The sequence below is a fragment of the Physcomitrium patens genome, chromosome 26, assembly GCF_059467195.1.
Source record: "Physcomitrium patens ecotype Gransden chromosome 26, ASM5946719v1, whole genome shotgun sequence".
Taxonomy (NCBI): domain Eukaryota; kingdom Viridiplantae; phylum Streptophyta; class Bryopsida; order Funariales; family Funariaceae; genus Physcomitrium; species Physcomitrium patens.
Window position 1 is genome coordinate 5,035,011 of NC_143435.1, and position 69,328 is coordinate 5,104,338.

Genomic DNA, 69,328 nt, shown 5'->3' on the forward strand with positions numbered 1-69,328 from the left:
AAAAACGCACAAACCATCGGGCCGCAATGCTTCATTTCATCGATGAAAGTGCACCGACAACGAAGATGCAGTATTACTTCAGACATCGATGTCCACTGGACATGAGCACGTCGCTGACTGTCTCGACAACCACCACCAAGGACCAATTCTACACGGAAAAGAAACGGGAAATAAAATCACTTCCAAGTGATGCGCAGCAGACAGGGCCACTCTACGCTATACACACAACCCCACGCCAGAGCACGCATTCCCACGCATTCCCCACGCCTTCACACTCTCAAAAATTGGCCGCCCTGCTCGATAAAGTCCACAACAACACCTCAGCACCTCTCTAATACAAATCTCCGCAACATACCGCCGACGTTTCACCACTACAATGCAAATCGGATTCGCCGAATCCACCGAGCACAAACTCAAACACCTCGCAATTAAGACGAATCTCACCTCTCTCCAACCTCAATTCTGAAGAAGACGAGGCAGAAGAAGAAGAAGAAGCAGAGCAAGTAGAAGAAGCTCATTCATCCTCGTTAGATTAAACAACTTATAACCTGAATAAACTTGCACACAATGGAACAAACCTAGTGGAAAACAACGAGGAGCTCATTGTAAGAAAAGCAAAAACGCAATCGCCATGGCAGCTGAGGATTCAGGCCACGGTCTTAGGTACTTCGCAGGAGAAAGAAGAAGAGGAATCGGAACCGTTGCTCATTCTTCAAACGTCGAGCTATTACTGCAGCACCCAAAACCGAGCCTATCAAGGGACAGTTAGCTACCGCCCTCGTAGGTTCAACTCTCTTTGGCGGTGTCCATGTACCGTGTTCCTGCATGGAGGGCCGATACTGAGGCCCTTCTGATACCTAGGACTGTTAGTCGCAGGGTGTCAACTACTGGACAGTTGGGCGAAAAAGACAAAAAGAAAAACGTTTCTCATCCACGTTCATCTGGAGTTGGTCTTGGATGAATGAGGATTGGTTGGTGCAGATCATTTATTTATTAGAGTTATTTATTGGAGGTATTTGGTATGTTGAGATTTATTTTTATTGCTTCATCATTTGATGCGTATAGATTCTTAATTTACCAATTGAGTTTGAATAATTAAAATTTCACTTTGATGCTTGGATTTTTACTCTTTCGAAGACAGATCTATCTATCTCTATATATATATAGACAGAGAGAGAGAGAGAGAGAGAAATGATAAAGCCACCCAAATATTACTAAATCGACCTACTTGCTTCATTCCTAGCCATTGTCCCAATCCTAGCCATTCCCCCATTCCCAACCATTGTCCTTGTTCCCAATCCCCCACCCCCATCCCTAGCAATGGTTGGGAATGTAAAATAGCTAGGAATAGAAATGGAGGGTTCCAAGGATGCAATGATGCTTAAAATAGAGTGCATTGCTTTAGTAAAAATTTGGGTTGCTTATCATTTCTCTCTCTATATATATATATATGTATATATGTGTATATGGAATTAAAAATAAAAACATAAATAGCCACAACAAAATAGTTACATAGACATCATCAACATAACATTTTAAAATTTTGAATATTTCAAAATAATGTATATCTCATGAACAAATTTTTGTTGTTGTGTTTGTATGTTTAATGAGAATGTATCATGTATCAAAGTAGTAATATCCTTGGTATGTAATTGAATGGCATCTACAATATGTTGCCATGATGCTATCAAAAAAATAATTTTCTGATTAGAAACCAAATATGTTATGTCTCTTTGTTTCTACAAGGGGCCAAGCTTTTCTTGATCTTTATTCAATAAAAATAGTATAACTTAACTTTCTATCACTCTCTTTATATTATTGTTAAGGTCTTTTTCTAAAGATTCTTTGTGCATATCATTCCTTGAAACAACAATGTGATATGCCACAATTTATATGCCAATAGAATATGTATATTTTATGTCATATTTTCCATTCTTATTTGATGCACTTCAATGAAATGGTGTTGTAGTAAAAAATGAGGGCATTGCTACTTTAACACATCTATTATGTAAAACAACTTGGGTACAAGACAAAGAAGCCTTCTCATTGGTTGAACATGAGAACAAAAAAGCATTAATAAACAAAAAAATTAATGGATGGCAGTGCCTAAATGCACCAATTTTTTGCTAGTGAAATTGTGAGAAAGCATTGATATATGATATTTAAGAAGCATGAACACCTTCATAATTTTCTTCATTTTCTCTAAAAATACATATGTTTTCTCCCTACATATACACACAGTTTATTACAAAAACAACTAACATAGAATATAAAAGTAGGGGAATGTTAAATAGACCAAGGCTTTTACCAATTTGACCTACCCGTTATGAAAAAATAAAATGACTTCTAGATTCATTTTTCCCATGGTAGATCCAAAACCAATGAAATCCAACCACATTATTTACTATATTCTTCATTATGGATAGGCCAATTTAATAAAAACTTGGGTCTATTTAATATTCCCCTAAAAGTATAGAATAAATATTTTTAAAGAGAAAATGAAAAAAGGCTATTGTAATGTTATTTCCTAAAATTTACAAAAAATATACTCAAAAATAATAATCTCAACTCAGATATAAAAACAATGATTTGACAGACAAAGGTTTGGCACATGCGCGGCGATGGACTCCGCTTCCTTCACCCGTGCCTTGTGGAGCCCCTCCGGTACCCGCGCTTCCAGTTGTTTATTCCGCAGTCAACCCCAATCATCGCACAGTTTAGGGCGGACACGATCGATCGGTGGACATGAACGAGTCCCCTCCCCCGAACAAACTGGCGGTGTGAGCGAGTTCACGGGAAGGCAATGTCACCTCTTAGGAAGTTTCTATGCTGTTCGCATGAATGAGGGAACCCTATTCCCACCGCAACTTTGCCACGGAATCAAAGTGGAAAGAGGCTTAAACCCTAACATTCCGATGCGCTCGCTTTAGTCCCGACGTCTAAACCTTGACCCCGGTATGTTGGTTGGGACTCCGCGTCGGTTGATGTTTGCAAATTGCGGTTTGCCAATCGTCTCGGCCAACTCTTTGTTCTGGCAATTGCGTGGTTTTAGTGTAGGAAGGTTTTGACGCCTTGCGGTGTTTCAATTCCGTTTTGCTCTGTAATTTGTGTGTGTTGTGTTTTTTCTTTTGCCACTCTTTTTTGTAGTGTTCCTGAGACGAGGAGTTTTTGAGTCGGCGGTTTAGGGGAGCCGATTTTGAGGAGAGAACGGGGCTCGCGAAAATGAATCGTGCATGGTAGCAATCGGTGTGTTGGAACCGATTTCGGCGGTTGGTAGGACTGGGAGGAGGATCTCAGATGTTAAACTGGTTGGATTGCGCTCGCATCAGGATTGTGCACCAACATTTAACCTAGGCGGTCGTGTGAGAGGCGGAATGTGGAGGGCGGCAGTAAGGCAGTTATCGAGACAGCCGCGGGAGGGGTTGCGGGGCGCGGGCAATTGTTCTTCGCTGTTTTGGTCGCAGTCGTTGCAATCCCGATGGACGTCTGGCTCGGCGGCGGCTGCTGTTGGTCAGGTTCATGTCAGGGCGGTTGACAAGGACGTGAATGTTGATGCTCGATGGCCCTTGAGAGACACTAAAGTTGGATTCTCCAGATCGTCGTCTGATTCTGTGCCATCGAGTATAGATCAGACGCTGGATGCAGCTCTGCACAATGTCGTGAATCTCCCTTGGCTATTCTTGCAGGGTGTACCTGCCCAGGATGTTGGAAACTTTCATGCTAGACCTGGAGAGAGGCCAGCGCTAGATTACTGTCGTACTTATGCAAGTGCGGCGGAAGCAGTAATTGATGATGATGATGAAAGTGAAGAAGAGTGTGCTCCTGAGGAACCTCCTCAATCTGTAGACTTCAACAAGGCAAAGACAGCGAAGGAACGTGCTGCGGAGAGCAGAAAGGCCAGGTGGAAGGAGAAGGCATTGCGTATGCGTCAGTTTAAAATTGAGACTGAGGCATGGCATCAAGCAGCGGCAGAGTACAAGGAGCTAGTTGCAGAAATGTGCAAGAAAAATTTAGCTCCGAACTTGCCAGCCACTCGATCGTTACTCCTTGGCTGGTTTGAGCCCTTGAGGTATTTAGCTGAAATTATTTGTTGAGTTTTCGCTTTAGGTTCCATCCCTTGGCAAATGATGCATTTGCAGAATGGAAAGACTTCGTCGGAGTGTAGAGCGCGACCTTTTTAGAACGATTTTAGTATGAGCTGCGGTGATACCAAAAAAATATATGGTTGCGATCTCAGTTTGTACAGTTTCTGCAGTTTGAATTTTTCGGTTTGACATTTTTACTTAGCTAGTGCAAGTGCTATGCAGTGCCATAATATTTTTCCTCTGAATTGCAGAGATGCTATTGCACAAGAGCAGAAGGATTACGAAGAGCGCAATTTCAGAGAACACCGTGCCATTTATGGCCCGTTTTTGGCTAAGCTTCCAGCTGATATGCTAGCTGTTATCACTATGCATCGCCTGATGAGTCTCCTTATGAGTGATCAGGAGCATGGATGTGTTAAAGTAGTTCATGCAGCTCTGCAAATCGGAGAAGCTGTGGAGCAAGAGGTTCTATGCTAAATCCTTTTTGAGTCCGTTGCGTGCTGTTTAGATTTTACGAATTTCTCTAATTGAATTATCGAGGAACATCAGAGTTGCTGACGGGTGATATTCTTAGGATCAATGGTTTGATGTTTTAGTTACTCTTTTGTGCCAATTATTCTCATAGCTGAAAGCCGATAGAGTTCTGAGTGTACAAGGTTCTTTTCTTGACAGGTCGGTATTTACAAACTTCTACGTTCCAAGAGGAAGGTGGCGAAGAAGGTGAAAAATAAAGTTAGTGGAGATGCTCTTGATGATCTGGACACTAACACGGATGACTCGATAGCGAATTCTGTTCTTGATTCTGATCTCAAACTGAAGTTGGCCAAAGAGAAAGTGAAGAAGTTAGTGAAACAACAGAAATTGCGATTGGTTGGTAAGGTAGTGCAGCAAGCCAATGGCGACGAGCCCTGGGGACCTGCTATACAAGTCAAGGTATATGATTAGGATGTCTTTCTTTTCTTCTTCTTTCTTTCTTTCTTTCTTTCTTTCTCTCTCTCTCTCTCTCTCTCTCTTGTTGTGTCAGGTGATTCTGAAGTCAGTTCTTTCCTTGCAGGTTGGAAGTAGACTACTTGAACTCATGCTAGAGACTTCTGTTATGCGTTCACCTGCGGACCAAAATGCTCAGGATATGACAGAACTGCGTCCAGCGTTTAAGCATACGCTGAGAAATTATCCTATCAAAAACAAAAACAAGTAAGTTACATGCTTGCACATTTTTTCTAGGTCTCATTTGTTAGTGCTACCAATGATTCATTTGCCCTTTGATTTTGAATTTGAAGCTTCTATTCTTTGGGGGTCTTCAAAATTTGGTAATTATGGTATATGTTGTCCTTTTCTGTATCATGTGCAGTATGAATCGAATATACGGTGTTATTGAGTGCGACCCTGCTGTCATGAGTGCATTAGATAAGTCTGTAAGTTACCTTTTCATCATGCCTTTCTAAACTTGAGGTCATGTATGCGGTCTTTCTTCCCAAGTTTTTGATCCTGAATCATGTTGAAGGCTATGATTCTTGATCTTGACAGGGATCTGACAATTATGTGTTTAGAATACTAACCTTGCGTGTTTAAGACAGATCATTGCCCTTCTCGATTTTTGCTATGGGACTTACTTTTTGGAAGTTTAAGGGTCCACCGCACACTGGTTTTGATTTCAGGTGCAACACATGGTCATGCCTTACATGCCAATGCTGGTGAAGCCGCGTGCATGGACCGGGTACGTACTTAATACCCTGTGGCGATTTTCCTCTTGACTGGTTATAAGTCTCAGAGATAGATTTTTTGTCTTTTTTTGTTAATTGATTTTTCTCCTAAAAATACATTTTTAGTCGTTCTTCTTTTTCTCCGTGCCTTTATTTAGAATATTATGGTGGCTTTTCAGTGTATGAATGTGCAAGTGGGGTGAGTTTATGTAGTTTGTCACCGAATCTTTCATTGGAGTATGCTCGAATCTTAGAATTGTCATTACACTACAGGTTTTATGATGGTGGGTATTTGCATCTGAAGTCAACTATTATGCGGACACATGGGGCGAAGGAGCTACGTGATACTATCATATCTACTCTTCGGCAAGATATGATTAAAATTGTACAGGTGTGTTTGAAGACTTTCATTTGTGTTAATTATCCTGCCTTCATTTATTTGTATTATCAGTTTCCTTGCCTTGTCGTTAAACAATTCCTATCCTGGGTTCGCTACTGAGGTTAATTTGGTGTGGAAATCTCAAATAATCGTGGGTCATTTTCAGGCTCTGGATGCACTGGGCTCAACTCAATGGAAGATCAATAATGTCGTACTGGATGTGTTAGAGCAAATGTGGAAAGATGGTGGACGTTTGGCAGATCTTGTGGATGCAGAAGATGTAAGATTACAATATCTTTTCTCCTCGAGAAACTATTTTGTTGTTTTTACGATGATGTTGGCTTTGCTGAAGCGAGTTCTATTGTGTTCCGAAAGCCTGATCGTTCCAAATGATCAGACGTATGGGTCAAATTTAGAAACCTACCCACTATCTTCTTTTCTAGCTTGTAACATTTAAGCGAGCGGATTTTTTAGTTGTTATGTACATTTCGGCCATCTCGTTTTAACGGTCGACGTATGGTCTATTATGCTTTCAGGTTCCACTTCCAGATAAACCTGAATCAGATGATTTTGAGGAGATACGTAACTGGAGGCGACATACTGCCTCAGCAAAGCGCACGAATAGTGAACGGCACTCCGTGCGTTGTGACACTGAACTAAAGCTAGCGGTACACCACTGAATAACTTCGTCAATCTCTCCTTAAATATAAATTCCTGTCTTAGCTAGCATGGTGTGTACGCTTCTCTTAAAACTGTCTTACGTTAAGAGCGGAGTCCTGTATACTTCTTCGGGAAAGTAGACCGTCTTCTTGAAATTGATGTTATTCTTATTTTTAACTTTCAGTTTGAAAAAAATTCTATACAGGCTGCTCGTAAGTTACGAGATGAGGAAGGTTTCTTTTACCCACATAACTTAGATTTTCGGGGCAGAGCCTACCCGATTCATCCGCATCTGAACCATTTGGGATCAGACATGTGCCGAGGTATCCTGCAGTTTGCAGAAGGTCGAGCACTGGGGCCGACAGGTTTGCGATGGCTCAAGATTCATCTTGCAAATTTGTATGGTGGAAAAGTAGGAAAGATGTCATTTGATGCGCGAGTTGCTTGGGTGGACGAAGTGATGGAGAAAGTGTTTGACTCTGCGGATAGACCTTTGGATGGAAGTCGATGGTGGCTAGATGCTGAAGATCCTTTTCAGTTTTTGGCAACTTGTCTGGATATTCGAAATGCCATCAAGTCTGGAAACCCAGAAACTTATGTCTCGCATTTGCCTGTGCATCAGGTGTGTTATTGTTGCAGATTTCGTTGTCTCCTTTGTCCTGGATGTTCCCTTTAGGCAAATTATATTTGAGTAGTGCCCACAAAATATTCTGAAAGAAAATTGGGATGTGAATTCTGTATATATTTCCAGGATGTGTTTTATTTCTGAGGCTGATAATGCTTGCTTGCTGCACATGCAATTCAGGACGGCTCTTGCAATGGCTTACAACATTATGCTGCACTAGGACGTGATAGGGTGAGTATCTTACTATTCATATTCAATTGGCTTTTAAGTATTTGTCTGTTGTTTTTTTTCTTTCTTTCTTTCTAATGGACCATTTTCTGCCTGATTTTATATTTGGGAACACGATGATTCTGAAGTACTGTTTTCTTTTTGTTGTCTGTGATCCCGTGCGCTGAGCAGATTGGAGCAGAATCTGTAAATTTGGTTGCTGGGGATAAGCCAGCAGATGTTTATTCAGGCATTGCAGCCAGGTATTTTGGTGTCAATGTACTTCACTTTAGTGTATTTCTTGTATTGTCATCGTTCTCTAATCGTCACAACTCATTCAAGTTTCAACTTAAGTTCAGTGCTCATGGTTGATTTGAAGCGAACCTCTCAGTGATCAATGTCTACTTGCATTTATCTTGCACGAGGTTAGAAATTCTTAAATGTTAAAGGGAATGGTTTGTTTTGAAACTTGAGAGCTCTTGTTGTCTAACAGGGTTCGTGAGATAATGGAAAGAGATGCCCAGAAAGATCCAAAAACAAGCCGCCATGCTGCTAATGCAAAGTTGCTACTCCCTGAAGTATGAACCGAACGACTACTCATTTTGTTGTTACTGCTATGCCAAGTGTTAAAAGTAATATTTAGGCTCTTTTTTCTGGACATACTGCAGGTTTTTTGTGGTACTGATCTTTGCATATTCTATGTGTAGATTGATAGAAAGCTTGTCAAGCAGACAGTGATGACATCAGTGTATGGAGTTACTTTTGTTGGCGCCCGCATGCAAATATTTAATAGATTGAAGGAGCGTGGAACCATCCAAGAGCAGACAGAGATGTACAGGGCTGCCTGTTATGCTGCCAAGGTAGTACATGTTCTATGTCGGGAACTCAAGTTTGAAAACCCACCATTTACTGTTTTTCTTTAGTTTCTGGAGTACCACAGATGAAGTGGACTAATGTTTCCATGATTAGTGGCGACTCTTCAAGGGTTGATTTGAAATTCCAAGTTTTTCAATCGATTAGAGGTTGATGTAAGTCAGAAACTAAACCCGCCTTCATAAATCACGTGGTCTCAGACAACGTTAAACGCATTGGGAGAGATGTTCAAAGAAGCTCGTTGCATTATGAGCTGGCTTGGAGACTGTGCGAAGGTGAGATCTAATTGTTCAAGATCAAAAGATGATCAGATTTTGTGCAAGGAATGGTGTCCTCTTGGACTTAAAAGAATTGTAAATTTCTCTCAGGTTTAATCATGCATTGCAAGCTTAACGTACTATTTTCAAGTGATTTCACTGCTAGATTTCTCTCAGATTTCATTCAGTCTAAAGGAATTGAGTGAATCGATTGGATGTTTTTGAGCAGATCATTGCCTCAAATGGAGAAACTGTGAAGTGGACTACTCCTCTTGGACTTCCCGTTGTGCAACCTTACCGCAAGCCTGGCAGACATTTGGTATGGGCAGGAAATATCTTCATTGTCTCCTTTAGTTTTGATGTCTACAACATTGCACGGTTCTTGGTGCATCCATACAGCATGTACTTGACCGTATATGCAGGAAAGCAGCAGTTATCAGTCTGCCTACTGTACTACATCTTTATTTAAGGTGGTCACACATCATCATCTTACTGAATGTCTTGGATTTGTGCTTGGTGCAGGTCAAGACTTCTTTGCAAGTCCTTGCCCTTCGTAATTTGGACGCTGATCAACCTGTTTTAGTGCAGCGGCAAAAAAGTGCTTTTCCACCAAATTTTGTACATTCTCTTGATAGTACTCACATGATGATGACTGCCTTGGCTTGTCAAGAGGCAGGTCTTACTTTTGCAGGTACATAATTATGTATACATAGCTTGATGTGCATTCTATTATTCTGCATTCGATATGCAGTAGGTGCTTATGGATTTATTTTCTTCATGAACATCCTCGTAAATTCTTTTCTTATTACAGCTTTTCTCCGTTCACAAGCTTACATGTTTTTGTTGTTTGTAACTGCAGGTGTGCATGATTCATACTGGACACATGCAGGTGACGTAGAGCAAATGAACAGCCTGCTCCGTGAGAAGTTTGTTGAACTCTACAGTCAACCAGTTTTGGAAAATGTAAGTCAAGAATGCTTGTGTGATTCCATGTTGCGATTTGAAGGCAAATTGTAAAACCGTTTCAGCGCACTTCGGTCTACTAAAGATGTTGAGTCGAAATCTCATTTTATTGAACTAAATATTTTACAAATCTGACGAGACGATCGTTCAATGTGTATGCAGCTTTTAAAAAGTTTTCAGGAGCGGTTCCCAACATTGGTTTTCCCCGAAGTTCCTGCTAGAGGTGATCTAGATCTAAAGGAGGTTCTGCGTGCACCTTATTTCTTTAATTAGCCTAGGTGAATCGTATAGCTTCTTTCTAGACTTTTAGTTTTTACCTTCATGCAGAAGCAGTTCCGAGTATTTGGTGGCATCCATCTTTTTGGAGAGAACCCAAGTAACTGCTGCTGGTACATCTTTGAGGCCACGACAAGAAACAACATTCTCGTGCACTTTTCATCGTCAATATGCCTTAACTGGGAGTCTCGACAGCGCTGCGTGGTAAAAATAGTCTTCTGTGTGGCCGCCTCATTTATCAAACAACGACGATACTTCTTGGCTGGGAGTGTTTGGAATACATTATAGTTGGTACCTTCCACAAGCTACATGATTATACGAGGTACCACTGCGCCAGATTGGTGGAGGTATCACTGCTATAAGTGGGAAGAAGCCACAATGAGTTGCAATTGAACTTCTGGGGGTCGGTAAACTTTTGTGTACTCTGGAGAGTTTTTAGACTCTTAAAAAGTAACAGAAGATTCTTTCAAATAGCAGGACTGGTGGAGCAGCGATCTACGGATCAGAATCAGGGACCCTGACTCGGAATTAGTTTTCTTAGATTTCAGAGACTCAAAGATTAATTAGCACAAGATCATTTCGAATGTACAACATCAGAACTTCCCAAACCTCCTTGCACAGAATTGGCGTGCAATTGGTGTCAATACCCTGTTGTTTCCAGTTTGTTTTGATACTAAGAATCCTTCATGGTTACTGAGCATGTGTACTCGATACATGTCTACGATTAAGTATTCGAAGAGGTTCATCTGCAGCTTGTCACATGTTGACTGCAATACCGCGATGCCAGATCCTGCAGTTTAGCATGGCTCTCTTCCATGCTCGTGGAAATGATCCATTATTCTTGCCATTTGAATGAGTAGTTAGTGTGTAAAATTCTTCTCTGCTTGGTGGTTGCTTAACTTATATATTCATGTACAAATTGGATAAGTTCCCATCCTAGTTTTGCCAAGTATTGCAGTAATAAAGCTCCAACATACCAACAATGCACTTTGGAATCAAAATGGAGATTCAGTGACGATCTGTTAAATAATATTTGTGATACAAATTAGTTATATATATATATATATATATATATAACCATAGCTAACATGTTCACAAAACTGAAGCAAAACTTGAATTCTTTTCAAAGCGTTTGTATGATAATACATTGTTACATGTATAAATGCATTACAAGCTAGAACCTTAGTTTCACATAATAATAATTATAATAGTCTCTACACATTTATGATATTTTATGAATGTAAAATATTATATAAATATCAGGGAGAACATTTTTTAAAAATTATTAACAGATTCTTTAGTGATTCAACTTCATGAAGAAGAAAAAATGTTACATGAAATTATTCAAGATGACATAAATTCATTGTTAGTAAATGAGAAATAAAATATCAATTTAATGAAAAGAAAAGTCAAGAAAAAATAAAAACCAGAGAATTTAAAGATACCGAAATTGGCAATAACAGTGGGTGTAAAATTTATTTTTTAAAAAGTCAAAATAAATAGATTACAGTTAATTTACACAAATGTCTTGAAAATTAGAGTCTGTTTATTGAGTGTCCTCTAAAGTTTACAGTGAAAAATCTAGAGACTCAGAAGACATTGTATTTGTTGCACAGAAGAAAATATTATAATTTATTGCTTTATAATTTGTAACATTAAATTTAATTCATAATCCAAGAACTAGTCAAAAATCAATTTGATTAAATTAATGAAAATTTTAAGTTGTCAAATTAACAATAGAAACTATTTAAAAATCGGTTTTAGCATTAAAGAGAAAATTTGATTCTCATACTTTTATAAAAATTCACATACACTGAATACTACAAATTAATAATTATTTTACTGGAAATAGACGTAAAGTGGTTCTAACTGAAAGTAATACCTTACAAAATTTATTCAATGATTTATTTTATTTCATTTTCATACAAACTAAAAGTATGCATTTTCCTTAACTTTAAACATCAACATCCATCATTCAATACACTTTCATAGAATAACTGCAATCAAATTGGCCTTATAATTGTAAAGAATATTTTATGTTAAATCAATAATTATTTGTCGTTAATTTGAAATACTTTTCCAGTGCATATGAACTCTTGCGAATTCAATAATGAAAGATATTTCTAAATAACAAATTGAAGTTTGAAAATCACCAAATTATAACATTTCAACAACATAGACAAAAATTAATTAATAAAATTATTTACAACTAACTCCATGTCCAGTAATTATGATCTTGTATCAAGTTTATTTTGAACACTTTAATAGGTTCAATGAAACACATATAAGATCATACTGAAACAGAGAAAGACGCCTTAATCCTAAATTATATCAGATACAAAAGCATGTTTAAAACAACAACAACAAAATGTTTAGTTATAGGCTTTGAAATTCAATTATTATACTTAGTTAATGTTAACAATTATACACAAATATTTTGAATTGCATCCATATCTTTTTCACTAATCAAGTGTAACCATTTTCATGATTTTGTTTTTGTTTTTTTTAACATTTCTTATAATTTTTCTTATATAAGTATTTTCCATAATTTTTCGATCTTTCTTTGATATCACGTTCTTAACATCTTAACAATGGGTGAAATTGATACAACCATTCCTTTTGCCTCCGTTCGTGATGCGGTTTATATGTTTGATGAACCTTGTTCCATAAACACACACCGTGTGTTTCCCACAACCAATGATTTACACCAAAAGGTTTAGGATTGTTTCCATTTATATTGTATTTGAAACATAATGCTTATTGTTTTATTACATAATTGATTATGCAGTAGTTTCTGTAGATTAAAAACAAAATACTGAGAGGGAGTTTTACTCTGTAATCTATAAATTTAATTAAAAAATATTATTGCATCTCAAGTATAGAATTTTGCATAATATTTGTGTTTTTCAAAACATTGTTTTGTGTTTCAATAGAAAATTGAATGTTTGCAAGGAGAATTGCATGAACTACGTGGAGAATTTACAAATACGCAAATGCAACTTTTAATTGAACAAAACAAGACAAAAGAAGCTTTTCAAGAATTGTTCAAAATCAAAACTAATTTTGAAGAAAAGAACATGGAAAATGAAAACATGATTGTTTCAAAGTTATGTACATTGGATGATCAATTAGAGTTAGGGTGTGAAAAAAAAGCTCGAAATGGACATAAAGTAGAAGAAAACCATACTACATTATACAATGAACTAGAAGATTTGGAGGATCATTATAAAAGCATATCAAGTGGTCGTCAAAATGATCAAGAAACAAAGGATGAGGTACAAAAAGACATTGTCTTTGAAGAAAATATTCAAACCAATAATATTGAAATGAATTGCAAAGAGAAGTATTGCATTCATGGTGTGCAAAATTTGGAAAATTTTGATGGAGATTTATTTGAAATTAATGAAACACCCAATAACAAATATGTTAAGATTGAAGAAAACTCAGAAACCTTGAAAGAGGGTTTGGAATTGAGAAAGGTAATAGACGAAGTTCAAAATGCACATGTGCAAATTGAGAGCTTAAAAGCAGAATTGCAAGATGCAAGGCATAAACATGTGGACATTAATTCTTATTTGGAAAAATTGGAAAATGAACTAAAAGCTGCAAAAGAAATGGAAAAAATAGCTTTATTAAAAGAAATGGAGACAAAAACTGCTTTTGAGAAATTGAGAACTGAAGCTGAAAATTTCAAAATTGAAAATGAAAAAGTGGGTAATATCATCATGTTTAATTTCATTATTATTGTCATTTTATAAAGAGATCAAATAAAAGAAATGTATTATAAATTTATTAGTTTTATTTTGAATATCGTAATTTGCAATCACATTCATGAAGTTGATTAATTCAAATATTAATCATAAATGTGAATCATGAATTTGAGAAATAATTAGTATTATTGAAGGCTAAAAGCATGGTTGATAAAATTTCAGGATATGGATACAATATCAAAAATAGCTTCACAAAGAGAAAAAGAATTGTTAGCATCTTTAGCATCACTTCAAAGCGAACTTGAAAATAAAACCTACGAACTTGTTGACTTGAAAGAAAAAGCTGCAATATCATCCAATAAAATAGAAAAAGAATCCAATCAGCTTTTAGATAACTTAAATGCTGCTAATCTGAAAGGCACAAATACAAAAGAATGTTTAATTAAGTTACATGAAGTGTTGCAACAAGTAAGAAAATCATAAATCAATTTAAAATTAAAACATTCTACATTCAAAATAGATATAAATATAAGTGAAAGGGAATTTGAAAGTAAAATATAATAGTGATTTGATTTAAAGCAAATTAATCAGGTGAGTAAAGAAGCTTTTGAAGCCAAAAATGCTGCAACCAAAGCCTTCGAAACAATGGCTTTAAGAACTCAAGATTTGGAAGAATCATTCTTTGATAAAAAAGTTGCAGAATTCCAATCAAAATCAGCCATTGATGAATCAAAAGTTGGCATGGTTTCCGAAATCCCTTCCCAAGAAAAGGTTCTGAATACATTTGTAATTGTTGTTTTTTGGGAGTAATTTAACATCTTATTAAGAAGCTATTGATAAAATTAAAAAATAAATAATTTTTTTAAAAAAATCATTTATATACATTTACCTTGCGACATTTTATTTCTTGAAACATTCATTTATTAATTTTATTTTATTTTGGTTAATTATACGGCAGTGATAACTTCTGAAAGATTTTTTTTTTATAAGATTTGATATTTTTATAATTCGATTAAAAGTTTTAAGAAGAAATTGTTAAAAAATAAATAAAATAAAAAAAACTTTCCAATCAAACAATAAAACATGTGATCTAAGATAAACCTTTATTCAAAGGTTATGCAAAAAGTTTCAAAAACAATAAAAAATGTCATTTTTAATTGCTGAATCATAGCAGCATGTTCTGTTTTCATTCGTACAAAACTAATCAAATGTCATTTTTATGTATATAAGGATTGGTATATATATATATATATATATATTTGTAAACCTTGTTAAACTGTAAAACAAGGTTGATTTTAATAACAATGTTTTAGTTAAATTCTACGTGGAACACATATTGTGGTAAAAGGATATTTAATATTTGAATAAATGTATTGTAATGAAACTCAAACATGGATATGGTTCAAAATATGTTCAGGTTTATGATTTGAAGGCATGTGTAATGGATAGCTCAACAAACTTGGATTCCATTAAAAATCTATTGAAATCCAACCAACCCACAATGAATGAAGTTGTTGAAGTTGTTGATAATGATCTTAAAAGATGGAATTCCAATTTTATAAAGAACCACGAATCAAGTTTAGTGGAGAGTAAACCACACCCAATTGATTTATTCATACATGAATCATTTACCAAACTAAACAAAGATATGCACGACAATGCTCTACATTCAAAAGAATCTTTAGAAAAAGTGTTTCAATATAATTTTTCAACAAATAATGTTTCGAAGAAAAGATTATATTTTGGAAAACTATTTTCCTATTTTGGTAGAAAACTGAAAAGATAGAGAATGCCTTTTTTTTAATTTTTTAATTTTTATTACAGGTAATTGTAATGTTTTAATTTTTTTTTATTCGAACTTTGGTTTAAATGAAAATTTTGAGTACATAAGATTCAGGATCGTACATACAAGTGTGTTGAGTGAGTGAAAAAAACTGGTATTGTTGTTGTATTTTTCTATTATATTTTAAAGTCATTCTTTTGAAGTGGTTGTTAAATTTTAATACATGGAGATAAATGTACACACATTATTCAACAAATTGTTGAAAATAAAACCAGGTATTGTAAATAAATTGAAGACATTTTATGAGATTGAGTTATTAATTTGATTTAATGAAAAAAATATTTACAAAAAAATTAATCATTTAAAAAAACATTTTTAATTAGTACTTTCAATATGGCTATCATCAATGTTATAAATAGTTTAACACTTAGCCATTGATCAATAAAATAGTCTTATAAATCTTAATTTTACTAAGTCTGATAAAGTGATTTATGTTCATTTCTGTTACATTACATTACATTAAAAGGTTTTTTTTTTTTTTTTTTTTACACAGATGTAAAATTCATGCATACACTGTAAGTTGTGAAATTATTGAATGTTTTGTGTGTTCTAGAATAATTGTTACTATCATATAATTTAACTTATCATATAAAATTTTATGATAAATTAAATTCTACCAACAAAAAATATTTTAGTATCAGTTTCTAATCAAACTAGGATCATAATGGGTATGTCATGTAAATTATATTTCAAATTATGATCATGAAAATATACTACAAAATATGTAGAATATTTCTTTATTTATTAAATATATTAAAACTATATGAAGTCACAAAAATACCTTTTAATTTAAGAGAAAACATCATATATACTCTTGAAATATGTTGAAATATCAAGAATATTCATATATTCTTGATATTTGCAAATCTATCTCTAACTTTTGTGATAATTCCAAATTTATCCTTGAACTTGAAAAGGTATAACCACATTCCTATTTTAGATGAATCTAAGGTCTAAACCACATATTACATAGATTTTGACATAACTTTTTTTGATTTTGGCAGCGGCTTCAAACTCTTGTATGGTCTTGGCTTCATGCCCTACATTGCATTGATTGATCTCAATATCAAGTATTCTACTACATTCAATGTGTTTACAAATGCTCCTATTGTTTTGCGCATCTACTCTGCTAAGTTGGTTCCTAACGCCTTATTTAAACTATGAGACACCAATATTATTTACATCAAATCTACTACTTAATCCATGTGCATTGCAAGCTTTTCAACTTTCCTTCGCAACCAACAAACTTTTGCTAGTACTTCCATCATTGTTGGAATGGCCTTCAAAGTTGAACTACAAGTCTAGTTTGGAGACTCCATAAAACTTAGATAATGAAAGGCAAAATTAATGTTTGGAATATGAAATTAGTTAGGAACCACAAAGTAGAATAGGCTCTTTGGAGCACAAATTGCCTCCATGCTTACTTCTAGTCCAAACTCAATCATGCTATTGTCATCCAATTGTGCATAGTGACTTGTGATATCCACATGTATCCTTGTTATCTACTTTATAGCTCTATACTACAACCTCTTGACTTGCATATCATGCTATTGGCTTGCATAAAATGCAATACTTATGTTTTGAAACCAACAATATTGATGAACTTTATGTTTTATTTGTTTCTCTCAACACTCTATCACTACACTACTTTGATTTGAAGTTGTAGATCAAAGTGGAAAGTTTGCAATAGTAGTAGCAGCAATGGCTGTATTTGATTTGTAGGGTGCCCAAATTGTACAAAAAAGTGTCACACCAAACTCTGCACAACATGTGGTTTGGACCCCAAATTCATCTAAAAGATGAATATGGATATATCTTATTAAGTTCAATGATAGATTTACAATTATTAATAATACAATGGTATTTTTAATATTTTAATATATATATATATATATATATATATATATGATATTTTTTCTTGATTTAATGAAAAGTAATGACTATTGATTATATAAATGCATTTCAAAATTTTATGTTACATAAATTAGCATGTCATCAAAATATTAATATGTATGTATATAAATAAATACATAACATGATGAATATAAAACTTTTGAAATAAAATTAACTAATAGATTTTTTTAAAATAAAGAATATATATATATATATATATATATATATATATATATATATATTTGGAGATTAGTTCTTGGTACATTCAAACTTGAAAATAAAACTTATTGATACTATACATACATATCTATATATTTTATTTATGTATATATATATATATATATATATATATACTTATGAATATTTAATTAGCTTCATAACTTTTTTTATATTCCAATAATAGGATTTTAATACCTCTAGAAAAATTTTAAAAAATCAAATAATAATAAATAAATATTAAATAGACCTATACTTTTATTAAATAGATTCATTATCAAGGATATGAATCTCAAAGAATTAAAAGATCAATACATTCTTATGTCACTCAAAAAGACTAGAAAATTACTCAAAGATAGTATAATATTAAACTAGAATGGCTATTGTGAAAGACAAAGAGACTAGAAAGTCTTGAAACAAGACTAAGAATTAGAAAGACATTAACAAGAGTGAAGAAGGTTTCACTTTTGCCTCCATATATACTATTTAATTTGGAGCTATGTAGCAATGTTCTACAAGACCTCCGACATGTATTCAACTTGCAAGACACGTGTCTAACTTGCAAAAAAAGTTTTCTATAAGTGCGCCATATAGTTACTTTGTTCTACAAGCTATTAACACATGCAACACATGGTTAACTTGTTGGCCCAGTTCTTAACCTACTAATCAACTACAAATACATTTAAAGTCAAATACGCATCTACAAAGCTTCTAAAAAGCTTTGTCACGAGATAATATCAAATCTACCTACATTTACCTTCTATCTAATACCTCTTATCTAAGAAAATATATATGTATGTGACATTTATCTTCAATAAAGAATATGGTAATCATGATGAATGTGGTTGGTTTTTATGTGTTATAGATCTAATAGTGGATAAATGAATCTAGAGGTGATTTATTTATTTATTTTCATTTCATGATAGTTAGGATGGGTGGATCAATTTATTAAAAGCTTGGATCTATTTAACATTCCCATAATAATAATAATAATAATAATACTACCCACACTCACTCATTCTTTTTTCCAATTTAATATTTTTAATTACATGTATATATATATATATATATATATATATGACTTAATATGTTTTTTTTATTAAATTGTTGGATCGGAACAATCCAAAGGGAAAAAAGCCCAAGAGAGAGAGAACAGTGTGGCGGGCACGGGCACGGGCAGATGGAAAAAGAGATAGAGAGGAACGGGCAGCTCGGGCAGCAGGGGAGGGAGACCCCGTGCATGCCACAGAAAAGGGCTCTCCAGGAGGTGAAGCCGTGGGGCGGGTGAGACCGTGCGATTAGGGGGCGGTTATAAGTCCAACCGACGGTCAGAGGACTACCAACTCAACTCTACTCCGCCCGTTGACACGTTACCGGTCCATTATCCCGGCCACAACTCTAACACACGCCATTGGCCGGAACAACGAATGCAATCTGGAGTGATGGGTCCCATATCACAATACCACGGAATGTCCTCCAAATGGATGAACAAAGAATCACATCAACGAACGCCCGCGGAGGATCATTCATCACCTTCCACTTAGCCGCCCCGCATCGGACGGCACACGACGCCCCTGATCCTAATCGGACGGTGGAATCGATCATCGAAGCAGCAGCCAACAGCACCGCGAAACTAATCCCAGGGCGAAGCGAGCGAGCGAGAAAGCATCGCAACGTTGTCAGATCTTCTTCTTCTTCGTTTCGTCGGATTGGTGTGCGAAGAAGAATCCCGGGTGGGGATTTCAGTACCCATGTGACGCGATTTCGCCGTTGATTTGTCGATCGATAGTTGTTGGCATTGTGGCCCTCTCGTGGCCGTAGTTTCTGGCCCCGCTACTCGTTCGCAGCCAGCCAGCCAGCCAGTCCCTTCAATCCTCGTGATTGTGCGTGTGTTGGGATTAAGGCGAGCTGGAGCATTGATTGTAGTTTTTAGTGTGCGAACTGGGTCGCTGGGGTCGGAGTCGTGAGCCGGAGTGGTAGTAGCCATGGCGACGATGCGAGCGAGCCAGGTTGTGGCGCCTAGTTCGTTCGGGGAAGCCGAATTGGTGAAGAAGGGCGTGCGCGTCGTCCCCAGGGCTTTGCGAATTGGCAGCTCGAGTGTTTGGAGGGGTACGACACGGGGTTTACACGCCGTGAAGAAGTCGACGGAGTGCAGCAAGCCTGCAGCTGCGAGTCCCGGCGCTCCCCGGGCCGACATGTCAGACCGCGAGATGCCCCCTAGCCACAGGATTAAAGCTGCTAGCATTTCGGCCTTCCAGGAGTTTCAGAATGCTCGAGCTAATCGTGAGTGTTTCCTGGTCGTCGCTGCGGGGATCCTAGCAATGATAGTCATGTGGGTATGGTGTTCAAGAGGGTCTAAGGATTGCTCGCATTTGTACATTGCCCACTAATAGCCGACTGCGTTTTGGAACAATGAGAGGATGAATGGAAATTCATGCGAGTCAATTCGGTGTGAGCTCAATTGGAACGATGTAGCTGAATCCCACGCATGGTGTTGTGTCTTGATGGTTTCCTGTAGCTGGGCGAGCATTTTGTTCCTTAACTGGTTGTTCGTCGCCGCCGTTCTGCAGGGTACACGCAAGTGAAGAGCAGTATTATGGTATTGGGATTAAGTATCCACACTACTCCTGTGGAGATGCGCGAGAAGCTTGCAATACCTGAAGCCGAATGGCCTCGCGCGATTGATGAGCTCTCTGGTCAGAACCATATCGAGGAAGCGGGTGTTCTCAGCACATGTAACCGGTTTGAAATCTACGTGGTCGCTGTGTCTTGGAACAGAGGAGTCAAGGAGGTCACTGAATGGATGTCGAAGGTGAACCCTTCTTCCCGTCCGGATTTTCTTTGCAATAATAATTCTACCACGCCTTTGAATGCATTTGAACGTTGACGGAACGGGAAAGACAACACACGTTTGGTTGATTTTCATCTCCATAATTAGTCAACCCCCCGCTCGGATGAATTCTCAGTTGAGACTGCGCGTACTGTTTTGTAATTCTAACGTTTTGCGTTGTGTCTGAGCTTTCCAGACAAGCGGAATCCCAGTTGAAAACTTGATGGAGCATTTGTTTGTTCTGCGGGATCAAGATGCTACTCAGCATTTATTCAGAGTCTCCTCAGGTCTTGACTCTTTGGTTCTTGGAGAAGGCCAGATTCTTGCCCAGGTGAGACAGAGATGGCACTGAAAATTCGCGGCTAATGAGAATAATGTGTCAGTTTTATTTTTTATTTTTTATTTTTTTTATTTTTTTTTGTTTTTTTTTTGTTTTGTTTTGCAACTCTAACTAATGTTGGTGATGGGTTACCTTCGTGTTGCGAAGCTCTCCTTGTCTACACAACCTGAATGGTCTTACACAGAATGAATTTAGAGTTCATACTTAAACCTTTACCTATGCACGAGAAGCAATTGACGCGTTGTTGTCCGGGTTCTTTGTATACTGTGCAGGTTAAGCAGGTTCTTAAGGTTGGGCAGGAGGTCTCCGGCTTCGGCCGCAACCTCACAGGTTTGTTCAAGCAGGCCATCACCGCGGGGAAGCGAGTAAGAACCGAAACTAACATCTCTGCTGGAGCTGTCTCTGTAAGCTCTGCAGCTGTGGAGTTGGCCGTCATGAAGCTCCCAGTTGGGGGTGTTTCCCGGGTGAATGTATTGATTGTGGGAGCTGGAAAGATGTCGAAGCTACTAGTGAAGCACTTGATCTCGAAAGGATGTACGCGAATGGTCATCGTGAATCGGTCAGAACAAAGAGTTCTCGATCTACAGACCGAGTTCCCCGATGCAAAAATCGTATACGAGCAACTCGGCGAAATGTTGCGGTGTGCTGGAGAAGCCGATCTTGTCTTCACGAGTACCTCATCAGAGGTTCCCCTATTCATGAAGGAGAATGTGGAACCCTTGGCCCCTGCATCGCAGGTAGCGCACGTCAACACTATCTCGATTCGCCACATTTGCTCAAATCCTCCAACATCCTGCGAAGAGAAAGCTCATTTGTCAGTGGGTTCCTCTTGTACTGTAAAGTAATCACAGTGATTTTCTCTTGTTCCAGGCTAGTGGAGGTGTGAGGCACTTCATCGACATTTCGGTGCCGAGAAACGTCGCAGCGTGCCTCTCCGACTTACCCTCCACGCGCGTGTACAACGTAGACGACTTGAAGGAAGTGGTGGCAGCCAACAAGGAGGACAGGCGGAGAAAAGCAGCAGACGCACAGGTGATCATCGACGACGAAATCCAAAACTTCGAGGCATGGAGGGACTCGTTAGAAACGGTGCCCACGATTAAGAAGCTACGGTCCTACGCGGAGCGAATCAGACAAACCGAGCTGGAGAAAGCCTTGAGCAAAATGCCGGAAGATTTGACGACAAAGCAGAGGCGGGCACTGGAGGATCTAAGCAGGGGCATCGTGAACAAGCTCTTGCATGGGCCGATGCAGCACCTGAGATCAGACGGCACGGACTCCAAAACCGTAAACGAAACCATCGAGAACATGCACGCGCTGGAGAGGATGTTCGATCTGGGCTCCGAGGTCCTGCTTGTGGAGGCAAAAGCCAAGGGGAAGAAATGAAAAAGTCCCACCCAGTTAGGGTCTCTCTCTCTTCCACAGTTTTGTACACTAGGCAAAAACAAACACTAAACCATCAATAACTGAGAACCCACTCGTCGACACATTCTTGTCGTCGAGTTCGCACATTTGTTGAGGTAGAATGAGTCCCGTTCCGAGACTCACTCTAGATTTCTCTTCCTTTAAGTAGCACTAGTATAGCAGCATGTCACATGTTCATACATTCCAATAGTAGACATGCTGTTGTCAAGCTTCGCTCTCCCACTTTCTCGCTCTCGCTCTCTCTTTCTTTCTGGCTCTTGGTTGCTAAGGCAACAACAACAACCACATCAATTACATACGTGTACCTTGGGGCACTCACTGCAGGGTTTTTCTCGGTGTCATTTTAATGCAAGTTTGTGCAGAATGAGCTCTCATACGTTTTGGCTGAGGTGGGTCGACTCTTGTGCAGTGATCCTGCGTAGCTATTCCTCCACTAAATCTATTGGTCGTGTGTTTATTTTCATGTCCAGGTTTTGAATGGACTCTCAGGCTGCATTCGAACAAACCTCACTGCCTCCAGTTTAATTGCCTTTTTTGCTGTTCGCTTTCATTTGTTGCCGCTTGGTACCCACGATGTCAATGCTTACATGCCACGGTTTCTTTGAGAGTTTTGTGTGGTCTTGTTTGTTAAAATCACTTTGAGACTATAGTTAAATATTTAAATTAGTATTTACGTTAAACTTGTTTTAAACAGGCTTAATTCTACAATGCATCTCTATAAACCGTTATCTTTTAAAACTATAGGTAAAAAATTCATAACATATTACTTTGCAACAGACAACTGAACTTGTTTGAAGGCAATATGGAAAAAGTGAAGGTTGTTGTACACAATTTCATGCATTTGTACAATTATTCAGTTTATTTTTAAAATAGGTATAAATATTCCTAAAGCATGAATTTAGAGAATATGAAAATTTAAACAATAAGAAAAAATGTTAATAAATGAAAAAGAACGTGTATGGCATGGCAAATATTTCAAAAATAATAGAAAATAACACTTTTGGAAATTCAGCCAATCAAATATTGCCTGGAATTGAGTCAATTAAAAAATTGGTTGAAAGTAATAGCCACTCTTTTATTAGTTGGAACACACCCAATTAAGAAATTTCAAGGACAAACACCAATGTTTTTTTTTTTTTTTTTTTTTTTTTTTTGTGTGAAGTATATGTGTATGTATACACCTAACATATGACGATTTGATGTATCCAAATTTTAATAATATCCAAATCATAAAACAGTCATCCTTTGTTCCATAGTCAGCACTAATAAGCCAACAAAACAGAACAAACAGAACAAATTGTGTAATAAATACCAAGTACGTAAAAGTGCAACAAGAGTGAACATGATTTTCATGATATAACACAAGCTACTATCAACCTTGACCTTAAAATACCAACCGAATTGGATATTGCAGCATTTCCTTTTTATTTGTTGATTTACATATACATATACAGACATGTTCCATAGAGAATTCATGCGGTGATTCAACTTCACCCTACACGCTATCAATGGAGCAACTTCCGTATTCTGATAACATAACATTCTAACTAGCCGATGAAGCTTTTCTACAAAGCAACTGATGGAATGATGAACGAGCTGGCAGTAGATTGAACACCGATTGCAAATTGTCACACTGATATGCTTTAGACACGATGAAAAGTGTACAAAAAATATATATTTAAAAAAAAAGAAAAAAGCAATGCTATAAACTGTGTCGGTGGAACCAAAAGGAGTGTCGGTGGAAAACTGCAGCACCTTTCATGCGGCACGTCGATGTCGGTGGCGATTGTGAAACGCCGAGGTTCTGCCTCAAAAAAGTCTACGCTCACGCACTCTTGCTCACCGTGAATCTGATTGTCCTCGTCGAAGCATTGATGGGCGTGACATGCTGTTCAGAAACACATGTTTCGATGTCGATCGAGAGTGGTCAATCGGTTTGTGCGGTTCATTGACTATATGTCGATGCATGCAGTCGAAGTTTGTGTTCGGAGATATCGATGGAGATGCTAGTGGACGCTGGATAGATTTCTCAACCGACGGAACGCATCAGTTATCTTCGAGCTGTCTTTCTTATTCGGCGATGGCTTGTTGTCGGTGGCGGGTTTGGCTTCGAGTTCAGAGTTGGACCTGGTTTTGCTGATTGGGTTCTGGGGTGGTGCCAAGAAGGGTGAGATCGGAGCAGGGGAGTCGGTGGCGTGCGTCGGCGAGGCTAGGGAGGGCGGCGTAGGGTGTTCCGTATGGTCGTCGTTATTGAGAGTAGTGCCATTTGGCGTTGCCTTCGATAGCTGATTCCCACCTTCAGCTGATGTAGCTGGCTTTTCCCCTGATGACGATTCATACTTCGGCATGTTACGTGGCTGAGGCGACATTGTGAGGAGGATTTTAGGGTTCGCGAATGAAAGAAAAAGCTAGAATTAGATTGGTGGAAATTTTACCTGTCAGTGCCGTGGAATCTCCGTAGGTCTCTTTGATGAACGAGGTTTCGTAGTTCTCGTCTTGAATATTGATCACTGCGCATAAACACAGCATTTCATTGAAGAAACCAGCGTATAGATTGAATTGCACAACTAATGCATTCAGATAACATCTGACTTCTTTTCATTAAACCGTTGGTTGAAAACTCTCCCACAAAGTCCAAGATGCGGAAGCAAACCTTCACATGTGTCTGCACTAAAGGTGATAATTCTAAAATTACCAAACAAAGTTGAGGTACTTACGATGGTTGTGCAGACCGTTTCTTCCCATAGACCCAGCTCCCACGAGCAGAATAGTTGCCTGCTGCTTGTCTCTTGCTGATCCAGATGACAAATTGTTCGTGTCCACGAGAATTCCTGCCAACTGTTCCGTCGAAGAGTTCGTGAGGAATCCGTTAGCTACTATATGAAACATTCACCAAGTGATTGGCCTCTTTAAACCAAGCAAGTGTATAGAATTTAAGAACCGGGGAGGAATGGTATACCAGAAGCGTATTCATGTAGCGGGCTTGAAGGAGCTTCGGAGCTTCCTGTCGAAATTTTTCAGAGACAATGGTGCAGCTTGACGCTACCTGCATCCCCAATATGTTCTTCAGTAAAAAAATAAAATAAAAAGGCACCAGGGCAACTGAAAGCGGCCGCATCGAATACATCGCAAGACGGAAGGGTTGAATGAATAATACCTCGTCTTTTGTAACCAGGATGTCTTTGCCGATCAATGCTCGCTTGACGCGTCCTGCAACTGCATTCTCATTGATGGGTGGAATCTGCACAGGGACCGTGACAGGGGGGGCTCAATTCACAACAACATTCTGAAAAAAGAGGATTTTCACAGGCATGAATTAAATCAAGCGCTTCAATTGAGCAATACCTCATCTACGAATAGGACAGCACTTGCTTCAATGCCGCAAACATGGAAGAGCCACGCAGTGTCCCGATGCTCCCACATCTCCTTCTGACGGATGTTCATCACAGGAACCGGATGCCATTTTGCCGCAGTCGCTGACGCCATCGTGTTCTCCAAAAGCCACGCCGTGCAAAGCGTGGATACCATGGAGCTCAACCCTCCGCCCGCTTCGGACAATATCATGTGAAAGCGCTTTTCTGAGTCTGCGTTGCAGGACTCCAGAAACCGTCGCTTCTGGAGTGCAAGGAATTTCTTCAGGTGCTCTATTTCGCGGCACTTGAAAAAAAACTTCATGAGGGTGTTGTCGGTTGGAGGCGACCGATTGCGGCCCGCAACGATCTGCTCGAAAGACAATCCCGGCGGTCGAGGTGAAGCAGGCAGCAGCACCGCATTTCGCCCGACGCCCGCTCTCGGCTTCTCGGCGCTTTCTCTCTCATCCGACACTGTTCTCACAGGGTCCTGCGATTTGACCCCCCACCGCGTCATGGCTAAATCCGATCGCGACCATAACCCTGATTGCTGCGTTGTACCGGTGTTGTCGTCGAGGGAGAAATTTTCCCATGTGGTGAATTCTGGACTATGAGGAGATGCATTCTGCTGGTTCGCATTCCATCCTGAAAATAGCGAGCTCTGAAACTCTACCCCCCCAGGACTGATTGAAGATGCACCGTATACGCCGGGACTCGCTGGAGGACACTGCATTCCCCCACTACTTGGAAATGTTGTATAACGTCTGGGACTTTTCGGAAGGCTGAGCGGTGAAGGACAAGCAGCGGCGTACAAGCCAGGGCTCGTTGGAGCCGACCCTGCCCTAACCGGCAATGGCAACGGGGAATTGAACCCTGGGAAACTTCGGAAGCTACTTCTCTGCGAAGGGGTCAAGTTTTCAGGGCTAATCGGTGCAGAGGAATTCTGTATGGAGCTTCTCGCAGACTTGAATGAATCTGTCCAATCTGAAGGTATTGCAGTCAACGATACGCTTGGTGTTTCATGAAAGGAGAATGCAGGAAGAGGTAGACTAATTCCTTGAAGACAGTCGCTTGCAAGAGTTGCAACTTGATGCTCAGAAGCAGCAGGAGACTTTACCGACGATGGAGAGCTCTCTGTCACTTGGGTGGCGATCGAAGTAGGCGATTGTTCTTGCGTGTTCAGCGGCGAGGGTTTGATCCCCCTCTGCTGTGAGCCATTGTCTCGAAGATCACCTGTGAGTTTCTTCGGAGGTGCGAGCAGTACCTGGGCGTCGCGTGAGGGCAACTGGGGCTGCTTGGGAGAGAAGATGTGATCTGTCAGATTTAGATTTCCTGCATCCCAAGTGGAATTTCGCTTATGCTTGGCCACCAGTTTGGAGATGGAGTTCTTCTCCCAGGCATACTTCGCCGAAGAGCCATTCCCAGGAATCTTCTTGGCTTCGACTTTTACGGTAGTTTCTTCAGTATCCGAAAACATGGCCCCTCGTCGCAAAGCTTCGTAAATGCCGTCGCCTTCGTCTTCCGACTCCTTGCTCGACCGCCCCTGAACCCTTTGATGAACCCTCAGAAGCCACAGCTTCGACTTTACAACCTCGGACTTCAGTGTCTTCTTGTGCTGCGATTGCTTGTAACTGTGCGACTTCGAACTGACTTCAGAGTAAGTAGTGCTGACACTTGATACTTCAGACCTTGGACTGAAACACAATACGTCTTCATCAAGAATGTTACGATCCGAAATTTTTTCAGCACCATCACTAGCCTGTCGCTCTTTGTGTACTCTGCCCCGCTGCTCGATCTTTCCAATCTTCGAACCAGAACCCTCCTTCGAGCTCTTCTTGCCCAGCTTCCTCTCCAGTGACTTCAAAAACCGGCGCAGTCGGCCAGTTCTTTTGACACTACTGACTTCAGCCGTTTCACTCGAGGATTGGCTTGGCTGGAGTTCACTCGCATGAGAGGAGTTGACGATGTCATTCTTACCAGAGAGACTCCTCACAATTTTTTGCATTTTAATCATGGCCGGGCTCTCTCCTTTGAAGAAGCGTCCACTTGTTCCTTGAGAAGATGAATTCTGAAGCAGGGGAGAACCTGGAAGATCGACTGCTTCAGTCGACCTTCTCAGTATTTCGCTGCTTTTATCCACCACTACTGGAGCTGAAGATTCTGTCTCCCTGGCGCGATACGATTTGTCTGCCAATGGTGTCAAATTTAAAGAAGGGCTCGTTGATGCCCTCGTACGCAACTGGGCAGGCGCCGGCGCAGGCTTACCCTGGTAGCACAGTTCCAACGTCGGCACGGAATCCGAAGGTTCGCTGAACAACTCCAAATTTTCTACTTGTCGCGATGTCCGCGATTCCTGTTCGTTTCTTTCAGATGTACGTGACTTGATAACACGATTTGCAACTGGTTGTGTTTCACAAGAAAATGCATCCTTGCTTTCATTGGACACATGAGGATAAGCGGACTTCTTGAGACGAGAAGATGGTGGCCCCAACGACACAGCAGCTCCCTTTCGCGGTTTGTTGTCAAGACGTTGAGTTTTGTTAACCGCAAGTTTTCCAGCATCTGATTTGACCTTCAACTCTGCGAAGAATTGCTCTGGTTGCAGGAAAGAACTAGTTTTCTGCGTCTGAGGATGCGAAGGCTTCGCAAGAGATGGAGCAGATTGGACGTCGACCACATTCTTCTTGACTGGCGACCTCTCAACAATCTGCTGCGGCAAAGCAGGGCTTACCTCCTGACGCTTCTCAACATTCACTCTAACTTTCACGGGCCTGACAGACCGCTTGACTCGTTCCCCTCTCGCAACCTTCTCCGTCTTCATTGTAGACGACGCAGATCTTCCGGTTCTTCGCGCTCCTCTTCCGTCTAGTTTTTGCGAAGCAGATGGCGGCCCGCCCATGGTTGCTAAGATCTGACGTCCTCACTTCACTCCATGGGTGGGCCAAGCCCCTCATGAGTTCGCCGACATTGTATGGACTTCCCTTCGCGCAGCCGCCTCTCTTTCGTTGCCAACAATTTCCTCACAACACCCATTTCGACAGCAGTTCCTACCAACATGCAAGAACACTCTCCTGTCAGGACACGATCGTCAATCACTCTCAACCGCACCCAACAGCAACCCAGCGTCTGTCCTCTCATTCATGCTCTCTCACCAGCCTTATTTCAACAAACGCAACCAAAGTGCATTTTGCTCATTTCCAACTATAAGATCGCCAAATTCAGCGCATTGCCACACCTCGTCCAAACATGACCCGCATCAGCACAGCGAATTCTCCCCCTCTTCCTTCTCTGCAAAGCTACACCACTAATGATTCCGTCGCAAAGTACCAACTCTACCCAACATCACTTACTCGATCGCAACGGACACTCGTTCACCAAATTAACCCTTCGCAAAAATCTCGGACCTCGAGTCCGCCCAGACACACAAAAACCTCGTAAAACCTCAATGTACGCTCAACGGCAGGTAGAAGAGCGAGATCGAGAGACGGAGCATGTCATCCTAAGCCTAGTCCTATTACGGCGATCTCAACCAGGTCCACTCATTGCAATTAGCGCCACAACTAGACCTGCTGGAACTAAACTACGGCAGTCGCGTCAGCAGCGGGGCTTTCAGTCGAGCTAGCTAGGTCAAGTCGCCATCAATGGAGGATGGATGGCCAGTTGAGGATCAGCATTCTGCAGAGCTGTGACCGATGAGCAACATGGTGTACCGCGAAGAAGAGGAATGATGAGGTCTATCGGCAACAACATCAACAGCAGCGACGATGATGATGGTGGTGATGATCGGCCAAATGGACCCGCGCTACTTCGGCGTGTCTGGGGCTCCGAGGGTCCATTATACCGACTGCGCTCGAGCGCCAAACCCTTGGGGTGCAATGCTGAGCGTGTGATGCGGTGAAGCATTCCATGGTGGAGGAAGGATCCTCCTGGAGCTTCGTTTCCCGTAGAAAATGCTCCATCATACTCCTGCACAAACAATAGTGGTACTATCATGACTCTCTTTGTCTAGTGCTTTTCTCGCAGTCAAATTGTTCATTATTCATACATCTGTCTTCTTCTTCTCATTATTTTGAAACTAAGTGACATACAGATATGTGTATATATATATATATATATCTGTGTGTGTGTGTGTGTGTGTGTGGGGTTCTGGTTCCTGTTTCATTTGTTAACTCTAAAGGGATATTTTCAGTTAGGTGAATGTGAGTGAAGTCCAAGTGCAACGATGGAAAGTCTATTAATAATGAATAGAACATTGATGGTATGGACTCCATGCAGTAAGTCCAGCAATCACAACTATTAAAATAATAACTATGACAGCATTAAGGTATTAGAGATTAGGAAATCAATGAATGATATAAAGAAGAAAAGAAGACAGTTCAACAAAATCAAGTTGCCTTCGAGGTTTTTAAAGACACACAAAGGATTTGCTTTTGCTACATCATATTCAGTGTAGCGGTATTCTCATCTCCTTGAATAATAATGGAAAGTCCACCAGACCAAGACAATGGTCGAATGAAGGAAAAAATAGCATCGTCACTAACACAACACTCAATTATTTTTCTATTGACTGGACCATTTTGGAAAGACCTGCAAAACATGACAAATCCAAAAAGTTCTCCAATGCGTCTTTAGATTGTTCAACGTATTGCAATTCCTGTTAATTGAACCCTTCCTTACCCAAAATATGGAATGAAACTTCGTCCTTCTCGTACAAGCTCCAATAATGGAATACATCTCTTCTCTTGCACTCGCACACACACACATATATATATTTTCAAAATGGTTCACATGAATCACCAAGGAAATGGAAGAGTCCGCAATGAGAAGGATGTAACTGCAGTTGGATATACTGCATCGGATGGCTTCACCCCAGCTCATTCATGGATTGGCAGAGGTGAGGTGGGACCATGCTGCGGAGCCAGGAGGAACTAGTCGCCAGAAACAAGCGCCTGGGGCGGCGAAGATTCGCGAGCCATGCCGCGCGCGATGGTGAAGATGCCTTCCACTACCCACCCCATTTATAGCCTGCAGCTTATATTCGAGGCAAAACGCAGCCAGATTGCTACTCGCCTCGGATCAGTCCACTAACTTACTGGCCTTTCCTCAAATCATGTGCTTGGCAACGAGGAGGCTTGAATTGCGATGCCAAGTTAAGGAGTATGGCCAGAAACTCCGTCATGGCGGCCACATGGCCCACTCGTGGGTGAACAACTGGCATTTGCTGCAGAGCTCCGGTCGGGAACCCTTTAGAGGTCCACCGTAAGTAAGATGATGACTGCAAGCCTAAGACCAGGTTCAAATCTGATGACTTGATGTTTTTGTAACTGATGCATACAAGGTCTGTGTTTTTTTACGATCAGAAGAAAAGGAAATGGGCGATATAGACAAGCTTCTGTTGTGTGCTTGTAAACCTGTTTTGACCCGTCTCCTCGCATGCATATTTCATGCAAACTTGGACAGTCGATGGACGGAACGATCAGAGTGCCTGAAGCAAGACCCAGTTACATGGTCGATGGTTTAGGAACTGCTGCCGGGAAGACCCCCCTAGACAAACCCTGGCTTCTCCGATCCAGGTCGTGTTCCGTGTGGTGTTTTTTCTGTGACATTGGATACACATTAGTTGCATAGAATTCTGCATGAGCAGTTGATCTCATGACGAGCCAAACTCTGTCATTCTGCAAGTTCCAGAGGGAGTTGAAGAAAACTCGAGCTCATTGCATGCTGGTTGGACTTGCATTAGCAGAATTCGTCCGGGCCACAGACTTTTGAGGCTTGAAGCATATGCGTGGTCTTTACCGAAGCCAGCTGGTACGAACACACGCCCCGTCTGTGTAAACCTGCAAGTAAAATATGATGCTCAGAGGCGCTTCTACTTGGACTTAAAAAAAAAATCACAGACAACAGGCGCGCAATAGCCGCGCAATATTCTTGCAAGGACTCGGTCCTTTTTCTAACCGCATGCTGCAGCCTATCATCTGAGTCCATGGTCTGAGAAAATGCTCGGATCATAAACAATAAATTGAGATCACAAAAATTGAAGAAGTTAGCAACTTCGCAAGGATACCGGCATTTGCAACATCCAGGCTCGAAGGATGGTTCATTATACATACCTCCCCGCTTGAGATTGTGATGATTAGCGCCTAAAACTCTTGGACCAAAAGTAAAACAGCCGTGCTCAATACTTTCTAATTGTGTTTTCTCCCAATAAAATGCCAATCCTAATTCGTGGCAATTTTACCCTAAAAATCTGCTACTCACTAATCATTTACCGAAACAGATTCTGAAGCTCATTGTCGTTGCCTAAGCAGCTTTCTAACCATTGCTTTTTCAGTTTTTTGTTGGGAGACGCAGAGGACTCATTCTCGGTCTCCCCCATCGTCACATCACTTACACCACTGTCACTCTTATCTTGCTTAGAAGCAGCCTTGTCAACAGCAGTTGCCCTCCGCTCCCGCTTCAACCCCTTCATTTTAGTCAGGGCCATGTCACCCACCTCCTGTGCGGGAACGTACATGCGCCCAACCTTACCAGCCAACGAATCCGTGCTCACATTCTTAATCTTCTTCTTAGTAGTCTTCGGTGCAAGTCGCATGGAATCCTTCCACAAATCGGCGCTAGGCTCGCGGTTTCTACGTAGAACCATGTCCATACAAGGGCCAAATTCGATGAGTTCCACCCTAGGGACTTTGGTGCCGGACTTTTTGAAACTAATTGCACAGTGCTTGAAAACAACTTTGTCCCGAACAGCAACGCAGAGGAAAACCCTATCTAATCCCTGAAGATTGATTGTTTCGACGACCTCCCCACGCATGAAGTCAACTATGAGCTCCCTGAAGTGACGAAACTTAGGGTCTGATTCAAATTTCTCACCTACAAAAGCAAAGCATGGCTTCGACCCAGCTTGCGGTGAAGCCTTCTTCCGTCCCCCGAGAGATTCAATGGACTTGAAATTCTCTATCCCAACTTCCATCATATCGTACACATGGTGATCAAACATACGCCCCAAAACTAAATTATCAGGTCGCTTCTTCGAATGTGACCCAAACGCAAATAAGCTACAATCTGTTTTCTGGGAAAGGAACTCCAAAGACGTCTCGCCTCCGCCCTCGAACGGTCGAATCGCGTCATTTCTCTTCGTGTACTAGATAGCCTTACCACTGTCCTTGCGAAGGTGATAAAAATCGGACAACGCTTGCTTGATGTGCGTAGTGCTCTTGGTCCCATGCAGGAGCAATAGCTTCTTCGAGTTCTCCTCAAGCTTAGGAGCCCGCTTCTCGAGCTCCCGCTTCGCCCTTTTCGTCTTGGGCTTCACGACTCGAAGCATGGCTGCTAAACCCTCGTACAAACTCACGCTCTCGGAAAGGAACGAAAGCTAAAATTATCACAAAAAAGACATCACTCTTCCTTACTTTCCTCTTTCTGAAACCCTACAAATCACTACTACGACTTCGAACACAAATCCCTATTACTCCGACGCCAACTGTGGCTCAATTATACAAACAAAAACACTGAATTCAAGAGCTCGAGGGTTTATGGTTCAGAGAGTTCCTTTTCCCATGTCTCTCTCTATGGGAAAAGGCAAAAGCCGCCTATTTCCGTCCTACCGCCCACGATAAAGTTGCCTCCAAATATCATGTCGTGACTCGTTGCGTGATGGTATGTTCCACGATACCGAACCCATGTGCACGTGAGCCCTAAAAGCCTGGGAATGCTTGGAGAAGGGAAACCTTACTGGTCGTCAGAGTCAGTATGCAGTGAGGTTTGGGTGCGAGATTTGTGTTTCCGGCCAATTGTTGTGTCACTGGGCGATGCGAGCAGGCTTCGAGATTGTGAGGATTGAAGCAGCGACGTTCTAGTGCAGATGAAGCATTGTAATTCCTTGTAAGGAGCTGGCGAGGATCTCGCTCCGTGTGTTGTCTTTGTAGTTGGATTGCGAACCAGAATAGAGAGGGGGGAGAAAAATGGTGCGAGTTGTGGTGGGGGATGAGGGGCAAGTGGAAGGTTTTGTCGATTCGTTGTTTCAATCCCGCTTACAAGTGCAGGTGCTTTACTTTTTACCATTCGTGCGCTGGTTCTGCAGAATTGGCGTTCTCATTTTGATTTTGCTGCTTCAATTTTTTGATCCCATGACACTTCCAAGTTGTCGTGCTGTACTTGGGTTTCAGTCTCAGCATTCCCAGGGTTGTGTGAATGTGGTTACCCTGGACGAGATGACAAATATGTGCTGGGTGTTAAATTTGGAGCGACTTGGGGGATTGGATATTTAACAGGTCGGGCTACTGATCGGGAAATCGGAGGTGTCACCTTCTCGTGATTCTGTTTTTGCCCTCGTTCCAACGCCAAGAAGAGATGGTGGGGGCGAAGCTGCGAAGATCACAGGTGCAACTAGCGGTCAGAAAGAGAGCAGTGGGAAGAAGAATGCGAAACCCAAGCCCACTGTCGACAACTCTTCCGTGGATATTGACACTGATTGGGTTGCTGAACATTCGCGGCAGGTAATGGCCTCATCTGGATCGATCATGAAAATTAATTAGGGTTTGGCTTCCCCGCAGATTGTGATCTCCCTTGCCGCTTCGAAAAGCCTTCCCATCACATACTTGGGGTTTTTGCAGGTGTCGAGGATGCTCGTGGGAGGAATGGACGTGGTGGGTATATTTGTGTACGCATCTGAAAGCGCCTTAAAAAATTCGATATCAGTGTTGTGGCAGGTGAGTTTTTGCTGTTGTACAATGTGAGGCCACGATATGCACTCGCTTTGTCGGCAAACCTTCTGTAAGCCGCAATATGCCAAGTTTTTAAGTTGAAAGACGATTCTTGTTTGGTGCCGGGATTGGTACAGACTGTGCGGGCAGTGGCATCTGCGTCCCCTCTGAGTGAAGAAAACGATGAACGTCTCGTATTGAACATCTCTTCCAGTCCCCGTAGGTCAGTTTCCGAAGCGTGCTATTCTGGCTGCTCTGTAATTTGGACCGAACTTATAAGACATCTTTGGCAGATCAGTCTTCTCTAGACCGTAGGGCATTTTGGAGTGAGAACCTATTTTGAAGGTCAGGAATTACTTTCATTGGGGATATTCTGTCTGTTTTTCTGGCAGGATTTCGTGCAGAAGCTGTGCGCCTCTCACGAGTTTTTCATCAACAGCATTGCGACCTTGCGATTGGAAGCTTGGGAAGTTACTTTCAAATTTACAGACATACATTTGTTCTCATCCTGTGGAAGTCAGGTGCTTGACAATAATCCAACTATTTTCTGAATTGCACATTTTTTCTCTAGTTTGAGAAAGCGGTGAAGTGTTTGTCTGTTTCCTCATACATTATTATGTTTTGCAGCATACTCGTAGAATGTAAGGTTACCCATTTTTTTGTGTTTCTAAGCCTGTGAATAGCTTGCCATTATCGATATTCATCGTACGAGTGTGCTATGCGAGCAGAATACCATTGCTGGTCGATGATAATGAAGCGTCTGCTGGAACTGTCAAGGACAACTTATGTGCAGCCATTTCAGCTGAGTCTGCACGCCTCAAGTCCGCCGTAGCAATGGTTGATGGAACAGTGGTAATGAGCTTAACGTTCTTAGAGTATTGGTCCTAATCAATAAGTTTGTTGTCATTTAACTAGAAGTGGTGAGGTTTTAGAGCTTGCAAGACTTTGACGGTATTGAACTTAGTATTTATTGTTATTGTGATCATATTTGTTTTTTTAGGAAAATGTGTAAATTCAGTGGCGTCCAGCATGCCACCTCGAGGCGTCGTTTCCATTTTTACAGATTTAATATACTGCTCTTAGATATGCTTAAGAGTGGATATCTAGAAGCAGTATATTAAACCCACTATATGGATATTTGGATATTATTGCGTTTCATTTTCTTAGCGAATGTAGCTGTTTCTGCTTCCATGCGTGTGCAGCCATCTCAAGACGCACTTTTGGCGCCTCCGAGGACCTTGGATAACCCCCATGTTGTTGAATACCTTGCACAGTTGGACGGCAGTGGAGGCATTAGAGGTTAATCCTGACTCTCCGAACATGTCCATGTTGTATCCATGTGCGCACTAATTAAGCTTCAAATGTTTTTATTCTTGAGTTAGTTTTACATCATATGCCGATCAATCTTTCAATAGTCGTAACGGTACCTCCAGATATACGGGGGAGACAAAACGTTGCAGCAATGGTTACTTTAAGTGGAGTTGTACATGGCCGTGCCTATGCCTCCGCACGGGAGCCTCTGCAACGAGCTATCACGAACCTAGAGGTGTGTTTTGCTAGTTGATGACTTGATTGTCTTCCTATTCACGATGAAACTGGGCTCTTCGAGCTTACCCGACTGGTAAGCTACGAAAGAAATGACTATGTTAAGCTTGATTGTAGCAGGATGTGTTTCTGTATGATGGCTTGGAACCAAACATGGGTGGAATTTAGTTGGTGCTATATGAAGCAGTAGCATTGGTCCCCTACGTTCAGAGCGTAAGTTGGTATTAACTAGGTTGAACTTAAGCACCAGGTGTGTGCCAATGTTTGTGAAGTCTTGCTTGAGCCGTTTTAGCAGTGGTAAAAGAAGACCTCTTTCTCAAAGTGGACTAACATTATGTCCAAATTTTATTGGACTACAGAAAGACTTAATCTCGAGTTTGAGATCAAGGCTCGATCTACTGTGTGACGAGGCAGAGCGATCTGTTGAAGATGATCAATGTTCAAGCAGCAATGAAATGGAGAATTCTGTTGCAAAGTCAAACACCTCGTCACAGTTTTTACGTCCAAAGTATGCCCATAAATTTACCGTCTGTTGATGTTGCTTCTTCCACATGCCTATCATAATCGTAGTATTTGAGCGATGTTGTAGAATGCAATCCTTTAATAGGTCCATACACATCCTTTAATGTGTGAATGTTGTTGGCAAATTCATCAGACATTGAAACTAGTCTTGTTTGATCTCTGTGTGCATTTGGAGGCCCTTTCTTCGAGTTATAGACTGGTGGCATAGATGTTTGCATTATTGCAGCGTAATTTTGGGTGCCCAGCTTAGGCATGCTTCCACAAGTCACCATTCTCAATATCTTCATTAGGCTTATGGATATGTGTGTGGTTGCAGTGCTGACGCGGGTACAGAATGCAGTGTATCATTGCCACGGAGAGTATTTGTTCCTTGGCATAGCGGCACCTTTCTCTCTGACTATCTCGTCAACGATGAAACGTTGGAGATGGTGAATCCTATGTTCTCACTCTACGTTAAGTGTTCTGTACAAATGCATAAGCAGTGCACAATGTATTGATGAAGATTAATTACTCAAGTTTGTGTTTGTGCAGGACGTGAAAGTGAGATTCGAGGAATTGTTCTCTTTTGGAAAGGATCTGGATATTTCTGAAATTCTCCAGCCTGAGTTATCAGCAGTTGTCCCACCTGCTCCTTCCTTCTCACAGATAGTCCATCCAAAGAGGACTTCATCTAGTAAAGAATTGGTAGCGCCAAAAACAGACTCCAGCAAGCAAGTTACACCGCCTCGCAATCTAATGCTTATTGGGGCTTTGGGCATGCTACTACTTGCAATCTTATTAGCATTATTTATGTCCAAGTGATGATTGTCCAGAGAACAGTAGCGTTCAAAGCATTTGTGATACATACCTTCATTCTATTTGCAGTGATTCAATTTCAGGAGCCAATTGTGAGCTTGATGTGTTTGTGATGAGTTGTGACATTGGTTATCGTAGAGTGGAGAATCGATCTGTGCACCGGATGTGTATGTAGTGTGGTAGCTGATGTTGATGTACTGCATAATAGGTTTTCCAATACCTGTATTTATTTTAATTAGAGGCTACAATGTTTCAGTATGAATCCCCAGAGCTTATGCCTCTGAAATTGGCAGACCATGATACTTCAATGCTATGAATTGTCACCTTGCGTTTCGAGGTGAGGATTCAGTAACGAGTTTCCGCTCTTGGAATTCCGATGCTGAAAGTTTTCTAACATTAGAGTGGCGATTAACCCCTTAACAAAGTTTCTGTCTGTAAGAATATTTCTTCTGGAGACTCTTGTGGCTACTGGCAATGAATGTTTGCCACTCATCGTCCTTGGTCAGGAAAAAGCAGGAAGCCTGTAACCAGAACATTCAGCTCTCCTCTAGTCTTCTTTTACTCGAACGAACAAGGGGCATTGAACCCAATCAAGCAGATAAAGCGCGTGGGCTCGCATCGTCTCCCTCTCATATGAACATAAACTTCGTTGAATCCCAGAATAGTTCGTTTAACTGATCCCTTTGAGCCATCAGTCTAACGATTGATGTGAATTCCTCTATTCAGACATGATGCTCAGTTCGACTCAATTGCCAATCGTGGCGACGATGTCAGAAAATGGATTTGGGGACATGATGACGAGAAATTCTACAGTGTCTATGCAATCGACTGAGAAGGATAGCAGAGAATTGAAGAAACCATCGCGCTTTTGCTATCGGGAAATCGTCAGATGACGTAGATAATTTGAGGATTTTCGAAGGAGATTGGAATTGCGGACCCTGTGTAGAGTAAGGATTACTGCAAGTTACTATGGGTTCAAGGTTGTGGCACCATCACACACCGGGAGGATTGCCAACGCAGGTCACGCAGAGCTCTTGGAGAGAGATTCCAGTGAAGGTCGGAACTGTGAATGCGTCGTCCAGGTTTCGGGAGAAGCCTCGCAGCAAGACGGCGCATTTTGTTGGTTTAGAGTTGGAGTTCCGAGAGCAGACGGGGTGTCCGAAAACAGAGAGGGGTTTTAGTTCTCAGTTGCGTCCGGGGAATGGTACAAGGAGGACGTTGTCGTCGAACACGTGTGCGAGGAGCTCCGCAAGCTAAGTTGGGCGGAACGGAGGCTGCAGTATTGTGGCATGCTGGAGGAGAAGTCGCTGGAAATCAGACTCGGTGTGGTGGAGCGACCAAGGAAGGAGGAATTTGGGGCGTTCTCTAGTGGCAGGCGCGTCGTCGGGGGGATCGTTCCAGCAGTTGTTTTGGGATAGTGGAGGGAATTCTGAAGCGGATGATGGCTTGGTGATTATCAGAGGTGGAGGTCATGGTGGAGCTGAGAATTGGGGGGGGGGGGGGGGGATGGAGGTGGAGATGGGAGCGACGAGAGCAGTGGGAATGACGGAAACGAGAAGGGAACGGGTGGAGAAATTCTTTTCAGGAATGAAGTGGAGGAGGGCGCAGATGACGAGGAATAAGTCGTCACGGGAACGCCTATTCAAAATCCGAATTTTCGCGCACCGGTCCAAGCGTCCTTGAACTCCGTGGCAGGGAATGCGTTTGATGGAGAGGCACCCTTTGGCGAACATCTGCTTGGAAGGAGTAAGAGAGCTGGGTCTGCAGAAGAAGCGGATGCAAGAGTGCCCTCAAGAACTTTCTACAAGGATACAAATGGTGAGATTCTCTGCAAAGTTGACAAGGCTACGCACTACGATTTCAATTTTACATCTCCTAAAAATAGCAGGCATTGAGATCAATCTGGTAAGAATAAGCATCTCGGTAAATCGAATGTTTGCAATCAATGTGTCTTATCTTTTGTTTGAATCTTAATGATCCAACCTTGTCGGCCACCTCGATGCTGTTCCGGTTTCGACTTTAGCTCCTGGTGGTAGTAACCGGCACATCAATTTAAACTGAACTCTTCATTATTCGCTGTGAAAATCAACAGGCTCTTCGGGTGGTACCAGTGGGAAGGAAAACGATCAAGATGCGTTGGTTCAGGAGAGCACGGCACAGGCGGCGCAGCTTGTTCAGCGGAACGGTGGAGATGAGGCACATGCCATGCGCTCGGAGGTTCGGATTCTAAGATACCCTGCAATTCCTCATTCGACTGTACCTCGTACTGTTTCTTATTTCTGACGATTTGCAGTCTTTCTTTCTATTGAGCCTGCTGACGAGCTACCTTCCACGAAGACAGCTGCTTTGAGGAGACTACAGCGTGAGGCTTGTACTGACCTGTTGAGGGTCAAAGAGCGTCTGGACAAGCTTGAGTACCACACAGGCCTACGTACATCGAAGGAGAATACTTCGTTTGGTGAAGGCGGGTCTAGGACGAATCTGAGGGGGAAAGTGAGCGCTGGAGGTGATTTCGTCTTTTTAGACGACGAGAGCAGCCGACACTCTCGCGCCGCGCTCGAGCAAGCTGGTCTCCACACAGGCTTGGATGTGCGGTTCACATTTGAGATCTCTTACAGGGAGAGAGATATGACCACAGAGTGTTCAGCTGGGCACTCCGGCAGTGATGGCAGCATACTGGGAGGCCCCATTTCAGTTACCAAGCTTGTCTACAACGCTTATGTCACAAATGATTTTAACGTTGTGATCGCCCCTCTGGGAGCTCATGGTAACGATGTAACGGAGACTGTAAACCCATTACAGGTAAGCATGATAGCGACTAATTCCTGCTCCTGAGATGAACCAAATTGGTAGGTTAATTGCGTGAGAGTGTCTCGTTTGTTTAAGCTACATAGGTAGATCAACTTCTAATCTATCGTGTCTATACAGGGGCATGCATTGACACAATTTGCAAGGGTAGGGCCTGCGATGTACCATGATTGCGTGGGCTCTGCTTTAGGGGCTACTTTGAGAGGAAAGGCGGCGCTGGTTTCGTTGTCGCAGTTCCTTTCAGGCTGGGGTACCGAGTGTTTGTTATCAGATGGGCCAGTTAATAGTGGGCCTCTGTGTCTCTGCACCCTGGCACACATCATGTTTCAACCATGGAAGAACTCTGTGTTCTCCCTCTCAGCCGACAATCGCTTCTGGCCCAGCCCTCCCTTGCCTTCTTTCAGAGGCTTGCATTGGAGCGAAATGGGACCTCTCGTTCTCTCGAAGTCTCATCACAGTCGTAAAAACTCAGAATCTATCAGTCTACCGATGAGCAACCCCCGGTACTTTCGGACATCCATGGACAGCATGTCGATGCGCGATTATAGAGCATTGTCCGACAACCCATCCGGATATTCTGCAAATGCTTCATGGGGGACAACTTACGGTGAGCCTGGTCGAGGAATCATCACTATTCCAGGGACTCATGGAAGCGCAATGCAGTCGATCGCAGTGGCTGGAGAAATAGACGTAGGTGCGAAAGTGAGCCTTGCCGTTTCAGGACTCGTACTCTGAGTGCAGTTTCACCTGGTAATCATGAAGGAAAGCAATGAAAGCGGGGGCTAATGCTACATCCCTCAAAATGAGCTCCTGCAATCTGCCTGACTATACAAGGAACAAGAGCGCAAGGATTCAGCATCAGTTTTCGCATACAAACTGTTGACTAAGCTTTTGTAAGCGTTGATCGTTAGGAAAGCTGGAATGACAGGTAGTCACAAGATGCTCAGTGCAGACATGATGTTGCTTTCTGACAAGATCATAAACAAATACAATAATAATATGTACAAAAACAACAATTCTTCGCCATGGAAACATTTTTATCAATCCAAATGCTCCAGCATCGTCTAATCAAACGTTCCAAAAGTGGAATACCTTGTCATGCACGTCGCCAATACTGGTCTTTCCGACGTGCAGAGCAATTTAGCTCACTGCACAAAGACAATACTCTCAGCTTTAGAGCCAAATAATAGGTATCAAGACATACATGTCTTCATGTAATAATAAGCATCAACACACCAAATCCTGAGAGTAGGTTCTGCTACGTGCACATGTAGTGAAATTCGCCAGTTATAGGTCGCGCCTCTTGTAAATGTATCGAAATGAAAGCGCATCCTAGTTAAGAACTCACAACCTATGAGGTAGATTCTACATGAGGCTCCTTCGGCAACTGGTTACCTCCATGGATGATGAACACGGTCGGGAATACATCAAGGTCTTCCTCACTTCACCGTCATCTTCCCCAACAGTGACCCAAACCTCATGGATGCTTTCAACCTCCTTGTCTTGAAATTCCACAAGAACGAAATGTCTTTGCGTCAAAGTTGTGAGTCCTGGATCCATAATTCCTCGCACACGAGGAACAACCGCTGCGTTGAGGTATATAGTTTTGTCAGGTCCAACAAGTAGCATGGTTCGCTTAAGGGGGTTTCCACGCTGCAACTGCTGGTGCATATGTCCAAACACCACAAGTGGCACTCTGATGCCCTCTTGCTTCACCTTGGCTATTGCTTCCTCGAAATCTAGAATCGATTTCACAATATCACAACTTTATTTAGACACTAGTGTAGATTTTTGATATTAAAGAGCAACTGTGATTGCCATTTTTGTAAATAACACATTTGTAAATAAAACCATTTGTAAACAACACAAAACTACTCAAAAAATTAGTGCATAGCAGTTTATATTTCTTACAAAGGTGAACGCACAAAGTTGGGGAGAAATATTATTCATTCAGCCGTTATCTACCAGGAACTAGACAAGAGAGTAGTCAGAACAGCATAAAACTCACCAGGATCACCATGATCTCCTCCACGTTCAACCCAATCACGACCACATATATCATGAACTTTAGACCCTAACCCTGAAACAACAAAACCAATTGCAGGTTGGAAATCGTTCCGAGTATTGTCTCCAGCCCACCCTTGGAGGGTTTCAAGACTTGTAACGGACATCTAAGTAAATACCTTTGCAGAAAGACATGTGACCATGTTGAAATATTTGTCGAATGTAAATGTGATAAACGCGTACCGCGAGGACCATTGTGGGCCAAGAAAACAAGTGAACTATCTGGCGGTGCTTTCTTTGCGTTTTCAACCATTCGTTGGGCACTCTCGCGGAAACTATGCACACCAAACCTATACAAAAAAGTTACCAACCATCCCGAACGATTCGAAGTTAGCACCAGACCAACTCTACCTAGATGTTAAAATTATGCAGCAGCAGGTCTCTAGATACCGCGATCAGATATTAGACATTGTCGTTAACACCTGCCTTTTATGTTGACATGCTGGATTGATCGGAAGACAGCCACGATGTCATATGTCGAGCCAGAGATAAATAAAGTATTAGGAAACTAACCTGGGACCAAGGAGCGCGGCAAAGGGGTTGTATGCGCTGTGAATTCTCTCACCGCCCATAGAAAAGGGTCGACCTCCTACAACACTTAAACGTAAAGCTGGAAAATCTAAGCGGCCAAAGCCGACATGCACATCCCCAAGCCTGTATTGAAAAATAATGTTAGAAAGCTGAGAAATTGAACCAATATTCATCCAAAGGTCCGACACAAGTAACAAGTCTTATAACGGTTTTGAGTGAACTGTCTGTGAAATATGTGGTGCGTCAGAAGCCAATAGCTATAAATCATCACCATTCACTTCACAAAACTTTCTACACGAAACAAATGACTGACGTTGAGATCAGAGTGCGGAAACTCACAGCTCGAGTTGTTCCTGAACTTTATCAATTTCACTATCGCTTTTATCCTATGCGAAGCAGAAATTGAATTAGGAATGCTAACTAAGAAGAAACATGGCCGTGCTGAAAACAGCAGTATTTAGAAATCAGCAGCAGCAGTAGCCAATGAAGCACGTGCTTAAATAAGGACAAGTTCATTTGTGAATTCGATAGATCGTAATACCATGTATGGCGCAAATGGTGAAACTGTCTCCCAGCAATCATGGTTTCCAAGAATGGCTGCCTTTGGAAAATCTAACTTGCTGACATCTCGTACCAAATCCACATTCTCGTTTCCAAAATCACCTGTAAATAACACGACATCCGGCTGTACAAGAACAAATGGGCATGAGTTCCTTGAAAACCAAGCACATCGATTCACGAGCTAGAGGAATATTGGTTTTACAGGTCTTCAATCATTTTCAAACTTCTCGTAGGAAAATCCGCATACCTTTAAAAGATGAAGAGCCTTGGAATCCTTGACTGGATGCCAATCATCATGCTGAAAGGAAAGATCACACAATATCAATAAGAAACACAAATATAACTTCTTAAATTATGCGCAGATATTGCAACTCTCTGATATGCTAAGCCAGAAATCGGAGGTTGCAAATCTGAGATGCAACCACGGTAATCTATGTAGGTGATTTACCTGCAACTTATCGCACTACACAAAAAAATATTTAAAAATTAAAGAAATGAAGCTAGAACATCACACTGATGAGCAAGAATTGTATTAAAAGAAATTGGAATCAAAAAAATTATTTGCAATCACACCTATGATCTCAAAATGCCAACACAACCTAATGAGCTCTCGAAACTACCACGTGCAACGCAAATTGTATCGCGTATATTGACGGGAATGGAGGCGAGATTCCAATCGCTGTTCATCACTAATCAACTCTAAAATGCAAACAACAAAAATCAAAAAACAAAACAAAAATAAAAAATCTCGGTTCTACAACGAACATTGACAACAGAGTTTTGCGCAATCCACAATCCATTCACAAGAAAATCGAAAACGCTCAATCTCAATTTTGGAATATTCAACACGCGACGTTACAACACAACGAATTCAGGGAGAATTAGTTGACAATCGAGAAGGATTCCCTCTCCACGACAAAACAACTTATCACCGAAAATTCACAGCCAATAGAAGCAAGAATTATAACAAAATTGGAGTTCGAAATAGAGCAAGAAAGATTTTTTCGGCAAATTGGAGGAATGCAAAGTCGAGAAGAAGCATTTACCACGTCGCCGACAATCGCGATCCGCACTGTCATTGCTGCCATTTGCCGCTTATTGGCTCTCGCTCTCGCTCTCTCTCTCGAGGTTATGGAGACAACAAACAAACAAACAAACAAACCAGCTTCCCGACTCAATGTTTAGCTTCCCTTCCACAGTCTTGTGAATCTAGGAATCGCACTGATTCTTCTTATCCACGAAATTCGATGAAAGTCTTATCTATGATCTCCGGAGATGATCATATCCACATTAAGAATGATTTCCTTTTAAATAGTGTCCCTAATTTCAGTGTTGGAAAGGGGTGAGTATGAATAAAATGGATATTTGGGTTGGATTTACACTTAGTATGGTTCTCTCTATAAAACATTGTGTAACAATTTTACGGGAATGTTAAATAGACCTATGCTTTTGATAAATAGATCCGCTTTTGATAAATAGATCCACTTTTGATGAAGAATATGGTAATCTTGAATGTGGTTGGTTTTTATTGGTTGCAGATCCTATAATGGAGAAATGAATCTAGAGCTCTTTTTCTTTTTTCTTTTTGTCATAATGGTTTGGATGGATAGGTTGATCTACTAAAAAAATGGATTTATTCATTCAAAAATTTATTTATTTATTCATTTAATTATTTATTTATGCATACTAATTGAAGATATTAAAATATATATATTTTTTTTAAAATAAACCATTTTAAAATGTATTCTAGGTGTTAGATTATTACAAAAGATTCAATTACAATAAAATGTTGAAATATTTGATAAGAAAATAACCATAAAATATTTAACCAGATATTTTATTTTATTTTTCTTTTTAATTTCTTAGAATCTCCCAATATTACTAAATACAATGTTCTATCTAAATCTGTTAGCTTTTCTTAGAACACAATTTTAAAATTAAAAAAGAAACAAATCGCCCTTAAATTATGGCTCTAAAAATATTTTTGGAACATAATTAAAATATGATACATTATTCTTTATTTATTTTATAGCCATTAAGTTTTTAATTTAATAAAAATTAATATTAAGTTTTAGATTCCTAAAATAAAAATATAATTCTGTACTTTTATGCTATAATGAACAAATATATTTCTAGATATATATATATATATATATATATATATATATATTTAAAGCTTCAACAAAACAACAAAACTTGTTGATTAAATTAGTCTTCTACTAGATCTTATATAGTTGATTTATTTAAGTAATAATTCTATGACATTGAATTATTTAAGTAAATATACCTTTATAATTCTATGACATTTAATTTTTAAAAATTAATCAAATATAGTTAATTTTTAAAACAATAAAATATTATACAATATAAGTTTATAAAATATAAAATATTTAAAATCTGAACTAAATCTATATTTTATTATATTATAATTATGAATTAAATAAATTAACTTCAATAAAAATATGATTACGAAAAAAAAATCATATTACAAAACATATATATTTGTTGTAAGTATTAAAGGTTGAATATTAGCTTACATTTTTGGCTTGTTTGGTAATACCTATATTTCTATTTCATTTAAATATTTTAGATGATTTTTTAAATATTTATTTATAAAGATAGAATTTCTACCATATTTTTTAATATTTTAAGTATTTTTAAATTAAGAATTAAAAAATTATCTAAATAATAATATTCTTAAAAAAATTATTGTCTTAGATTTCAAAAATAGTTATAATCAAATAGATAATAACTTTGTCTATGAATAAATATTTTGGAAAAAATATATACAATAAAAAAGCTTAGGTATAAGACAAAGACATAAAATAGTCTTCTTATTGGCCAAAATAAAAGAAATTGTTAACCAATAGAAAGCCTTGCATAATTAGCAAAAAGACCACTAGTTCACTATTTGTACAATAGATCGATTTATAGTTTTTAGGTGCATAACAACATGGGTATTTTTTAGTATTTTATAAAAGTAATTAAAGCTATATTGAAATAATATTTTTCTTTATAAGAATTACAAATAAATCATGTATTGATAATAAATAATAAAATATATTAGACTTAACTCCTATATTCACAATAATTTAGTACTGCAATTTTTTTTGTTAATTCCTATAATCCTCTATATTATTTCGCCTTCAAAACTCCAAAACTGCCAAAAGAAAAACACCCCTTTCAAGAAAATGACTTCCAAAATATATATATTTTTAGCATTTTTAACACTCTAAACCATAAGATCTTGTTTCTAATTTATATCAAGATCAGTCTATCAAATCTTAGATGTTGAAGTTACTACATGTAAGAGATGGTAATATTCAAAGTTAGAAGAAGAGTTTTTTTTTTTTTTTTTTTTTTTTTTTTTGCCCAAAAAGCATAATGAGACTTATGCTAGGCACAATTCCTACTTGTGACTCTAAACTTTTTGGAAGAATTGTTTTTCAAAGATACCCTCAAGTTAAGTACATGCATGTAAAATATTAGAGCAAGGAGATGTGTATGGTATCTTCAACTAAATTGTTTTCAAGAAGTAGGTGGTTGGAAACTAGTAAGAAAGAAATAGTTTCAAAAAATTATATTATTTAAAATAATAATAATAAACTTTACTCAAAAATAGACAATGGATAGAAGCAATTTAACATAGTTTAAAAGAAGTATACAGATATATATATATATATATATATATATACACAAATGTCAAAAAACTAAATTGATATAGATTTTAGAAGGTCATACATAACCATTAGTTCTAAAATGCACTAGGTAGCTTTATATTAGATAAATATTAGACTTATTGCCCTATAATATTATTGTTATGCAACGTCCAAAACTACCCACAATTGCAATTGTCACATGCTTGGCACAAGTCCTTGCCCAAAATATCTCAATTGAGATCCAAATTTAAAAAAATATTATAACTAATTCCAAAAAACTATTTTTCTACAACAAATTAGTGGAGCATAAACTTCATAAGATTTTCTACCCTTAAAAGTTTTTTTCTTGATAAAAATACCAAAGTTTGATACTTCATGTAGAATGCCCAAAATACATACTTGTAAGTTGGAAGTTGTCATTTATAGACAAATCATGAAAAAAATAAAAATTAAAAAAAATAGTTGAAATTAAAAATTAAAAATTAAAAAAAATCAACATCAAAATATAAGAAAATAAAATTGCAATGCAGTTTTAGAGAGGCAGTTCAAATTGACTTTGAAATGTTACCACCAATGAATGGTTTTTTATTTTAATTTTGATTTAATAATAAAGTATCCACCAAATAACCAATGCTCCATTTGCCACATTCCTTACACTCCCAATCTGCCCTAATCTAATGGGTGTTCAAAGACAAGTAGCCTTGTTACCCTAAACCCTAAAACATGGGGTTTTGGCCCGTTGTGCAATAAAATAAAATAAAAAGAACATGATACGACATGGACACCAGTTTCTGGCTTCGAAACTGTGGGCCTCACTCACGCCTCGTCACAGTTCAATCAGGGATCTCCATCAGTTTTGCCCACTCAGATGCAGCAGATTCGTCCTCCGGTGCGCCGGGGCGATGATTCCGAGGTCAAACACTGCAGTCGAAGAGTGCAGGCACGCATCGAGCGATCGCGAGCGGGCAGAGACGTCGGATTGGGAGCTGGTGAATCAGTGAGTGGTTTTGAAGCTCGTCAGATGCGTGGACTGTTCAGCCAGCCTTGCGGAGGCAATCATAGAAAGAGCGTCGAAAATCAACAACACAGCTACAGGGAGTAGTTAGTTTAGCGGATTGATGTGAATCAGTGTTCAAGTCCTGGATGAAGGATTTGAGAAGCCTGTTGCAGAAGAGGATCTGGAATGCGGCTGAATCGTGCGAACCTACCTCCCGTTCATCAGACAGCAGCCGTCAAAATAGCTCCCCAGAAAGATACTGCACCCTTCATAGAGAAATGTGGTAAGGAACGTCAAAAATTGCTCACAGAAGATTTTGACCAAGTCTGGTGTAGCTCACAAGTCTTTTGCATAGGTAGCCTCCGCTCAGTTCAATGGGTAATGACCCCAGCCTTATCAGCACTGCCCTCCCACTCCTGGACACAACTGATTTGTGTGTTATATTAATGTAACCACCGTTCGTTCAAAAAAAACAAAAAAACAAAGACACTGCACCCTCATCTTAATGGAGGGCGGTATTTAAAGTTCGGTCTGTAACATTGAATGTTGATTCTCTTTTCCTTTTCGGGATATCTGTTCTTGTCCTGCGTTTTTCAGGGGTGTATCCTTTTGCAGTTATGTTTTTTTGTAAATTATTTATCAAGTTCTGGAATTGAAAAGATTACCAAAATTCATAGAAGATCGTGCCGTGATGGGGCAGGAAAGTCCTGAAATAGTAACATCTCTCATTAGAATTATGGTGCTGGATACGGCTGGAGCTCGAAACATTAAGCAGGAATTCGGGGGGCTCGTCTACCAAAATATCTCTGTGCCCAGATTCGAGTGCCCCAACTTGTTGGCTCCAATTTTTGGAAGGTATGCACCGCGAAAACGGCACTTAGGAATAATTGAAGTGGAGGCCAGCGTCCCATGGTATTACGCGTTGTCAAGTTTAATCATTGCATCGTTGCAATTTCAGCATCTGATTATGGGCAACGATGGGTCCCCACAAGCTTGTCCTTAATAAGGAATCCACTGGAAACAAGCCATGCGTCAGTCCAAGTGTACAAATGGAGTAGTGTCCAGAATCACTGTATCTCCGCTTACAGGAAAGGAAACCATTGAGATTGTCAGCACACCCGGAGGTCGGAGAGACTCGTGTTTGAATGCCAAGAAGCGAATCCCAACTTATTCAGAGTTCTTCATCAGTAATTGCGTCGAGTGATGGCACAGGCACTGGTCTCTCCTACATGCCCTCGAGTAGTGGATAAAGTTGCAGCAGTGACGGCAAGACTGGGGGCGATTTTGAAGGAATTAGGATATTTTGCGCCTCCAGTGGCACTAGTGGTTATCCTTGCCACCAAACTGGTCTGGGATGCTCGGATTCAATCTCAGAGACGGAAGACGCTTCCCCCGGGGCCGAGGCCATGGCCCATCATCGGAAACCTTTCTGCTCTTGTGGGTGACAAGCCGCACCGTGCCCTCCAGGAGCTGGCCTTCGAATTCGGAGGTCTTATGTACCTTCAGCTCGGTATGTCCAGTTCAATAGTTCCGTAAAGCATACTTTAGGTTTCGGGAATTATTGCCGGGCGTCGTGAATGACTTCAACTGTCTCCCGTTGCAGGATCAGTGCCGTGTGTAGTCCTTTCCACTGCCGAAGCTGTTAGAGAGGTGTTCCGATCCAATGATGAACGCATATTGTCGCGGCCGAAGATGTTAAGCTTCGGAATCATCTCGGACAATTACAGATCAATCAGTTTTGGCCCTCCTGGGAAGCTATGGCAAAGTATGCGTAGATTTTGCAGCACGGAGCTGTTTACCAATACGCGTGTGGCTTCTTATCAAGGTCGTAGAGAAGAGGAGGTGAAGCACATGCTGATGGTCCTTGTGGAGGAATCAGAGAAAGGCAAAGCTGTTGATTTACGTAGCTGGTTGCATGATCTATCTTCCAACATGACGACTCGAATGCTTGTCAACAAAAGGTAATGTCGCTGACTATCCGAGAGGATCTCTTTCACTCCTGACGATCATCTTGGTTCTAGAATACAAAGCAATGCCCAAATATAGCCAGTGTCGCACTAGTCCAAATCAAGGTTCAATGGTAAGTATTGCTCATTGCATTGGAATCGACGACCGAGAGCGTTTAGGCAGCTCACCATTGCTTCTCTTGTGTAGAAAAGCGTCGAAAAGCGTAACTTCTAGGTTGATTTGTGATTCGCGTTCCCTGCGACCCTGGCTTGACGGAGAGTAGACAAAATTTTAGATGCAAGGGTACAGTCCTTTCTTTTGTATGAAGATTAACCCATGGTGGCTCTGACATAGGTTCTTTGCAAATCGTGGAGAAAACGATGGTAAGCAAGAGATTTTAAAGAGCGAACTCGAGCACGTGCTAGAAGGATTTAACGTGAACATAATGCGCAATGTCTTAAGCGACTACTTGCCTTCCTTACGATATTTCGCGGAAGAACTGCATGGTGCTCGCGCTGCGTTAGAGGCTTTTCGAGATGAAGCAGCAACAGTTGGACGGAAGATTGTCGAGCTTGAGAAGCACAGACAACGAGCTCAGAATCCGTCTAAAGATGAGAATTATGTTCCAGACTTCGTAGATGTCTTGATAGGGGCGCCTCTGGACGATGGTAAGAGCTTGTCTGATACGCTGCTCACCGTGCAAGTCTTGGTAAGGAGGGATTCTGAACCCCACGTCATCCCATCGCTGCATCAGACTTGTAATTTCTGAGTTCGTTCTCTCTAGTCTTTACAAATTGGCTTGCGACCCGAAAGCTCTGAATCATGCGAAGTCGGTGCCCTACAGGAATTTTTCTTCGCTGGAACACACACGAGCTCCGCAACAGTGGAGTGGGCGATGGCGGAGCTGATCACACACCCAGATCTAATGAAGCGCGCACAGGCGGAGGTCGACGGTGCAGTACCCGCTGATCGCCTCGTCCGTGACTCAGACATTCCCAATCTCCCCTATCTCCAGGCGGTAGTGAAGGAAACGTTCCGCATGCACCCCGTGCTATCGTTGGGCGGTCCACGCGAAACAACCAGACCCATCGAAGTTAATGGATACAAAATCCCTGCGCAGACAAGGCTCTTCGTGAACATCTTCGCGGTCCACCGCGACCCCGCCGTGTACACGGACCCCGAAACTTTCGACCCGGACAGGTTCCTCACGCAACACCTCCATACGAATCACTGTTCGGGGTTCGACTCCCACGAGCTGATTCCGTTCGGCGTCGGGCGGCGGATGTGCCCAGGATTCCATCTCGGCAACACTCTAGTGCACTTGATGCTAGCCAATCTACTGCACCGATTTCACTGGTCTCTCCCCGAGGGCGAGACCATCGCCACCGTGCAAGCCTCTGTGATGTCGGAGAAGCTCTACGGCCTCTTGTTCCACCCCAACGAAAACCTTCACTTGGTCCCCGAGCTCAAAAATGGTCTTCCCGCATCGTGAGACTTGCTTTCGCACCCTTCTATCGACAGCGTTGCACCGACAAACTAAGCTTCGGGTGCGGTAGAACACATAGATCTCTCTGTCCACGATCTCCTTGAACGGCATCGCGATGGAGCTTCGGTGAACCGACACTCTCCACTACAACAACCATCTCGCCGTCGATCGATGCTCCGGCGGATTTCTTCACTCTGTTGCGGATTCGGATTATGAAACCGTGAAGTTCACGATCGCTCAAAATTTTGACTAGTTTTGACAAGTTGTCATATATATATATATATATATATATTTATATATTCAAGTTGACAAGTTCTGTATGAGTATATATATATATATATATATATATACATACATTTACATATGAACACGAATATGCATTGTATAATGGTGATTAAAATCTATGAACTAGTATGATATGCCATATTATTATAAGTTTCTATTTTCATTATGAAGCAATTGATGTGATATTGAGTGATGAATGTTGCTACATGTTCCCCTTCCAGAAAAGGTTTTAAGTTTTAAATGTAGTTATAATTATATCAGATTTTAATTCCTATGTTCTTTTTTAAAATATTATTTACCATGTGGATAGCTAAATGACATCGAAAGTAGGTGAGTAGCTAAATGACAGAGAAGTTGATGAGAAGTCAAATAACTATGTTGTTAATGTGTGTATGCAAATCAAGTAAAATGCTCACTAACATCAACATTCAATTTTAGGAATTTAAATAGAGTTTTGCACTTGCTAGTGGAATTTATTTGTAGATGTTTTGTGTAGAAATTTCTAAAAATCTTTTTATGACTATTTTGTTAATGGAATAGGTAGATTCATAATTCAAATGAGTATCTCTCAAACTGATTTAAATAAAATTAATAAAATCTTTTTTTAAAGACATGCATGGTTTTAATTTGGTTTGTGGCTCCAAAACAGAAATCTAAGTATTGTAATAAATGAAATCATTGTGAAACATTAGTTGACATTTTTATTAATATTGTGCTTTGAAGTTATGTGAGTAGTTCTTTTGTATTCAAAATAGAATTAGAAGTGCTTCCTTTCAACAGAAAAAATTACAGCAAGAATTTTTTCATTTTGATTTATACACAAACTTTAGATCAAAATATATTTTGGTTTTTTGCCAAAAGTTAGCCAACATTATTATTTTTTAGGTTTTTATATCTAAAACTAATTTGGTAAATGACATGTCTAAAAATACTACTAAATTCTTTGTCAAATTAGTCTTAAAAAGTATTTTAGAATATTAACATGAATTTCTTCCAAATAATTAGTATCAAATATTTGCTTACTAAAACAAGTTGGACACTATGAGACTAAAAGGTATAAAAACAACAACAATAAATAATACCAACCTGCAACACAAGAACATCAAAAATGCATAAGCTAAATACAACAAATAAATAAAAAGTTGTGTCTATATAATAGTTCCACTAGGTGCACACCACTCTTTTATTATTTATTTTATTTTCTATGGTTAGCTCCTATGTCAATTGTTGTTATTTTTATTACTATTTTTATATATTTAGCTTCATTTGTGTCCAATTATTAATAAATTTATAGCAATGGTGTATTTTTAATGTACTATGGGAGATATCTATACAATAAAAGAAATGTGTCCATATTGTAAAAGAAGGGTGTCCACCTAGTTGTTTTCTAATCATATACCTTCATAACAAAGTTGACAACCTTGAAAAATAATAGAATTATAATAAGCTTTAAATATATATATATATATGTATTTATAAAAATTAAAAATTAAAAAAACCAAATTAAAGCTATGAAATGTAATTATAATGTAACTATCAAATCTAAATATAAATATTCTACATGAAAAAGTTAAATTTTTATTGTTGAAGTTTCTTCTTTGTTTTGTTTTTAAAAATATATAGACTTAATTAAAAAAATAAATTCTAAAAAATCAAACTAATGTTTTAATTAATCATGCATTAAAATTAAAATGTATATATTTTTCATATTATAAAAAGTATTTGTTGGAATTATAATAGTTATTGCTCCAAGCAAAAACTCCATAACAAAAGAATTATATCTTTTTTGATAGAATAAGATAAAATATTGTGTCTTTTTTAGTCATTAGTGGCAACTTTGGTTTTAATATAGCAATCTCTTGATATTATATTCTTAAAAACTTACAACTTCTTAATTTTTTTATACTACTTATTGTTAGATTTGTTTTACTTTATGCAACTTTAACTTACAAAACAAATGTAAAATCTATATGAAAGTCGTCTTGAACTTACAATTTAATGAGTAAATTGTTTTAAGAATTGAATTTCCTATTGCTGCAGCTCAAATGGGCATTTCTTCTTTGTTTATCATTTAAAGATTCTACAAAGTTAAAGTCACTATTTATGAGCTATGACACTTTTGATAGAGGATATTTTGCTGTTTGTTGCTATAATCTTGCTTGGGCTCTTGTATGATTATATTTGTATACATTGATTATCTCAATTTGGATTATAGGTGTTAGTTCTGAGATAACAAATTGAGTGTAACCACAAGCAATTATACCATGAGTTTTGATACAATCTGCAATTTTTGGCAATGCTAGTATGGTTGTGCCACCAGCCAAGTTGTCTTCCATAGTTGAATATATTAGAGTGTTTTAAGAAACCGGTCTTTTGAGGAATTCCAACTAAGTTGTTTTTTCTATACAATCTTTTTGTAAGAGTTGATGTTCTTATAAAAATATGATGTTAGGTTTTGGAAATATATTTTACATAAATTTCCATAATTCTTGGCACATTTATATGCCTTCTAGTCCTTTTTCAAGGCTTTGGACATTGTATGAAGCTACAATGAGATTGTCACTCATTGGTGGGTAGGTCGGTTTCTTCTCCTAGTTTCTTCTTGAAGCAGACTAATAGAGGGAAGAATGAGAGCATATCGAAGTCTCATAAGGTAGTAATCTTGATTATTTGTCTCCAGAGTGGATGGAATATTAATTTTGTGTAAATAAGCAATGAGTCCTATTGGTTTTTTGTGCTAGAAGATATAGGTTTTTATTACATTATATGCTATTATTTTATGGTGGTTTGATGTTTATCAAATAGTATTACAATAATTCATTTATAGAGTGTCTTAATCTCTTAGGCATTCTACTTTGCTATCCATCTTGCATCATTCTAGTATTATAAGAAATTATACCGGCTATTCTTGTTGATAATCTCTGTGCATAAGCATTGCATTGTGTTGTTCACTATGTGATTTTTTGTTGAATCTTGAGTCCAAGTTGCTTCATCTATTGTATGGATTAATTATATGGTGCATATTGGAGCATTGATATTCTTGTATACTAATGCTTTGATTGAGAGGTTTAGCTTGATATAGACAAACACAAGTATAATTTGACTTTATATTGCTCCAATACAAGAGAGAGAGAGGAAAGAGGTGATTTCTAAGGATTTCTAAAAATAGAAATAGATAGATATGTATTTTTATGTTGTTGTGCCTATTGAAAGAACTTGTTCCTCAATCAATGAAAGGAGATTGTTGGATTTTTTTTCTACTCAGATAAAATTAGTTTTTAAGAAGTTATGTTGTAGCATTTGTTAGAAACCATTTTTTTTTTTTTTTTTTTTTTTAGTTTCTATTGTCATCATTCCGTAGTTAATGGAGTTGCCTATGATTGAGGTGTTTGAGGTTGTTTGTTTGGTGCAAGGCCTCTTAAGACTTTCATGTCTCTTTGGAGGGTATTGTTTGGCATGGTCGAAAGTATCTCAATATTGATTGCATTACAAAAGCAAGTTGCTATATTCTATCTTGTATTCTTTTTCACTTCCTATGAAGTAAGGCAAGACCATCACTTGAGGTAATTTAGTCATATTCTTGATTAAAAGTCGAGCTCAAAGACCAGATACTTTATTAAGATATGTGTCGACTGTATTAATGGCAAAGACCTCTCCAATGGTGGTAAATGCTTCAGTGAGGATTTTGGTTGTATAGAGTAATCTTTTCAAATCCTTGATTTGAATTCAAATTGGAAAGGTATGTAGGATTATTGAAATGTCTTTAGGATCAAAGTTCGCTTGCCAAGAGATAAAGAAAATATCTTGATTATTGAATTTAAACTATTTAGTAAGCATATTCATTTTTTCTTATTTGTTGGAGAAGTGTACCTTGAAGTGTCTTTTGCCAAGCATTATGATTGAGGAGTACATTGTATGCAAAGTGCAGGCAGTCCATTCATGTAGAAATCATGGTCCAAGATGTTTCTTCATAGATTATGTTAAAATGTGTCTTTCTTCATATGCAATTCTATCCTTCATCTATTGTAGTGTATTGGAACTCAAGTTGATAGTAATATTTTCTTGTATAGATTCAGTTTGTTTGATAATTAGGAGAGTTAGAGTAAGTATTCTAATAGCTCCTATTGTTATTGTATCAAATCCAAAAGCTTGTAGAATCTATTGTACATCTGATTATGGTTGTGTTGCAATATTCATTACTTCATCTTTTATCATATATTAGTGTATCAATCCTAGTTGTAAATTGATTTGAATAAAGTATTTTGCGGTATCTCATTTTGAGTGAATAAATAATATAAAGGTTGCCATAGTGTGTTGTGCAAATTCTTGTGCCCACTAGTATATCTTAAATTTAAGTTTGATAATACGCTGGTTGACATGTATTGCTAATAGAGACTTGGCTAGCTCTAGTTTTGAGTATGTTGTTACAATTTGATTTCTTCAAGTCTCTATGTGTATATGTCATATTGTCCTTGTAGAATGGAGGTCTTTTGTAAGTGATTTTTGAGGGAGAGTGATGTCTTTTACATATTACAATGGAGTTGATCTGTACACTCTTTTAGGTAGAAAATATAAGGGTTCTACTTTGAAGCTCCTTTTCAATCATTTTTCTTTAGAGTTGAGGCTTTCAAAGCTTACCAAGCTTTCTTCTATACTTGGATCTAAGTGAAGAGTTGGAAGACTTATCTAAAAGTTGAAGTGGTGCATTGTTCTTATCAATGAAATCTTTTTTGGTCCTAAGCACACTCTATGTCATATCGCTAGTGTCTCTAAGAATTGGACTTTGCTCCAAAGTGCATATGTTGTTTCTTTTAAGATGCTACTTGGTCCTAGCTTTTTATGAATACTCTCTATCTTTCTATCCGTTGTGCCTACTATCACTATTTTTGCTATGATGGATTTTGCTAAAATTGAAATCAAAGTTCTAAAAGCACTTTAATCATGCCAATTATACAAATTACTAACTTATTTGATTTGCCATAAAATTTGGATTTATCCCTCACTTGTCTTAACTTGCTTGCAATTTATTGTATTGCAAGCTCTCACAAATTAAGCAAGTAGATACTAAAAATATATAAATTATTTTTTTACTTATAACAATCATTAGTTAAGATAATATATAAAATATTTAGGTTAAGTGATAGATTCCAAAAAACATATATTATTTTGAAACTTAAAATTTAAAATTTTAACTTTGAAAGATTATAAATAATTTAATAAAAATAGTTACTTATATTTTTGACAAAATATACAAGATTAATAGCAATCGTCTTTTGTTTTAAAATATATTAAAATATTATATAAATTTTTAATTCTTTTAAATAATTAAAGTTATTAAAAACTTATTTTAAATATTTTGAAATTGTAGTCAATTACAAAATCAAGAATGCTTCATTTCTTGAATTTTTTTTTGAATTGGTATGAAGTTCTTAATTTCTTATCCAAAAGATCCTGCATCCGTGATGAGTGATGCAATCACGTCGTGGGTACTGGCAGGCCTGGGCCCACAGTGGGCTTCCACGCTGTGCTGGTTCGATGGGAGAACAGTAAATGATACCCCACCGAATCTGCAGGTCCATGCCAGGAGGAGATTTTAGTAGAGGGTCTGGGGATCGTCTCATCAAAACCATCCGCTCCACTACCAAAATCGTAAATCCATGCTTCCCTCCCAGTTGAAATAGTCAATATGGACAAAAGAGCTTCTGCTCTTCAATCTGGGGCCTGGAGGACTCTCTTTTAACAGATAGCATTTTTGGTGTCTCAACTCATCCGTAACTTGTTGTTTCTTTTGGTTTTGCTGCTGTGACTTGATTCCCTTAATGGGGCTGATCCGTGTCTAGCTTGTGTATTGATCTAGTCTCGATCGTTGTCTGTATCTCTACTTCAGCACTTTGAGGGCTTGAACAGAGTGTATGTCTGCAAAGACTGCCAATCCAATGACCTGGTTTTACAGAGTTCTCAGATTCTTCTGCTGGGGTGAAGTGGTTAGGTTGTCGTGTGCGGGGTTCGTGTGAAGAGCCTGAGTTTGTTTTTTTGGTGAGATGAAGACAAGTCTAGCTCCAGTTTCTGATCCAATGTATTTCGTGTTGATTTCCAGTTCCCTTTTCATACCTCAGAAACGGTTAAGTCATGGAAAATCAGGACATCATCAGTCTGACGGAATCTTTAACAATCTCTCCTCTCCCTCGCTTGTAATTTGCAAGTTCTAGGTGGCGGACAGTTGCCTTGGGTAGTTGTCTTTAGCAGCTGGCAGCGGTGAGAGTTGATGAGGACTAATCATTCCCACAAGGGATCAATGATCAACCATTACCATTCCTCAAACCGGCCTTTACTGTAAATCTGAGCTTGTTGGGTTGGAAAACGGCAACTAGACAACGAAAGATAACCATACGCAGTGTGACGGAGATACTTCTACGGAGCTCTAATCAACAGTATGAAACCTCATAATCCTCGCTTCCATAACTCTGAGTATTATAAAATCATATCTACGGAAATTGGTAGCATTATAGACAGTGACAAGCCCAAACTGTGCATATTTTAAATTATTTCTATTTTTATTTTCATTCTACACACAAGGCTGTACAGTAGTTTCAGAAATAGTGGACTCACGCATGCGATATTTATCACCTGCTAACAAACCAAGATGTAGGCATGGTCTTCAGATGTGATGCGGCTTGATGAGCAGCATTTAAGTTGTATGGCTTTGCCTTTATGCACATGGGTAAATATCTACCCTTAGATATTTGGTAAATATCTACCCTTATATGGCTTTGCCTTTATCCCAGGGTAAATATCAAAAATTAAAATAAATCAAGCCTTCTTTTAATCTCAACTTCAATGGATTGAATCAAAGAAGAGCCAGATTTAGAAGTGAGGAGAAGAGATTTACTAGTTCTCCTCCTAAGATTATCTACAAGAAAACAATTAAGAGTACTATTTGAATTCAAGGTTGTCCAATTGGACGTAGACTTGAATAGAAGCCTCTTTTTACAATCTATTTCAATGGATATCCATTATGGTAATGTATAAGGCAAAATCAAGTCCTCTTGTTTGTTTAATCTAAGAGAAAACAAAGCAAGATTTGAACAAATCCTCTAATCCTCCAACACCATCAAGACGTGCAAGTCAAGAATTAGTTAACTATCTTACTTTGTTGTTTACCAAGTAGATACGTAAATAAGGCCTTTCTACTAAATTGGCCAATTTCTTGACCAACAACCAATTATCAACAAAGTCATTAATAAGACAAAACCAACAACTAAGTTTCTTGAGATACTAGTACTTTCTATGTTTCAATAAGCAAAAAAAAAAAATGAGCCATCTATTTCCAAGACTTATTAAAAATAACCACTAAGATTAAAAATCCCTTTTTTCATTATAACTAATAAAAATCTCAATAATAACACAAAATATGTAGGATTTAAATTTCTTGGCTAAGTTTGAGGTCATAAAAAATTATTTTGGAAGGTATATAAGTAAAAAAAAATATGATTTGCATCCAAAAATACCAATTAAGAAATACAAAGCTAACTATGGTCCAAAATTATTTTTGGTCAAGGAGAAGCTTCTTTGGTCAAGAAGACTACATATATATACGTGTTCAGCCATATTAGCTACACCTTCTATAAAGATTGCTGTCAGGATAGAGAAAATTTGCCTCAAGAAAGGACTGGGCTCCTGACTGCCACTAATTATTCAATTAAGTCTTTAGATAAGAAAGACCAAGTTTGTATATATATATATATATATATATATATATATATATATATATAACACTTTAGGAGTAATTACACCAAATATATAAGTCTTAAGTTTCCAAAAACATCCAAAATATGATAAAAAAAAAAACTCTAAATCCTTATATATCCTTATAGGGTATTATTCTTGAACTTTAAAAATTCACATGTTCCAATTGGACTATTCAAATACATTCAAATTTTACATGAAGTATTGATGTACTTTTAACAACTACAACAATAAATTTTAATTACAAATTTGTTGTAGATCTTAAGATATCACCAAAACCCTAATAATAACTTCAAATCCTAGTTTTTATACACTTGCGTGTAATTTTCTTCATATCCCACAAATTAAACATCCAAATGCCACAAAGTTTATATGTATAGTTTTTCAACACAATTATTTATCTTTTTCAAAAGGTTTGAGTCAAAAGTCCATCCAAAATTTCAAGATATGGCTTCAATCATTACTATAAATAAAATCACTTACTTATTGCCTTTGATTTAGATGTGCTGACTTCAATCTTCTATAACTTCTTTATATAAACTCCAAATTCATCAAAAATTATATAAAAAGTGTAGTCAAAGAAGTTCTCTCTTCAATCTTAATTACCAATCCTTTGTTGCTCTATGTAAACATATGTTATGCCTCAAAGAGTGATAATAGATACAAAATTGATACCTTAATTTTGAGCACTAATAATTCCTTCATTAAAACTCCAAATTATACAAAATTTGCATCCAATTTGTACTCAAAAAACCTAAACTTGATGATCCTAGCCTCTATAGCACGAATGATTTCGAAAAAAAACCCCTAATCCCTAATAAAGCCTTAGATAGCCTCCTTGAAGCCCATTAAGCATGGCCTTCGATCAATAGGAATGAAGATCCCTATTCCTTACTTTCATCCAACCATGCCTTACTTTCATCCCTCCCAATAAGCCTCCTACTTGTTAAGATTTTTTTCTTTAGGTTCTAATCCCCTCTCAAAGCTTCATACTAAATATTTAGATCCTATAATTATTTTAAATACTATAATTAAAAAAGATAAAATTCAAAATAATTTTTCTTAAATCTACTTTCTTTAAATTAATCTATTAATAATTCTAATATATATCTAGATTTATTAATATATAATATATATTAACTAATTTTTATATACTATAAGCTTTTACAGTATGACATCGACATTCTTTATCTTCTTCTAAAAAAAACTAGTGACTAGGCTCTACTTGGAATCATAGATTGATTTAGCTTAGAAAAAAAATAAAAATAAATAAGCCTTTTATCTTAGCAAAATTTACAACAATACTCCAAGACATAGGAAAAGGTAAATCCATTGATTTGGATAGAATTATCATAGAATTCTACTTGATATTTTGGAAGTTAATGGAATTAGATTAATTTGTAATGATATAAGAAAGCATTTTAAAACAGCGTCTCTTTCTATGAATGATGCAAGGACTTATTGCATTGATTCACAAAAAGAGGATTATACATGATCTATCTAATTGGAGGCCAATGACATTATCCAATATTCGATACAAGATATAAGCAAAGATACTACAACTTAAACTTTGATTGATTCTTATGAATATTATTAGCTTAGATAAATTTGTATTTTTATCCAATTGATTTATTTTTTATAATATTTTATTGCCACATAAGACCATGGCATATGTAGAGAAATTGAGGCAACCTTCTTTCTTCTTAAAACTTAATTTCTTGAAAACATATGATATAGTTGATTGAAACTTCTTCTTTTTCACTATAGAATTTTTGGAGTTTCTTCAAAAATTGAATGATATGGTTTGTGTAATATTTAATGATGCTAAAAGATATATAAAGATTAATAGAAATCTCTCCAAATCTTTTCATATAATAAGAGAGATAAAATAAGATTGTTTACTTTTTTATATTTATTTCTAATTATCGCATAGATTCTCAATACAATGATCATATAAGAAGAAAATATGGGACTAAATAAAAGGATTCAACTATCCATATTCTATTGACAACAAATTGTGATACAATAGATAAATGATATTTCTTTAACTTTGTTTGGTAAAGAAGAAAATATATGGCATATTATTTATATACTTAAAATATTTTTCTTAAAATTTGGCTTGATTTTGAATTGGCATAAATCAAGTAAACACTAAAAAAATTCATTATATACAAAAAAATCATAAAATGGATAAGAAATTTAGGCATATCATGGTTTAAAGATGATAAAAAAAAACAATCTTAGAAGAAATGTACTATTTGGATTCTTATTAATCTTAATAGATTTTAACACTTTTTGACAAAAAAAAATCAATACAAAATTGAAATATTAGAGTTTACATATAATCAGTACAACAAGAGGAGAAATAATTGTTAATATGGTCTTACTTTCTACAATGTTTTTTTTCATCTCCCTCTGAGGTATGACAAAGAGAGGAATTTCTAAAATTAAAGCATTTCTTAGGAATTACATGATAGGTGGTACAACATAAAGAACTTGTATTAAGATAGCTTAATTACAGTGTTGTCAATCCATCTACAAGAAGGGAATCAACTTCATAAATTCAACAGATGCAGTTCTTGTCTCACTAGTTAAATAGATTGTTCAAGCAATAGAACCATGAAATTCTAAATTACATGCCTTATTGAGATACCACCTTTATTCATCTGAATCTCATACAAAAAAGAGGTAACAATAAAGCTTAGAATTCTTCACCAAATCTAAATATCAAAATTATAAAGGCTTGAAGGTATAGAATAAAATTATGTTAGTTTGAAAAGATCTCCTATTTAAGGTATCATATCTATCTCCTACTTGATAGGAAGAATGGATTAATTGTAGCATTTGGCACAATCCAAAATTCGATAGCATTGGGCTTGGATTTTCTAAATAAAGAGCAATAGAACTATATAAATAAGATATAAAAATATATAGCAATATTTTAAAAAATGACAACTTCTTAAGCTTTGCAAATGGTACAAATGACTTTGAATTGATGCCATATGAAGAGGGAGCATGGAAAGCCTTAATAAATATGATACAATAATAAAACAACTAATTTAGTCAAACCTAATCTATGACCTTAAAGAGAATAAGTAGATTGGTTTATTTTTAAAAAAAATATTAAAATCACTAAGTATGATGTATAAGTCTAAGACAAATTATCAAACAAATCTAAATCTAATAAATTTTTGGATCTCTCTTTATATTTTTATATACAAATCTAAAAAGAAAAAAAATAGATTCTCTAAAATTTCATGGAAAGGAAGGAGGGAACATTGAGAAATACCAACAATACTTACCTTGCTAGCTTACCTAGGAGAATCTACATCACAACAATAAAGAGTAGAAAATCCGAGAAGATAATTTATTTTTGCCATAGATAGATTGATGGCTTGACATAGGACCTTGGTTAGTATTAGGCCTTAATTTAGTTAGAAAAAGAAATTAGATTGATTTGGTTAATTTGGCATAAGGAGGTTGTAATTAAGTTGTGGTACCAGAGAATTTATAATAAGATTGATTGAAGTTGCCCAGTCTGTATAGTAGAAATAAGATAATCAATACTCTATTAATTTCAAGAGTTCCAAGAAACAATAAGAACGTGGAGGTAGAGAGTATTCATCTTCCACCTTCTCATGTCAAACCTAGCAACAAGAAGAGCATCCAAACTAAGGTCCTAAGGTAACATAAATCATAGCAACTGATGAGATGAGAGCTATGAGTTATGAGATAACACCTTTATTCATCACTTATAAGAACAAAGACTCACAATATTCATTCTTTTATAGATTCATTGTGTCTTTGTATATCTTATTTCTAAAAGATTCAAGCATATTAGTTGAATTTAGCTTTTGTTGTAGAAAATAGTTACATGAGAGCTTTGAATAGAAAGCAATGATGCAATATTTAATGAAACCTTATGATCTTAAAAACAAGTATATTACACAATATAGTTGAAACTAATTGATTATGAAAGAAATTCTTGGATCAAAATATAATTACATATAAAATATAGTTTCTTTCAAGCTATAGAATATTTTTAATTTTTATATTAATAATGATGCACAATTAGAACCTTGGCGACATGAATAGTTAATAAATCCAAATTAAAATTATTAGGATCAATTAGTATATTTATCAATAATATACAAGTAAATATCTAATATTTTTGACTAGACCTAATTGAAGTTTGTAAATTTTATATTACTTAAAATAAAGATATAATTATATTTTTATTTAATAAAAAAATAAAAAAAATAAAAAAATAAAAAAATTACATATTCTCATTTAAGTTCATTCAAGAGGATTAGTTTAAAGCTATGTAATATGAACAAAGAAGCTATTAAGCTAATTTACTTTTCATTAAAATTTGGCATATTTTGATGATGCTTAGATCTCATTCATGTTCCATTGCTAGTAAAAATATTACATGTAAATGGCTGCCTATAAGGATCCAAGTTTCATATTTACTTATATTTTAATCCAAAAATTCTTATTATAATCAATGAATTGTAGCCAAATTCTATGATAGGTTTGTTCTATTTACCAATGAATACTATTAAAGGCCACATTGTTCCATTAAATTTAGAATACTTACATTAAATTTCCATCTAGAAGCCAAATTAAACTAAATTTTTTGAACCTTTTTGATATTTGATAAGCCAAAATACAGTGAATCCATATTAGTAAAAATTGGTAGATGGAATTATTCTTTGTGATTTTTGGTGCCTTAAATCCATCTTTGTGGTAAACATGTGCTAATATTTATCTATTTCAATTTAAAGCTAGGTGATAATACTTCTTCTTCTCCCTCTACTTAAATGAAATCACATTGAGTAACATATGCCATTTCTATAAGAATAATCTATCTATCTTGGTTAAATATTCCATGAATGGAATTTTTTTGGACCCATAAATTCCAAACCAATCAATTAGTTCTATTATAATAAAAGAAAATCATCTTCTTTTGATACTCTTTTATTATTATAATAATTTTAAATCTATTAGAGAGGTCTATGGCATATGTGTTGTGAAGATCTTCTCACAATGTCTGCCACTTCTAATTGTACATGCATTCCATCAATAATGTCATTAAGATATTATTCCTACTTGATAGTTTATACAATATCACTTATATAGAGATCCAAAATTCAATGGTATTTAAATTGACCTGATAATTGACAGATACTTGTTATACCATAGTAGCAGTTGTGAAGTCTTGACTCAAGAATAATCCCACCTATTTACCTAATAAAAGCCTTTGGTTTTAGATTATATGAAGTTATTGCTAATACTAGATAATTTTATTACTTATTATCATCTATGTTCTTTCTTCTTATGGTTCTAAATCATATCATTTTTTTCTTTTCTTAAAATCAATAATATGTCTATTTTTCTATATATTTACAAATTTCTTAAGAACTTGTTTGTGTCATGATGTTCTTATCTTAGAGCCAAATGTTACTATTAATCTATTCTTCTTATCAAAAATATGGGAGATATGTCAATTTTGAAAAGAGGTTCTTCTATGCCATACCAATCTTATTCTATATTTTAGATCTTTGTCTACATTGATGCTTTATCACGGACATATATATATATATTTATCTTAATAATTATTTAGATAATAAGAATAGGTAGAAGTAAGTCAAAATAGATAAATATGATAATAACTTGTAGAAAGCTTCCTAGAAACTTCATAGATGCTACTTTACTTTTATACATGTCTATAGGTGATTGATAGGTTAAAAACTTGGCCAACAAGGAAGCCACGTGTCAACATGTTGACCACTTGTAGTACAAATTGGACATATGGCATACACCTAAGAAACTTGCCTTATAAATTAAACATGTGTCCTTTAAGTTGGATGCGTATTAGAGGTCCTATAGCATGTTGCCATGTATTTTTTAATTAAGTAGTATATGTAGAGATAAGAATAAGGCCTTCTTCACTATTGTCAACTCTTTTCTTACTTTTAGTCTAGTTTCAAGAGTCTTATGTTTTCTAGTCTTTGGTAATAGCCATTCCAGTTCTTCCTTTAATATACATACTTTCTTTTATTTTATTACTTTCCTTTTGATACTGATTTTACGAGTTTAAACATCTTCTTTTAATTTGTGTCCTCGATAGATTGATAAGAATACACACATAATATCAGATCTTTGTTCTTTTTTGATTAAGAGTGGATTACCTTCGTCTAAATTGATATTGTTTCTAGATTTTTTTTTTTCTTGATTCTTGAGTATTATATTCTATGAAAATAGACACCTTTCTTTTTATTGTGCTAGCATGGCAGAGCTTGCTAAAATGAAGAGTGCAATGGCTCAAAAAGAAGAACAAATGAGAAAGTTAATGCTTGGAATGCATCAACTCACTCTACCACCATAAGGAGCAATAAGATTATCAGACAATGAAGATATAAAGATGATTAGAGTTGCTTCAATATCTACACCAAGTCATACTGCTGCTCTTACAATAGAATATTGTTTAAGTTTCAAGGAACCAAAAATTGGATTGCCTAAGAAGTTTGATGGTACAAGATCTAAGTTTTGAAGATTCATCAATTAGATACAACTGGTGATTGAACTACAACCTCAAAGTTATCCAACTCAAGGATCTTAAGTCATGTTTATTAAAACATTACTTTGAGGTTCTGATTTATCATGGTTTTCATCATTTTTTAAATGACATGATCCAGTATTGAATAATTTAGAAGCATTCTTAGCAGAGTTTTGATCTATATATAGAAAACATGATGCAATCCATATTGCAACCAACAAAATTTGTATCTTGTAATAAGATAATTGATGAGTGACATTATACACTTCACAATTTTGACAATTAGTGACAGCTATCAAGTGGAATAATGCAGCATTCATCAGACAATTTCTCTAGAAATTATAATATGAAGTAAAGAAATTGATGATCAATTTATCTAATCCTTAGACATTGAGTTAAGCAATTGACTTTGTTCTGAAATGAAATAATCAGCTTTTTGAATTTTGATCTAAGAATTGCACAAGAAAACCTCAACATTATTATAATTCAATGACGACACCAACAAATTTTCAATCTAAACATTTGGAAGTAGAAGACATGAAAATTGATGTAGTATGTTTTAAACTTCTTATCAAATAAAAAAAGACTCATTGTCGTCAAGAAGAACTATGTTTATATTGTAGAGAAATTAAGCACATTGCTCAATATTTTTCAAAGAAATGACGCAACTACAAAATACAGAGTACTGCTATTAAAGATGAACATATGTCAAAAAATGAATTTGACCAACTACAATAGAGACCGTGTGGCTAGAATCTTATATAATTCTTAATAAAGGTCCTATTTTCTCTTCAAATCCCTCTCCTTGTTTTATAATAGATGTTCATTAAGGATCTAATAATCAAAAAGCCTCTTTTTTAATAAATTCAGGAGCCTCAACTTATTTTTTAGATGAAGGATTTGTTAAAAGTCATAATATACAGTTAGTATAAAAAACTAAATCCATATATGTAGAAGTTATAAACAGTTGTCTGTTATCTTTTAGAGATATTACTTATAAAGTACTTCTTATAAATATAGTAATAAATCGTCATAATAGTTGCATAATTTTTAATATAATTAAATCTCCCTCTAATCCTATCATTTTAGGTTTATTGTGGCTAGAAAAGTATAATCCTATGATAGATTGGATTTCTTGTAAACTTGACTTTTTTTTCAAATATTATTAAGAGTTTTTCTAATCTAATAGAAAGCTGTAAGTCTAGTATAACCAAAGTCGTATTTGTATGTCTAAAAACTTTTTTGTATGCTGCAAAAAAATGATCATCTTTTGTTATTTATGCCACATTTATTTTAAATGATGGGAAGATTTCAAGAAAAATTCAAAGTTAATATCAAGTTTTTTAATATATTTTTGAAAAAAAGAATGCAATTATTTTCTTGGAGCATCATCCATATGATTTCTCAATCAATCTTAAAGAAAAAATTCAACCATAATTTAGTTCAATCTATAGTTTATTACAAAATGAGTTGATTGAATTCAAGAAGTACATTGATGAGAGCTTAGCCAAGAATTTCATACGCCATTCAAAATCTCTTACATGAGCTCTTATCTTATTTTTCAAGAAAAATGATGGATCATTGCAAATGTGTATTGATTATTGAGGACTCAATAAGATTACCAACAAGAATATATATCCTTTGTCTTTAATATCTAGATTTCTTGATCAATTAAATCAAGCTAAGATCTATACAAAAATAGATCTACAAGGAGCATATAATTTGGTCTACATTTCAAATAAAGTATAGACACTTTGAATATAATGTCATACCTTTTGGACTCACGAATGTACTAACTACTTTTCAACATCTTATGAATGATGTTTTTTATGAGTTTTTTAATGATTTTCTTGTTTGTTACTTAGAAAATATTTTAATCTACTCTAAGAACATAGAAGAACATGAAGTTCATATTTTTCATGTGTTACAAAAATTTAGAAATGCAAGATTATACACCAAGATGAAAAAGTGTATATTCCACATTACTCAAATTGACTTCTTAAGATATATCATTTCAAACAATGGTCTAATGATGGATCCTAAAAAAATTCACATAATTATGGATTAAAAGATTCTAAAAATAGTAAAAAATATATAATGCTTTTTGAAATTTGTCAATTACTATCAGATCTTCATCAAGAACTTTTTTCAAGTTGCAGCGCCACTTATACGCTTAACTTGTAAAGACAAGGTCGAGCGGAGTAAAGAAGCAAAAACATCATTTGAAGCTTTGAAGAAAGCTTTTACTTCTGTACCAATCCTGTATCGTGTCGACTTCTCTAAAGCATTTTTTATGAAAATAGATGCATCTGACTTTGCCTTGTGTGCAGTCTTATCACAAATAAGAACAGATGACAAACTTCATCTAGTAGCTTTTTATTTAAGAAAATTTTCAGCAATTGAGATTAATTATGAGATCCATGACAAGGAATTTCTTACAATTGTGGATTCTTTTGAAGAATGGCATTATTATTTAGAAGACACTTTAAGTCTAATCACCAGATATACAAATTATAAGAAGCTTGGGTATTTTATGTCAGCACGTATTTTGAATCGTTGCCAGACTCGTTGGAACATTTCTTTATTAAGATTAGAGTTCAATATCACTTATTGGCTAGGAAAATAAGAAGGTTTATTTAATGTCCTTTCTACACATTCTTATCTTACACCAAAAAAAAGAGAAGCAGCTTTTAACTAACAAAAGATAATTTTATTGAAGCTAGAATAATTTCACCTTCGAGTAATGAAATCAACATTAACTATTGATTTGACTTTTCTTAAGCTGATCTAAGCAAGTATGTCCTTAGACCTTCTTGTTCATGATATTGAAAATAATTCTTTTAAGTCTCAAGATATTTCTAAGTTTGAATTTAAAGAGAACCTATTCTATTTTAAAAGATGCTTATATAATTGAGAAAGAGAAGCATGATTACGTGCTCTTAAAGCTCATCACAATTTCTTTGTACCAAGATATTTTGGATATAAGAAGACTTTGGAGCTTATATCTAGAGATTTTTGATGGCTTCAAATATGAAAGGCTATTAAAGAATTTGTAGAGACATGTGATGTTTTTTCAAGATCAAAAACTCCTCATCATCGACCTCATGAATTCTTCCAACTATTATCTATACTAAAACAACCATGGCCTTCTATCTCTATGGATTTTATCCCAGATCTTTTAATTTTAAGTTCATATGATTCCATATTCATGATTGTAGATCATTTCATCAAGATGGCACATTTTGTACCATATACAAAATCTATCATAGGTGAATGAACAACTTAACTCTTTCTTAATAATATCTTTTACTATCATAGATTATCGAGGGATATTATATCAAACAGAGGAACACAATTTTTATCAAGATTTTAGAAAATTCTTTTCAAGATGTTGATATAAAACTATCTTCGGCTTTCCACCTTCAAACTAATGGACAAACACAATGGATAAATCAAGTTTTAGAGTAGTATTTAAGGTGTACC

General features: G+C 37.5%; 8 protein-coding genes, 1 non-coding gene and 1 pseudogene across 25 annotated transcripts in view; 6 read left to right on the top strand and 4 right to left on the bottom strand.

Moving 5' to 3' along the window:
- LOC112277668 (E3 ubiquitin-protein ligase XBAT33) overlaps positions 1-776 on the bottom strand; it is a 6,054-nt gene extending 5,278 nt beyond the window's left edge. For 2 of the 9 annotated variants that reach the window (XM_090248093.1, XM_090248094.1), the window contains exon 1: positions 579-776. The gene's annotated coding sequence lies outside the window, so the exon portion shown is untranslated. Of the gene's footprint in view, positions 1-10; positions 294-444 lie in introns of those variants that run through there. The other 7 variants (XM_090248086.1, XM_090248092.1, XM_090248090.1 and 4 more) reach the window with 6 other exon arrangements.
- A 2,060-nt stretch (positions 777-2,836) lies between these two features.
- LOC112278091 (DNA-directed RNA polymerase 1B, mitochondrial) lies at positions 2,837-10,721 on the top strand. The gene is made up of 19 exons (XM_024511158.3): positions 2,837-4,069; positions 4,337-4,550; positions 4,758-5,018; positions 5,140-5,279; positions 5,437-5,500; positions 5,744-5,802; positions 6,062-6,179; positions 6,334-6,447; positions 6,704-6,835; positions 7,033-7,449; positions 7,633-7,683; positions 7,852-7,922; positions 8,153-8,237; positions 8,367-8,519; positions 8,733-8,807; positions 9,019-9,108; positions 9,312-9,480; positions 9,649-9,752; positions 9,915-10,721. The coding sequence occupies exons 1-19, from the start codon at positions 3,234-3,236 to the stop codon at positions 10,023-10,025; spliced, it is 3,264 nt and encodes a 1,087-aa protein (XP_024366926.1). The 5' UTR covers positions 2,837-3,233; the 3' UTR covers positions 10,026-10,721.
- A 1,132-nt stretch (positions 10,722-11,853) lies between these two features.
- Positions 11,854-17,202, top strand: LOC112277828 (uncharacterized). 4 transcript variants are annotated; one of them, XR_012216820.2, is made up of 7 exons: positions 11,854-12,742; positions 12,962-13,738; positions 13,961-14,206; positions 14,330-14,509; positions 15,156-15,796; positions 16,075-16,498; positions 16,586-17,202. It is a non-coding gene; the product is annotated as an uncharacterized LOC112277828 (transcript). The 4 variants fall into 4 exon arrangements; XR_012216819.2 differs by having other exon boundaries at positions 11,898-12,742; positions 16,075-17,202; XR_012216821.2 differs by lacking the exons at positions 16,075-16,498; positions 16,586-17,202 and having other exon boundaries at positions 11,879-12,742; positions 14,330-14,851; positions 15,156-15,827.
- A 2,432-nt stretch (positions 17,203-19,634) lies between these two features.
- On the top strand, positions 19,635-22,659 carry LOC112278065 (glutamyl-tRNA reductase 2). The gene is made up of 5 exons (XM_024511094.3): positions 19,635-19,973; positions 20,261-20,502; positions 20,717-20,851; positions 21,133-21,597; positions 21,731-22,659. Exons 1-5 carry the CDS (start codon positions 19,676-19,678, stop codon positions 22,244-22,246), a joined length of 1,656 nt encoding a protein of 551 aa, XP_024366862.1. The 5' UTR covers positions 19,635-19,675; the 3' UTR covers positions 22,247-22,659.
- Positions 22,660-23,686: 1,027 nt separating this feature from the next.
- LOC112277815 (uncharacterized) lies at positions 23,687-29,343 on the bottom strand. Of its 2 annotated transcripts, XM_024510560.3 has the most exons (7): positions 28,986-29,343; positions 25,631-28,682; positions 25,443-25,526; positions 25,245-25,331; positions 25,003-25,123; positions 24,721-24,795; positions 23,687-24,608 (listed from the first exon to the last, which is right to left on the bottom strand). In XM_024510560.3, the coding sequence occupies exons 2-7, from the start codon at positions 28,532-28,534 to the stop codon at positions 24,292-24,294; spliced, it is 3,588 nt and encodes a 1,195-aa protein (XP_024366328.1). In that variant the 5' UTR covers positions 28,535-28,682; positions 28,986-29,343; the 3' UTR covers positions 23,687-24,291. The 2 variants fall into 2 exon arrangements, with proteins under 2 accessions (XP_024366328.1, XP_090104282.1); XM_090248156.1 differs by lacking the exon at positions 28,986-29,343 and having other exon boundaries at positions 23,687-24,642; positions 25,631-28,673.
- A 715-nt stretch (positions 29,344-30,058) lies between these two features.
- Positions 30,059-33,224, bottom strand: LOC141044984 (ribosome production factor 2 homolog pseudogene; annotated as a pseudogene). The gene is made up of 2 exons (XR_012216832.2): positions 31,746-33,224; positions 30,059-31,472 (listed from the first exon to the last, which is right to left on the bottom strand). The product of XR_012216832.2 is annotated as a ribosome production factor 2 homolog pseudogene (transcript).
- An 82-nt stretch (positions 33,225-33,306) lies between these two features.
- Positions 33,307-37,289, top strand: LOC112277817 (uncharacterized). Its single transcript, XM_024510564.3, has 11 exons — positions 33,307-33,677; positions 33,906-34,130; positions 34,248-34,343; positions 34,475-34,560; positions 34,730-34,858; positions 35,066-35,189; positions 35,540-35,636; positions 35,771-35,883; positions 36,242-36,390; positions 36,721-36,832; positions 36,936-37,289. The coding sequence occupies exons 1-11, from the start codon at positions 33,597-33,599 to the stop codon at positions 37,203-37,205; spliced, it is 1,482 nt and encodes a 493-aa protein (XP_024366332.1). The 5' UTR covers positions 33,307-33,596; the 3' UTR covers positions 37,206-37,289.
- Positions 37,290-39,827: 2,538 nt separating this feature from the next.
- Positions 39,828-41,065, top strand: LOC112277819 (uncharacterized). Its single transcript, XM_024510568.3, has 2 exons — positions 39,828-40,001; positions 40,128-41,065. Exons 1-2 carry the CDS (start codon positions 39,828-39,830, stop codon positions 40,740-40,742), a joined length of 789 nt encoding a protein of 262 aa, XP_024366336.1. The 3' UTR covers positions 40,743-41,065.
- On the bottom strand, positions 40,037-44,305 carry LOC112277818 (uncharacterized). 4 transcript variants are annotated; one of them, XR_002968508.3, is made up of 10 exons: positions 44,210-44,305; positions 43,411-43,461; positions 43,144-43,287; positions 42,942-42,988; positions 42,585-42,725; positions 42,255-42,361; positions 42,016-42,087; positions 41,403-41,746; positions 41,100-41,155; positions 40,037-40,832 (listed from the first exon to the last, which is right to left on the bottom strand). XR_002968508.3 is itself a non-coding variant. In XM_024510566.3 (9 exons), exons 1-9 carry the CDS (start codon positions 44,249-44,251, stop codon positions 41,153-41,155), a joined length of 951 nt encoding a protein of 316 aa, XP_024366334.1. In that variant the 5' UTR covers positions 44,252-44,305; the 3' UTR covers positions 40,968-41,152. The 4 variants fall into 4 exon arrangements, 2 of the variants coding, with proteins under 2 accessions (XP_024366334.1, XP_024366333.1); XR_002968509.3 differs by having other exon boundaries at positions 40,693-40,828; XM_024510566.3 differs by lacking the exon at positions 40,037-40,832 and having other exon boundaries at positions 40,968-41,155.
- A 4,175-nt stretch (positions 44,306-48,480) lies between these two features.
- Positions 48,481-51,681, top strand: LOC112278143 (ferruginol synthase). Its single transcript, XM_024511280.3, has 4 exons — positions 48,481-49,329; positions 49,423-49,780; positions 50,121-50,475; positions 50,611-51,681. The coding sequence occupies exons 1-4, from the start codon at positions 49,023-49,025 to the stop codon at positions 51,256-51,258; spliced, it is 1,668 nt and encodes a 555-aa protein (XP_024367048.1). The 5' UTR covers positions 48,481-49,022; the 3' UTR covers positions 51,259-51,681.
- The last annotated feature ends 17,647 nt before the right edge of the window (positions 51,682-69,328 follow it).

Coding starts and splice junctions, on each gene's coding strand:
- LOC112278091 (XM_024511158.3), top strand. CDS start 3,234: ATGGTAGCAATCGGTGTGTTGGAACCGATTTCGGCGGTTGGTAGGACT. Junction 4,070..4,336: donor GGCTGGTTTGAGCCCTTGAG/GTATTTAGCTGA, acceptor TCTGAATTGCAG/AGATGCTATTGCACAAGAGC. Junction 7,923..8,152: donor TATTCAGGCATTGCAGCCAG/GTATTTTGGTGT, acceptor GTTGTCTAACAG/GGTTCGTGAGATAATGGAAA.
- LOC112278065 (XM_024511094.3), top strand. CDS start 19,676: ATGGCGACGATGCGAGCGAGCCAGGTTGTGGCGCCTAGTTCGTTCGGG. Junction 20,503..20,716: donor TCACTGAATGGATGTCGAAG/GTGAACCCTTCT, acceptor TGAGCTTTCCAG/ACAAGCGGAATCCCAGTTGA. Junction 21,598..21,730: donor CCTTGGCCCCTGCATCGCAG/GTAGCGCACGTC, acceptor CTCTTGTTCCAG/GCTAGTGGAGGTGTGAGGCA.
- LOC112277815 (XM_024510560.3), bottom strand. CDS start 28,534: ATGGGCGGGCCGCCATCTGCTTCGCAAAAACTAGACGGAAGAGGAGCG. Junction 25,124..25,244: donor GCTACATGAATACGCTTCTG/GTATACCATTCC, acceptor TCGACGGAACAG/TTGGCAGGAATTCTCGTGGA. Junction 24,796..25,002: donor AAACGGTCTGCACAACCATC/GTAAGTACCTCA, acceptor GTTTATGCGCAG/TGATCAATATTCAAGACGAG.
- LOC112277817 (XM_024510564.3), top strand. CDS start 33,597: ATGGTGCGAGTTGTGGTGGGGGATGAGGGGCAAGTGGAAGGTTTTGTC. Junction 35,190..35,539: donor CAATGGTTGATGGAACAGTG/GTAATGAGCTTA, acceptor ATGCGTGTGCAG/CCATCTCAAGACGCACTTTT. Junction 35,637..35,770: donor CGGCAGTGGAGGCATTAGAG/GTTAATCCTGAC, acceptor CGGTACCTCCAG/ATATACGGGGGAGACAAAAC.
- LOC112277819 (XM_024510568.3), top strand. CDS start 39,828: ATGACCACAGAGTGTTCAGCTGGGCACTCCGGCAGTGATGGCAGCATA. Junction 40,002..40,127: donor AGACTGTAAACCCATTACAG/GTAAGCATGATA, acceptor GTGTCTATACAG/GGGCATGCATTGACACAATT.
- LOC112277818 (XM_024510565.3), bottom strand. CDS start 44,251: ATGGCAGCAATGACAGTGCGGATCGCGATTGTCGGCGACGTG. Junction 43,288..43,410: donor AGGCTCTTCATCTTTTAAAG/GTATGCGGATTT, acceptor GTTCTTGTACAG/CCGGATGTCGTGTTATTTAC. Junction 42,362..42,584: donor GCCGCGCTCCTTGGTCCCAG/GTTAGTTTCCTA, acceptor TTTTTTGTATAG/GTTTGGTGTGCATAGTTTCC.
- LOC112278143 (XM_024511280.3), top strand. CDS start 49,023: ATGGCACAGGCACTGGTCTCTCCTACATGCCCTCGAGTAGTGGATAAA. Junction 49,330..49,422: donor TCTTATGTACCTTCAGCTCG/GTATGTCCAGTT, acceptor CTCCCGTTGCAG/GATCAGTGCCGTGTGTAGTC. Junction 50,476..50,610: donor TGCTCACCGTGCAAGTCTTG/GTAAGGAGGGAT, acceptor GGTGCCCTACAG/GAATTTTTCTTCGCTGGAAC.